Source organism: Gastrolobium bilobum, unplaced genomic scaffold, assembly GCF_033153095.1.
Source record: "Gastrolobium bilobum isolate Gb01-03AN ecotype WA unplaced genomic scaffold, APGP_CSIRO_Gbil_v1 utg2059, whole genome shotgun sequence".
NCBI classification, from domain to species: Eukaryota; Viridiplantae; Streptophyta; class Magnoliopsida; order Fabales; family Fabaceae; genus Gastrolobium; species Gastrolobium bilobum.
Window position 1 is genome coordinate 204,445 of NW_026897401.1, and position 72,089 is coordinate 276,533.

Sequence of the window (72,089 nt, forward strand, 5' to 3'; positions counted from 1 at the left end):
GTATGACGATGATGCCTCTCCACACGTCCATTTTGCTGCGGAGTATAAGTGCAAGAGAATTGATGAAGTATCCCTTGAGCTGAGAGTGCATTCTGAGCAGAGGAGGATAGAAACTCAGTGCGTTTATCCGTTTGAATCCGTTTGACAGGTGTGTTATGAAGATTGCGTGCTATGTTGAGAAATTTTATTAGTCAAGCAGAAGTTTCATGCTTATCACGCAACAGAAAAACCCAAACATGTCGACTGTAATCATCGACAATGGTTAAAAAATAACGAGCCCCGAAGGTAGAGCCAGTGCGATATGGCCCCCAAGTATCACAATGAATTAAATCAAAAGGATGCAAACATCTTTTATTATTAATTGGAAATGAGTTGCGTGGTTGTTTAGCACGACAACATACATCACAAGGATCTAATTTATTTGGAGAAGAAACAAAAGGTAACAAAGACAAATAACGGGCAGAAGGATGCCCCAGCCGTCGATGCCAGATTGTTAGAGAAGCTGTGATGCTGACAACATTGATGTTTGCAGAAGAGAAGCATAGCAGATACACCCTATCACGTTCAACACCCAGTCCAATCGTCCTCTTCCTCTTTAGGTCCTGCAGTAGACAGATAGAATTAAAAAAGAGAGCAATGCAAGATTGGTGAAGCAATTGAGAAACTGAGATTAAATTGCATGTCAAGGATGGGACATGGAGAACATTAGACAGATGAAGAGAGGAGCCTAAAGTGATGGTGCCACATTGCGTAGCAGTAGTACGAGCTCCATTTGGAAGGCCAACCGAACACGGAGATATGGAACGTAGGTTGGAGGGATGAGAAATATTGCCTGTCATGTGCTGGGACGCTCCACTGTCGATGATCCAAGAGGGGGAAAGGATCTTACCATGGAGTTTATCAACAGATGATGTGGAGGACACAGCCAAGGTCATGAGCTGTTGCAGGACTTCAGGAGTAAAATCAGCCATGGTGATGGAAGGTGATGAGGGTACAGTAGGTGCTGGATTGGCATAAGTGTTTGCGGTATGAGCTGCACGGGCAGAAGATTGTTGGGAACGGACATGGGAAGAGCGTCCACGACCACGCCCACGACCGCGTGTAGAAGGAGGGCGTTCTGGGTAGCCAACCAGCTGATAACACTTGGAAACATCATGATAGGGTTTGCCACAATAGGTGCATGTTACTCTCGGTTTGGAAGAATCATCTGTAGCTTTGGAGGCAGTGTTTGAAGTTGCATAACCCAACGCATCTGCGGGGACGTCAGTAGTGCGGACAATAGCCTTGTGTGTTTCTTCTTGACAGACCATGGAAAAAACTCGATTGATTGTGGGTAATGGAGTCATGTTAAGAATCTGAGTGATCAGACTACCATAGGTGGCGTGATCAAGGCCCATGAGGAATTGTTAGACACGATCTTTGTCACACGCAAAACTAATGGATTTGGTGAAGACACGCTGATCTCCAAGAGCTCAGGCATCGAGTGATAGATTGGATTCAAGCTCATCCCATATGGAACGAAGCTTGGTATAGTAGTCTGTGATGGATGCACCAGTTTGCTTCATAGTAGAGAGAGTGGCTTTTAGATGAAATATGCGAGGGATGTTGGCTAGAGCATAGCGTTCATGGAGGTCATCCCAGAGACCTTTGGCTGTGTCAAAACACTTGGTGAAGGGCTGCAACTATGAATCAATCGTGTTATGAATCCAACTGGGTATCATAGAGTTACAGAAAGTCCAAGCGTAGGCTTCGTCGGACATTGCATCTGCAGGAGTCACGATAGACCCATCAATGAAGCCAAGTTTGTTTTTGGCTTTAAGGGCATTCTTCATAAGTTTTGCCCAATTTTCATAATTAGATTGACCATTAAGGAGGACAGTAGTAAGGATGGATCCTGGGTTATCGGAAGGATGGAGATAGAAATGTGATTTTGGATCGGAGACTTTGAAGGTTCTGTTTGCGGAAGACATAGTGGAAAAAAAAATTTATGGATCGTCAAGCTCTTGATACCATAACAGAAGGTGCTTGAATCAGCAACTTGCTTTCATTCAATGCTTGGGGTCAAATATATACACCCAAAAGATTACAACAGAAAGAGCTACAACTAAGGAACAGTAAAGCTAAATACTTGAAAACAAGAAAGCAAATAAAACTAATCCTATCAGATATTAACAATACAATCTGATAAGAATCTAAACTAACTATATTAGTTGGAACATCAAATAACAATCTCCTAATATACACAATGTATCATAATGATATAATATACTACTACGTATTAGATATCAATGATATAACTTAAGGTTGGTTGGTTAAAGTTAAATGTAGACGAAAATAGGAAGGCAAGTTATGGAAGACTTGTTCAAGATAACAAGGGTGATTGGGTGGGTGATTTTGCCAAAAGAATAGGAAGCTGCTCCCTTCATAAAGCTGAGTTAGGGGGTATCTTAACAGGATTGGAATACTGTTGGTCGCTATGGGCCAAACAATTGCAGATAGAAGGGAACAATTTGGACATTATGAATCAATTTCAGTCTGAAGCTCCCAGCTTTCCAGAGGAGCAACTAATAGTCATGGTGTGATCGGGGTTGCATAAGGATTGGACAATGTTCCCGAAGCACATATACAGGAATGCAAATAGGTGTACTAATCGGCTAGCCCAAGAGGCTTCAAATTGGAATGAAGGGTATCTTACCTACAATGTCACTCCACTAGCGCTGGACCAGCTCCTTGCAGTTGATAAAACTAGTTGTACTAGTTGGGTAGCTTTGAACTTGATGTAAGCTTTTTTTTGTTCTGTTCTGCTGGGCTTTTGCCCTCTAATAGTACCAAAATAAAGATTAAGAAGGTTGCAAACTCTATTTATTTTGGTTTGGTCACAACCACTTAGGTTGTGTTTGGTTGGGGAGAAGGAAAAACTTTCCTGGCTAAGTGATGGTGGGAATGTGAGTTATCAACGTTTGGTTGGGGATTTTTGTTAAAGTTTGCCATCAATCCCACTTGCCCTGCAATGCAAGAGGAAGTGTAAAAATCAGATTTTAGCACTGTTGGAGATTACCTTTCAACGGGTGGAATTGTGTGAGGAAATTTGATATCTGAAAAAGGTGGATAATGGGGTGACAAATATACCCCTCCTCCATTTTATTGTGGTTCGTATTTTGTAATAAAATAACAGGTTTTTTAAATTAGGATAGTTTTGTAATTTCAAACAATTTTCCCATCAAAATTCTATCTTCAACCAAACATGCACTCAAAAAATTTAACCTAATTTCCCCGGTAAACTTTTGCCGAACCAAACAGCTTTTTTTACATTTTCCTACCAAACTCACTTTCCAACCATTTTCCTATCAATTACATTTTCCTAGTATTCAAAAAATTTCTCCCCAACCAAACACTACCTTATGACATACATTCAGGCCTTGAGTAAATTAACCAAGATTTTCTCAGTATTTGTCAAGGTTCAACGGGTGTTCAAACAAACCGTTACAATCCACCAAGTTTCTAGGTACTTGACAATCTTATAAATCTTCCCCAAATTTTTTGGGAATAAGCAACATTTCTTTCTAGTCTCAATCATGATTTTATAGTTTGGTAGGTGTTTAAGAAATGATATACACTCATAAAATATGGATAATACAAATTAAAGTGCTATAATTGTATGATTTTTTCAAGAAATGAGCTCAAATGCATATGGTATTTGGAAGAGACCGAACAATATGCAGTTTGTAATGTAAATGCTTCCAAATTATGTTCAAGATGTGTAAGAAGGATGTCCTAAATGTTTAAGAGCTATTGGGAGTGCATTTATAGTGTTTCCAACGAAATATAATTGTTAAGGGCTTTCTGGAAAATATTTACTCAAGTAAATATTGAGGGTTAGTTGAGTAAATTGCTTTTCAACGACAAAAAATAACTTTCTCTCGTAAATGACAAATTTCCTTAAGTAAATTAGCATAATATGCAAAACTTGATCCCTTTCAATTCAAATCAAATTCTAACATCATAAACTCATAAAATTAGTGCATGGATGACTGTTTATGAGTTCGAAACATGATAAAGTCTTTTACATCTTGATGCCAAAAGCTCATAGAAAAAAAAAGGCTAAACAAAAAGTTGTGATTTGATAAAAGAAAAAACTCTATTATCAGTGATATTTATCAAAATAACAAAATATTCAACTCCCTATGAATAGAGTTCTAAACATTGTTTTATAAGGTGTTAAATAACCCTAAAACCTAATTAAAATATGTATAAAAAAGAAAGATTTAAATAAAGATGATTACAAATAAATCATCATTAACATGCCTAAAATAAGGAAATAACTAAAATTAAATCAACCTAACAATTAAAAGATTTAGAAAGATTCTTTTTTCTTCTCCAGGCGGACACTGCTGGCATTTGTCATCCCAGACGGGGGCATGGCTAGACTTTGCTTCTTTATTTATTGTTTTTCTTTTATTGTCTTTTTTTCTTGATTTATTTTCATGTATAAAAAAAAGATTAAGAAAGGAATAAAATCTAAGTCTTCGCATTTAAACTAGAGAGTGAACCATCTCAAGTGTTAATTAACATGACCATGTCATGGAAGAGAATCCTAACCATTCATAGGTAAATTGTAACACCCCGTGTATACCCGGTTTGTTAACATATCATCGTATTAAGCCACACTTAATTAAAAATGCGAAATATCTTTTTCTTTTCAATTATGACGTCATTATCAATTACCAAGTTGATTACTTAATCACTTCCAAAATATTGCATGTATGTAATTGCAAATAGACAACTAGCTACACCGAATAACCTCATAATATAAATAAAGGTGAGTATCTAAGTCATGGATCTACAACACGTAGTCCGGACATAATCCTGATACATTAATACCTCTCGAAACTAAAATAAGACATAGTCAATTCAATGTGGCATGGACAACCCCATGCTTACCAAATAAGGCAACAAATCCCAACAGAGTCTCAAATCAAATAATAAGATAATAATGGTAAAGCAGATCAGCATCCAAACATAATCCAAGCATCACAGTAAAATCAACAATATCTAACTCAGCTCCGGCCTCCTGCCACCCGAGGTCTCAAACCCCCGAGTTACCTGAACCTAAAATATGTGCCCCAAACGTGGGGTGAGATCTCTAAACAGAAATATCAGTAAGGCCAGGGGTCCTCAAGGATTTCTCCACCCCAAGCTCATTTACATGTGCAATATAAGTTCAAAAGCAGTAATGTCCTATAAGTTCCAAAATCAGTGCAATGCAGCATACCATCATGTCATGTGTGTTAACAATTCTACTGATCAGAGGAAGTGTAGGTTGCACGTACGTCTACAACCCACAATAGTACACGCTAATGCCGTACCTGCCCACAAGATCATAATCCCGTCTAGGCAAACACCACATACATATCATAGACATTTGCACTTAACAACTCAAAAGCATTTCAACAAATCAATACATGAAAACACATCATGCATATAAACCATTCCCCCATGGGGTATGGTGGAACCAACAATGGCTAAACCGAGGACATAAAAGCTTACCTCTAAGCAATCGAACCAATCCAAGGTCCACACCCGCTCAAAGTCCACACACAGCACAATCACAATCTGTTTGGACCAATAATCATATCAATAATCATACTCTACAAGCATATGACATAAAGACAACCCTTTTCCTTTATGTTTCATGTCTTTAGGCTTCTCACAAAGCCACAAGCCCTTAATCCCTTAGATTCTGACTTAGATTAATTATGGGTTCACAAACCCAAAGCATCATTGTGTATAAACAGTACATCTACTGTTCTCGAAAACTCAGAATATCCGGATATATGTCGGGGCCATATCCGGATATCCATATCTGGATATCCATATTCGAATATCTCAAGACCCCATATCCGGATATCAATATTCGGATACCATATTCGGAAGCACCTTACACTCTCTCAAGCCCAAAGCACAGTCATAGAAGGAGATTTGGTGAAGAAACCAAGAGGAAATGTGGGCTCTTGGCTCACAAAGTGGAGATGAAGGGGTGGCAAGGGTGGATGACTCCACACTCAGAAATTCTCACAGAGGAAAGGCACAAAAATGACCTAGGATCATGTGCCAAGGCCTTATATAGGCCACTTAAGTTTTAATCGCATTGTATTAGCGCTAATAGCTACGCTTAGCCCCGGAGTCAAACAATATATCAACAAAAGATCCACCAATGGAAACAGTAACTCTGACAAGGTTTGGAGCTCGGTCCGACTGCTGGCGATCCAACGTATACACACGTCCAGTAGCAGGTGGCACTGTCGGTGCTGAAGTAGGTGGAAGGGGAACCATCTAAAGTGTAACTGCCTAAACTACAGTAGCTCTCGCCGTCGACGACGGACAATCTCTAGAGTAGTGGCCCTCCTTGCCACAGTGAAAACAGATCAGCTGCCCTGTAGCACAACGTCCTGCATGCTCCTTCCCGCATCCCGAACACCTAGGAGTGGAAGGAGGCTTAGCAAAACCTCCCTGCTGCGAAGAAGTCCTCTTGAACTGACCAGGTGCCTGCCTAGCCGCAAACTGCTTCCCTTTGCCCTTTCCAGCAAACTTCCTGTCTTTCCAAGAAGTGGAACTACTCGTTCCCTTCGTCTTAGCAATCTTGGTCCTCTTGGCCTTACTCGTAATACAGACATCCTCGATGTCCCGACACTGCTGCACCAGTGTCCCAAAATCTCTCGAAGCCGCTCCAGCAAGGGGAACATCTATCTCCTCGCTAAGTCCCTTACGGAACTTAGCAGCCAAAAAGGTCGGAGTAGGCATAGCCATCCGAAAGTGTGCAAACTTCACCAGCTCATTAAACTTTGCCAGGTACTCGTCAACAGACAACGAGTCCTGCACCAACCTGTCGAACTCCCCCTGCTTCCTCTCCTGCGCATCATAAGGGAAATACCGACCCAGGAAGCAATCCTCGAAGAATGGCCATGTCATAACATGACCCTGCATCTCAAAAGCGTGAGAGGTGTTCATCGCCCTCCAGCATATACGTGGCGAACATGAGCTTCTGCGGATCAGTACACTGCATGACCCAGAAGATCTTGTCCAACGCCTGTAGCCATCTTGCTGCAACAATAGGATTATAAGACCCATCAAAGGAAGGTGGCTTATGCTTGAGGAAAGCATTAAGCCGGCGATCAATCACATCACGGTCTTCAGCAGGCTCTACATAGGGTTCCATCACCCCAGTAAGGTGACCAGTTCCCTCAACATGGCTCTGGCTCTCGTTCTGTAGACTAGGTGGCGGTGGGAACTGACCCTCATTGCGGCCAGCCCGCATCTCCTCCAACATGACCTTCATCATGGTCATGTTCGCCAGTCTGTTTGCCTTAAGGACATCTTTGGTGGCCTTCTGGTTCGCCTCTCGAACAACGTCCATCATTGCCACATTGGCCAATCTAGTGGCCTCCTGATCGGCTAGTCTAGCCGCCTGTATTTCAGCCAATGCAGTCAGGACAGGATCCGGCTGATCCTTGTTCATCCCGCGGTTTCTCCTAGGATTTATCATGACTTTGCACAAGTTACACAAATAATGAGTTGATCAGGCCCACGCAATGTGGTCACACATGCATTATCATAGCAAAACCCAACAGAGGAAACACACAAGACAGACTCGCAACAAACAATCCTAAGTTATTGCAATACATACAGGCTTTTCCCTAGAAAGTGCTTTGATACCATAAAATGTAACACCCCGTGTATACCCGGTTTGTTAACATGTTATCGTATTAAGCCACGCTTAATTAAAATGCAGAATATCTTTTTCTTTTCAATTATGACGTCACTAAACTTAGCCAAGTTGATTACTTAATCAATTTCATAAAAACATCGCCTGTATGTAAATTGCAAAAGACAGCTAATTGAAATACCTCAATAGATAAATAAGTGAGTATCTAAGTCACGGATCTACAACACGTAGTCCGGACAATATCCTGATACATTAATACAACTCTGAACTAAAAATATAAAGTCAAGTCAATGTGGCATGGACAATCCCCATGCTCACCAAATAGCAACATAATCAACAGAGTCTCAGCTCAAAGATCCATAACATGAAACTAATAACATAACAGCAACAAATATCATCCAGCATCCAAACATAAACAGCATAAGCAGAAATATCAGCTAAGCTCCGGACTCCTGACGTATACGAAGCAGTGCGGTTCGTTCGATAAATTATTACCTCTCTATCTACTTCTGAGATGTTTGGAGTTTTCAAAACTCCATGGACATGCAGAAGAGAAATGCTATTCCCACTCGAACCAAGACATCACTTTACTTGTTCAAATAATAATTAAGGTGAAGCAGAGTCAGGAACAACAAATCCCTTTATGAAAAAAAAAGATTTATTTTGCAGGTTCGTTATTACGGGTAGTTCCTACAAAGGATCGGACTAATGACATAGAAAATACATGATCGCTTGGTCACGAGTTTGATCTTTACCGTCTCTTTTGTGTGTGGGATTATGATGGGCCTTGAATAGCTTTATACAATTTTATTAAATCCGAACCGATCATTGATTCGATCCGAATACTGGGTTAATGGATTATTGGTTCAATTAATAGGTCAGAAGTTGTACCTAGGGGTGTTAATGGCCGAGCCGGGCCAGGTTTTGATCTTAAAAGACTAAGTCTGTGTTTAAATGTGTCAGTCGGGCTTAGTCTGTTACTTGTTATGAATATAATTATCAGTTTATGGCTTGACTTATTTACAAAAAATAAAAGTCTGGTTTAACCTGTTAGCCTGTTTAAAAAAAAATAAGACAACAAAAATTTATCCTAACACTAATAATTCCGCAAAGATTCATAAATTCAATGTATATCGAAACAGTATTATATAGAACAAAATCATTCAAAAAGTATCTTTAACCAATAAAATAGAATGAAATAAGTTGAGGAGAGAGAGTGCTATTACGAGTAATATAAAAAAATATAAAATAAAAATAAAAATTAGTATACTAGGCCAGCTTGAGAGGCTCTAGGGCCGAACTTTTGAATTGGAATCTGAGACTTTTTTATAAATGAATTCTTATACAAGTCCAAATCTGGTTTCAACGACCAATTTTAAACATGTAAGTCCAGACCTTCACGAGTTGGCCAAAGGCCCATAAAAGGTCCTTAGTTTGTTTACCACCCCTAATTGCACCGCTTAAATTGAATTTATGTTAAAAACATATAACTAAAAAATAATATAACAATCGAAGTAATTTGAGTTAGTGGCTGTCACTTTTCTTCCCTTATGTCCCAATACACTATAGGAATTTTGTTCTTTTATAAGAAAGATGGGTTTAGATACGGGCCTGATGCAAGATCAGGGCCTTCATCTAGCGTTTCATCATAGTCAGATGCTCAACCAAGTCCAAGTGACTTTAATTAGTCACTTACACATTTAATCCAGTAGTGACAGAACATCTAGTTTCCTATTTTCCATTTGCTTCCAATATATCTATGAATTTCAATAAAACAGAGCAGAAAAATTAGATCATTGCTAATGGTATTGGATTTTTTTTTTTAAATTAAAAACCACAAGTTAGGTCAAATAAGTTTTGAGAAAAATTCTTATAATGAATTTTTTTTTTGTAATGAAAAAAAAGCTAAAAGCCAAAAGCTCTTATGAAACATTTTTTTTAAGCTCTTATCGTTTTTTCTTGAATTGTGTGTGTTTTTTTTTTTGAAATAAAGAGCTATAGAGATAGAGAAAGTTTTTTTAAAATATGTGTTTTTAAACTAAAATTTTTATATAATCACCAAGCAGTTTTTAACTTTTTTTAAACTCTTTTTAACTTTAGCTTATAAGTAACTTCTAACTTAAAAAAAGAGAGAGGATTCTAACGTGCTTTTATTATTTGTTATAAAGAGATATAGCACCTAAACATCTAATGATTCTTCATCATAACTCCCTATATGCCTTCAAAAAGCAAAAAAGAAAAAAACTCAGCTTTGAGGACCTAATTCGAGAGACAACATTTTTAACAAAAGCTTCTCTCTTTCAGTGAACAGAAGTTGAAGCCAGCAATCGAGCATGTATAGGTTATGTATTTATGCTGATAATCTCTCATTTTCGTAATTTAAAATAAGGATAAGTTATTCCACTTACTTCATTTTCATGCCTATTTTGTTACCACTCTCCAACACCATTAGATTAGAATCTCAAAAGAAGAAAAAAATAATAAATGTTAGTTGTGATTATGATCTAACAGTATTGTAGAGTGGTAGACAAGATAGACATGAAAAAGATATAGGTAAAATAAGCTATCCTTTTAAAATATTAAGATATATTTTAAAATAATTAATATCTCACATGCCCCGTTCATTTTCTATATAATAAACATTTTATTTATAACCTAAAATGATATTTTTTAAGAAGATTAAATTTTAAAATAAATTGTGTGTTTTTTCTCAGGCTAGCAATGCATAGAAGTATAACTGGAGTTATGGGCTAAGTCCTTGGTCCAAGAGCAGCCCAATATCTGATGTTTCTGTTGCCTTGGGGCATGTGACTCTGTAATTAAAAGTTGTGGTCTATAAATCATAGGGGCAATTATTCAAGATAATTTATAATCATACTTAACCTAATTAAGGAGAGGATAACAAATTCTAATTATTAGTTATGTGAGTCGTTAGATGTAATATATTTTATTGTCTTTTTGAGATATCTTTATTTTTTTATTGAGCAATTGACTAATTCAGTCACATCGGTCATAACCTTTAAAGCACAGACACGTGCTTGAAAAAAAATTTGCGTGTCGGACACGTTCCGACACGCTCGGACACGCGTCCGACACATGGTCAACATTTGGGGACACGCAGTCAACTCTCCGACACGTTCTGACACGTTTTTCGACAAACGGTCAACTTTTTCTGACACGCAGTCAACGCTTGGACATGCTTTTTTTAAAAAAAAAAATCTTAACTTTATTTTGTTAACTAAATATAAAAGAAATAATTTATAAATTAATTTTTTTCTATTATGAAATTTGACATGAAAAATTAACAAAGTACGAAAAATTATTTATATTTATATTTATGTTATGAGATTTGAATATTTGATTGGTTATATGACTTATTATGGACTCTTATATGTATTAAATATAAATTATATTATATATATTAAAAAATTTATTTAATATCAAAACGTGTCCCAACGTGTTCAAATATGACATTTTTTAGAATTAACGTATCGACATGTCGTGTCGTGTCCCGTGTTCCGTGTATGTATCCGTGCATCATAGATTATAACTACAAACATGCCAAAATTTTCCCCATTAGTATTTAAAACAAGTGCATACTAATACTCATACTCACACTACTAATTAAGCTGAAAAATTGTAGTAAAACCCTGACCGGTTGACCTTTCTTCCTCCTGAATTGAGACCTATAAACGCTAGTTGATTTAAGTGCTTTGGGATGCAAGAGATCTTAATTATTCATATACTAATGTCGGTTGATCTTATACCAATCTAATTTTTTTAATTTACTGGATAGCGTGTGAGAAGTATAAACGTGAGAAAGGGACATGTATAAATGATATTTGAAAAAACTTTTGATCTTAAACCTTGACTGAAAGAAAAAAATTCTTAAACCGGCGTATTAGGAATTAATTCACTTCCCGGCGTTCCCACAACAAAATTGGATTTTTTTTTTTCTTTCAATGTTGTTTTCAGTACAGAATTTGATGTGAGATTGGGAGTCTAGGACTTGGGATACAAATTAATAAACGAGTTATATTTTGAGATTCAAGCGAAAAGGTGAAAATCGCAATTGATGTTGTAATGGGTTTTAGAGCGTGGTATCGTGTGAAGACATGTAGGATACCACTGCCCTAATATATATGTATGTGGGAATCTCATCATTAATTGACCAACAACAACGCAAACAATCGTTTAAGCACAGGAGCAATAGAGGACCCATTAACCCTTCTCAATTATTGTTTCAGAGTTCAGCAAGTTGTTTCAAGGGCCAACCACTTTTATGACTATCCATTTTGTGTTCAATGTCCTTCACACATATTTATGATTTATACATGTGCTCTAATTTTCTATTGCTTGTATACCAAACCTTCCCTCCTTCTAGTGAAAAGCAAACGCACAAAAGGAGAAGGAATAAAAAAAAATTTTCTCCCACAAGAATCCAATCCTCCGATTTGATGTATTTCTCTTTAAGGTTCTAATTGTGAAATATGACTTTGATATTAATTAGTAGCTTGAATATCAACAAGTTAGAAAAGGAAACAAAAGTAACTTAAGAGAACGATGTAAAAGAATATCTTCATAAACCTCTGGAAAACGACCCTCTCCTTTCAAAACAAAAAGGAATCGGAAATAGCATGATCTTGATAGTGAAGTAGCTAGGAAATAGAAAAAGTAATTAAATTAAGTAGGTTTTGGGGTTGTCCATACTTTCCGAGGCACTAACCCTCAAAACCTTAGTTTATTATACAAGAAAGATGCCATTGTACCCATGACTCAAATAAAACACAAAAAGAAAAAAAGCAACTTAAATTTTAATATTGGGACTTTTGGCAATTCTCTACCAAAATTCGCCAACAAGGGGTAACGCATGAGCACTGTTTAGTTGAGTGTGATTCAAAAGCCTTTTCATAATCCTTGGAGATCTGTTTTCCATAATCCAATGACATAAAGTTTGTTACTCAAGTATCTTTCATGGACCGGTTACTACCTTATCATCGTCAATCATAATAGCTTTATAATACGCTTAAAATTATTAATATTAGTGTTATCTATCTTTTCATTAAGAAAATATTTTAATACATTCCCTAGTTCTTCCTTAGGATAGATAACATCTTAAATGTCACCATCTAACCCCTTTATAAAATACTTGCCTTTGTCTTTAGTAACGATTAAATATTGGGGCGAAGTGGAAATTAACGAACTCACCATAAAGTAGTTCGGATCTAGAATAGTTAGGCAAGTCCTTTTTTTCTTCTTGGTGGTGATCCCTTTTGTTAGTGAAGACCAACTTTGTAAAAGATCCAAATAAAAAGCTTATGGTGTGGCCTCCCTCCATGGCTCCATATGATGAGGTGGTGGGATTCCATGAAAAATGTAAATGTTAACTTTTAAGCCTAGAAAACACGTCCTTATCTTATCTCACTAATAAAAAAAAAAAGGAGAGGAATAGTTAAAAAAGTTCAAACAGAAACTTGCCTAGGGAAGAGCCTAACTCGAGACCACTTGTTGGTGCTAAAGATAAAAGTAAAAGTTTTTAAAACAAATGTATTGATTAAAAAATTTTACAGCATACTTTTTAGGGAAAAATTATTCTTATGTCATAAGATATAAGTTTTTTCTCCTATACACTCTTTGATAATTGTGTTATTTTTTTTTTTTTTTTTTTTCAGGTGGTAGAGCCCATTAGTTTGTCTCTATAACATGAGATAACTATCTTCTTTAACATGAGATTAATAAAATCCTACTTTTTATTACAATTTTTTTAAGTCAAAGGGTTCATTTAATAGGAGATGAATATATAATTGCATGTAAGCACACAATCCTAAGTTTGAATTGTAGTTATGTAAGTTATTGAATGTTTCGATGAAATTTTTAGACCCGGCATCAATGTCTTGTCATTGATTTGATTACAAAGGCAAATTAGTTAAAATATACATATATTGACTTAAATAAAATCTAATTATAATAAAAAATTGTAAATTATAAATAATAATATAACCCATCATAACACGTGAAAAATAAAATAAAAAAATACAATTTAAAATCCAGTATTTTTGTTAGGGTAGAGAATTGCAATTAACACATGGCCCGCTATTTGGTAGGAACGGGAAAGGCTAAGAAGAAAAGGAATACAAGGTGGAGATGGAATCTCACAACCACTGTTCCAGTGTGAAGATAACATAATTGTCCAATTAGAAGCTATTATGATATGTTTGTTGACAGAATTAGAAATTTGAACAACCGAATTATGGATTTATATTATAAATGATTACATAATTATTACGTGTTTGAAATCCTTCGTTGTCTTCATAATTTACCTTCCCTTTTTTTTTTTTGTATATTATAATTTACCTTCCCTTTATTTTGTTACAAAAGCATAAGCTACAAAGTGTACTCGATGTATTCATTGGATGGTGTATTCTGCATGCACGAGCATCCCTCCAATAAAGGATTTAACTTTTGTTGAAGATATGGTTGCTTGAATTCTTCATGAACATATTTGTCGGTTGGTTCAATTGAAATTTGAAGTTTTTGCATTATTAGTTTGGATTCTCTATTAGTACAACTCACGTTCGTTGAGAAAAGCAAATATTGTAAGTTATAATAAGAGTGTGCATGATTCACTTCAACTCGGTTTTTTATATATATTAAATTAAACTGATAAAAGAGGTTTGGTTTTTTGAATCAAATTGATTTAAAAAATAATCTGGTTCTTATACCAATTCAACAAAATATGATTATTTACGAAGTGATTCAGTTTAATTTGTTGTTAGCTTGAATTATTATTACCTTTGAGAGTTGGCATGATTCGATTTAATTTTCTATGCATTGATTTTGGTTCTCTTAATCGAATCAATTTGAAAAAATGATTTAATTCTTAAATTGAGTAAAAAAAATATATTTTTTAACGGATTGAAAAAATATGATTATTTATTGTATGATTCATATTATTCTCGTCATTTTGACTTGAAACTTGTTTTACTAGTCCTATATATTATTCTAGGAATATTCATGCACTTATTATAATTTTCTGGTATACTTCATCGGTACGCTTTTATACCGTGGAGCAGAACCGGTATCTGCACTTTTCATCAGAAGAGCGACTTCCAGTATTATTTCACACTTCCTATAATTATTTAAGCCTTCTCATAATTATTAGGGTCAGTTATGAAATTATTTCCTAATTCTCATATTTAATTTATTTAATTTTCTAATTTAACGGTGCGGGTTCTTACAACGTGTATCTAACAGTATTACCCACCCTGTAGTGTTGATTCACAATCCTTGTTTTCTAATTTTTGTTCGCTTCTACTTATTGCTGAGGACAACAAAATTCTAAATCTGGAAATGCAGAGCACCACAATATATAGTAGAAAATCATGATCCCTATGGAACACTGATGATAATTTTTTTTATTTAAACAGGTAAGTTTCTGCAAACCTTTCTTTGCATTTCATTTTTCTTTCTCATTGGTTGATTTGCTGTTTTGACCTGAGATTGTACGAAAATGGAGAGTTGATGGAAAAATTAGTTAGTAAAATTTGATCAGCAGTGTGATGACTTATATACTTGTTTTGGTTTTGGTTGAATGAGCACTGCTTAAGTAAGTCTAAGAGTTAACATGAACATTAGGACTACAGCTTTGAGTGATTGAAAGGGAGCGTAGGTAGATGAATCATGCACCTATACCTGTGAGCTTTTTGAGCCTAAGCAGAAAAATTTTCTTTTTGATGTGCATATCTCTGTTGAAAATATTCTAGAACTTGCTTTGTTTCTCCTTTAGCCTATATATATATATATATATATATGTATATATATATGTGTGTGTGTGTGTGTGTGTGTGTGTGTTTTGCATAGAATTGAAGAAACAACTCTAACGTAATTCACCATTTTCAGCCTTTATTTTTGTCCACATCATTCGATCATTTTCGCCATTAATCAACACAAGATATAATACTTATTCTTACTTCTTATTAGGACAAATCTGCAATTCAATCATATTCAGGGTACATATATGTGTGTGGAATGACTAATCAAAATTATGGGTTATTTAGAAAAGAAACAAGCCAGGCTCAAATGGGCTAAACAAAGGATAGTATAATGGATGGCTATTTTGTCAAGTGACTAAAATTAAGAAATAATGCCTCAATCATTTCAACAGTTCACATCATAAACAATCTAAAGGAGAAACAAAACAAGTTCTAGAGTATTTTCAATAGTGAAGTGCACATCAAAAAGAAATTTTTTTCTGTTTTGGCTAAAAAAACTCACAGTTATAGGTGCTTTATTCAACTAACTACACTCTTTTTCAATCTGTAAGAACCCGCACCGTTAAATTAGGAATTTAAAATGAGTAATTATGAATTAAATAAATAATTCCATAATTGACCTAGACTAATTATAAGAGGGCTTAAATAATTATAGTAAGTGATTAAAAATGTTGAAAGTCGCTTTTCTAACGAAAAATACAGATACCGGTTTGGCTTCACGGTATAAATGCATACCGACGAAGTACCCTGAAAAATAATAAAAAGTATGTATATATCACTAAAAGAATATCTAGGACTGGTATGTCAAGTTTGGAGTCGAAATAATGAGAACTGGCGTCAGGACTGATACTAGCTACGTAAAAATGCGTACCGGCAAAGTGCTGCGAAAAATAAAATAAAAATATGACAAATCTTAGAAAAATGGCTAGGTTCAGAATCCAAAGTTTGAGATTAAAATGATAAGCATAGCTATTAGTCCTAATACGGTGGGATTAAACTTAAGTACACCTAGAAATACATGGGCACAAGGCCTTAGGTCAGAATTCTCACCCCTCTACGTGACATTTTCTGAGCTTTTGGTGGCAGCGACCTTCTTCCCCCTTCCTTCACCTTCTTTCCTCCATTGAAGCACCAAGAGACCACCTTTTCTCTTACTTTCTTCACAAAAATCCTTTGAGTGATTGTGCCCTAGCCTTGGGTGGTTGAAAGATTACTCATTTCTGAGTTGTAGATTCAGTTTGGGTGACTGAGGGTTGCTGACTTTTGGTGAGGTGTGTTGTGGGAGTCTTGTGGTCGGTTTTTGAAGCTTCAAGATGCCATTTTGGTAGAGAAAGGACCAAGCTTTGGTCACCATTTCGTGGCTTGTGAAATCTGAATTCTTGGGACAGATTTGAGAGCTCCAAGAGCACATTGTTCTGCTATTTTTAAGCCCCCATAGGTATACCATGATCATTCCTCTTGAAATCCATGATTTTAGCTTGGTTAAGTCACTAAATGAGGGAACTTTGATTAATCAAGTTAAAAGTTGTTAATATATGCATGTTTAATGCTTTTGAATATCTGTTTTGATGAAAAACCGAACCTTGAACCTTGAGGAAGCAGTTTGGTCACGGATTATGCAGAATTTTTCTGCAGAATTCTGTTCTGCCCGCGTGGGAATCGATTCCATTCTGTTGGGAATTGATTACCAAGTGCAAGAATCGATTCCCCATGTTTGGAAATCGATTCCTACCTGTCAGAATGACCAGAAACTAGTTTTTATTGCGTGGGAAAGTCCCCATTTGGGCATGAGGCCCTAGGCAGTCAATGTTACTGTAGGGAAACATTAATGCCTTTAATTGTGGGGCTTAATGCTTAATAATTATGAATTAGAAAGGATGAAAATGAAAGAGAAGACTTTGTTTAATGGTTATGCAATTAAGATTTCTGAATATTAAAATGTGTATTTGATAAACCCTTAGTTCATCAGGTTTTTCAGCATGAATTAGTATCAATTTGTGTGATTAAATGATGGAAAAGAGGTTAATATCCTAGAATATCCTCAACTACAAGTTCAAGAAGCTTTATTGAAAATTTGTGTTATTCTTGTAGGAAAAGCAAGATTAAAAGGCAGCTGGGAGAAGGAAGAAGATACTGAAGAAGAGAAAAATTCTAAGTGTCGAGCGCTAAAACGTTTATCCAGAACATTTTAGCGCCCTGCTGCAGAAAGAAGCCAAAACTTGCTGGTGCTGAGCGCTAAAACGTCCACACAGAACATTTTAGCGCGCTGCTGCAATCCAAGGACAAAACGTTGCTGGTCTTGGGCACTAAAACTTCCTGATCAAGCGTTTTAGCTCACTGCTGTTGGAAAAAGACTCTGGTCTCCAACGCTAAAACGTCCAAACCAAGTGTTTTAGCGTTGGAGTCAGTTGAAGACAGTTGAGCTTTCACCGGACATGGACGCTAACATGGTCACTCATGAACGTTTTAGCGTTCCAGTTAGTTAAAAGCAGTTGGGCATCCGTCAAGCATGGACGCTAAAACGCTCACTCATGAACGTTTTAGCGCCCATGTTAGTTTTTCTGTTTGAATTTGTAAAACTATATAAGGCAAGGGCCTTCACTTTTTCAGATCTGGATTCTCTCTCTTTCTCACTTACATCAGATTCTCTGATATGACTTCTCTGTAAAATTCTCAGGACTTAGTTCTTATATTAGTTAGTTTCTTATGTAATTTTACTTGGAGATTGAAGACTCACTACATGGCAATGGAGTTTGATCTTTCTTCTCTTGTGTATTCTTTAGTTATGTCTGAGTAGAGTCATTGTGGTCTGAATTCAATGGAACTTAATGATAATCTTATGTATGTTTGATTAATATGATGAAGTATTTTTCATGTGTTGATATGAGATTTTCTTGTTCAATTCTTTCAACTAAGGGAGTAATGTAGAACAGAAATGTTTACACTACTCCTATATTTGGCAATCTCATCATCAGGATTCTAGTACTCAAGGGATTGATGCTAGAGTTCTGATGTAATCTTAAGACTTTAGTGTTTAATGTATGTATTAAGAAATGAATCACCAAGGGATTGGGGTTTCTAATTAATGTATCTATCAGGGTAGTAAGGGATTACATCTTGATGATAAGTAAAAGGTTGATTAACATCACATGAAAAGAATTCATCATATGATCAATGTTAGATGAATTTATTGTTGAGGAAAATTGTTTTCTGACTACTTTTTATTAAATCTTAATTCATATTTTAGCATTATATTCTGTTACTTCAAATCAATTTTCTGGTGACAAAACATTCATGATTTTTACAAACTCTTGTTTGATTCAAATTAGTTTTCTATGGTTAATTGGTGTTTGAATACAAATCTCTGTGGGAACGATCTTTACTCATCATTTTATTACTTGTACGACTAGTACACTTTCTAGATTCGCAACAAGTTTTTGGCGCCGTTGCCGGGGATTTGTTTTTCAACATTGATTGACACCATAGAAATATGAGATTGAATCCTTTAAGTTTCAGCATTTTATTTTGCGTTAAATTTCTGGTCAATTTTGATTCTGGTGTATGCGAGGTACTATTGATCCAAACTTCTTGTTGTATGATCCAGAATTAGAAAAGACTTTGAGGAAGAAAAGAAGGGCAGCAAGACAAAGAAGATAGTTTCAAGAAAGGGGTGAATCCAGTGCTGTCAACCAAGTAGAAATTATGGCAGAAAATCATGTGCAACCACCACAGAGGACACTAGGAGATTACATGACTCCTGCAGTGATTCCTCCGATTGGTAGTGTTGTGCGCCCTACAGTAGAGCCAAATAACTATTAATTGAAGCCTGCATTGGTACAGTTGGTGCAGAAGAAGCAGTTTGCTGGAACCAGTGCAGAGGACCCTTACTTGCATATAGAAAATTTTCTGTTGTTGAGTGATACTGTGAAAATTAATGGTGTCACAAGGGATGCAATTCTGCTAAGACTATTCACTCTTTCACTGAAGGATGATGCAAGGAGATGGTTGCAGTCATTGCCTCAGGGGAGAATAACAACTTGGGATGATCTGCAAACCAAGTTCTTGCAAAGATTTTTTTCAGCATCCAAGAGGGTAAAGTTGAAGGATGAGATCACAGGCTTCAAGCAAAAAGAATCAGAATCCATTTATGAGGCTTGGGAGAGATTCAAGACTTTATTGAGGAAATGTCCACAACATGGAATAGAAGCGTGGAATCAAGCAGCAATCTTCCTACAAGGGATGACCACCAATACTAGGACATTGGTGAATGCCACTGCTGGTGGTTCTTTGACCACCAAGACTCCTCAAGAGGCTTTGGATATTTTTGAATCATTGGCATCTCAGGAATTTGATAATGCCCTAGTGACTGACAGAAGGACAGGGATCATCAAGCTGGATGGGTATGATGCTTTGTTGGCAAGAAATGACCAGTTGATGCAGACACAGAAACAGCAACAACAATTGTTGGATGCTCTCACTAAGCAACTATCCTCACAAAATGTTGCTTCTGTGGACACCAATTGTGTGTGTTCCATTTGTGGGAAAAACCATGTTACTGATGATTGTGACTATGGAGGGTCTGCTGAACATGCAGAAGTTAATGGAGTGTGTTATGACCATCACAACCAGAGGAATTACAACAACCAGGGGCGAAATGTGTATATGCCACCATGGAAGAACAAGAATCAACACCCAGGGTTCAGTTATAGTTCCAACCATCAGTTGAATCCTCCACTACATCCTCCACCACCAAATTCCTCACAGCAAGGTGATACTTCTGCATGGGAAAAAGCCTTTGCCCAGTTATCCAAGACTACTCAAGATTACATTCAGGGGTCTAATTCATTCAGAGAGGAAACATCTGCATTCATGCAAGAGACCAAGACTTCATTCAGAAATCAGGAAGCATCTATCAGGAATTTGGAGACCCAGATTGGTCAGCTATCAATACATCTGAGAGACCACATGGGAAGTTTCCTGGTGATACAATGGTGAATCCTAAGGAGCACTGCAAAGCAATCATGACAAGAAGTGGGTTGGTGCTTCAATAGGTGAAAAAGAATGTGGAAGATAAGAAGAATGAAGAAGAGGATGTGGTTGAAGATGTAGTCTCTGATGATGGAGTAGAGAAGGTGAAGGAAAATAAAGAAAAAGAAACAGTGAAGGAAGATAAGGAAGAAAAAAAGGTGGTAGTTGAAAATGATGGTGTGCCCAAGAAGACAACGAAGTGGGAGAAGAAGAAGATGGCTGACAAGCAGGACCAGCCAGTTACTTTGTCTCCATATGCCAAAGTTTCTTACACTCAAAGATTGAAGCAAGAGATTCAGAAACAGCACTATGCAAGATTTCTGGATATCTTCAAGAAATTGCAGATAAACATACCATTTGCTGAATCCCTGGAGAACATGCCTCACTATGCAAAATTTATGAAGGATCTTCTATCTAAGAAGAGGAAGTTAAAGGATGGTGAGACAGTGGCTTTGACGGAGGAGTGTAGTGCTCTAATTCAGAAGAAATTACCTCCAAAGTTGAAGGATCCAGGGAGCTTTAGCATTTCAATTGCAATTGGGGATGTGGAAGTTGGTAAAGCACTATGTGATTTGGGGGAAAGTATAAATTTGATGCCATTGTATGTCTGTAGGGCATTGGGATAAATAAGTTGAAGGATACCAATGTTATTCTGCATCTAGCAGATAGATCTATCAAAAGACTAGAAGGATTAGCAGAAGATGTGTTGGTTAAGGCGGACAAGTTTATTTTTCCTGTGGATTTTGTGATACTTGATATGGAGGAAGAGGATACTGAAAGTCCTTTACTCCTAGGAAGACCATTTTTAGCAACTGCAAGATCCCTGATAGATGTTGAACAAGGGAAGTTGATGCTAAGGGTGGATGAAGAAACAGTTACAATTGATGTCTTTGAAGCCATCAAGCATCCTGTTGATGTGGAGGATTGTTTCAGTATTGATGTCATACAGGAGATGGTGGAAGCAGTGAATAGAGAAGAAGACTTTTCATTGGAGGAAGACAGATTTCTTGAGGAGACAAGTACAGAAAATTATCAAGAAGAACCGGTAGTGGAAGAGCTTGAACAGAAGATAGATGACATTTCTATGGGAGCACCTAAGGTAGAGCTTAAAGAACTACCTTCAAATCTGAAGTATGTGTTCCTTGGGGATGATCAAACATATCCAGCAATCATCAATGCAATGTTATCTGAGAGTGGAGAAATGAAGTTGATTAAGGTACTCAAGAAGAATAAAAAAGCTATGGGATGGCAATTTTCAGATCTTAAGGGAATCAATCCTTCTTTCTGCACCCACAAAATATTGATGGAAGAGGAAGTAAAACCAGTAAGGCAACCACAGAGAAGACTCAACCCCACTATGAAAGAGGTAGTGAGGAAGGAGGTTGTGAAGCTACTTGATGCTGGGATGGTTTATCCTATCTCAGACAGTGCTTGGGTGAGTCCTGTTCAAACAGTACCCAAGAAAGGAGGAATGACTGTGGTGAAGAATGAGCAGAATGAACTGATTCCCACAAGGACAATCACTGGCTGGAGGATGTGCATTGACTATCGGAGATTAAACAAAGCAACAAGGAAGGACCATTTTCCCCTTCTGTTCTTGGATCAGATGTTGGAGAGGTTGGCAGGACATGCCTTCTATTGTTTCTTGGACGGCTACTCAGGTTCCAACCAGATAGTTGTGGCTCCGGAGGATCATGAGAAGACCGCATTTACATGCCCATATGGAATTTTCGCATACCGGAGGATGCCCTTCGGTTATGCAATGCTCCTGCCACTTTTCAAAGGTGCATGCTGTCCATTTTTTCTGATATGGTAGAGAAATATATAGAAATCTTCATGGATGATTTTTCTGTATTTGGTTCTGACTTTGATGTATGTCTGGAAAATTTGGATTCTGTTTTAAAAAGATGTCAAGATTGTAATCTGGTTTTGAACTGGGAAAAATGTCACTTCATGGTGACTGAAGGAATTGTTCTTGGACACAAGGTGTCTAGGAAAGGAATAGAAGTAGATAAGACAAAAATCTTTGTGATAGAGAAACTTCCTCCACCTGTCAATGTCAAAGGTGTGAGGAGTTTTCTTGGTCATGCAGGATTTTATAGGCGGTTCATTAAAGATTTTTCAAAAATTGCCAAGCCTTTATGCAAGTTGTTGGTCAAAGACCAAGAGTTTATGTTTGATGATGAATGTCTACATGCATTTCATATTTTGAAAGAGAAGTTGATCACTGCACCTATCATGATGGCACCAGATTTTTCATTGCCATTTGAATTAATGTGTGATGCTAGTGATTATGCTGTAGGAGTGGTACTAGGCCAAAGAGTGAATAAATTATTGCATGTCATTTACTATGCTAGTAAAATCCTGAATAATGCACAAAAGAATTATGCTACTACAGAAAAGGAATTACTGGCTATTGTGTATGCATTTGACAAACTCAGGCCATATCTGCTAGGATCAAAAGTTATTGTTTACACTGACCATGCAGCTTTAAAGTATTTGTTAAGTAAACAGGATGCTAAGCCCAGGTTACTCAGCTGGATGTTACTACTACAAGAGTTTGAGGTGGAGATAAAGGACAAAAAGGGAGTTGATAACTTGGTGGCTGATCACTTATCTAGGATTACAGAGAAAGAGCTTCAAAAAGGATCAGAGGTAGTGATCAGAGAAGAGTTTCCAGATGAACAGATACTGGCAATAAGTGCTGTTACGGAAATGGTGGGGGATAAAGTTTTAACCATCAGTACCCCACCATGGTTTGCTGATTTTGCCAACTACAAAGCTACTGGGATGATGCCTAAGGATTTCACATGGCAACAGAGGAAGAAATTTCTACATGACGTGAAGAGATACATTTGGGATGAGCCATATCTTTTTTACAGGTGTTCAGATGGTGTGATCAGAAGATGTATTCCAGAGGAGGAGCAGAAGGATGTATTGTGGCATTGTTATGGTTCTGCTTAAGGTGGACATTTTGCAGGAGAGAGAACCGCAACAAAGGTGTTGATGAGCGGGTTCTCCTGGCTAACTCTATACAAGGATGCCAAGAAGTATGTGGAGGCATGTGACAACTGTCAAAGGACTGGGAATATCTCCAGGAGACATGAAATGCCCTTGAACAATATACAGGAGGTGGAGATATTTGATGTTTGGGGTATGGATTTTATGGGACCTTTCCCTTCGTCCTACTCTAAGAAGTACATATTGGTGGCAGTTAATTATGTTTCAAAATGGGTTGAGGCCATAGCCACACCTACCAATGAATCTAGGGTTGTGATTGCTTTTCTGAGGAAGAACATATTTTCGCGATTTGGAGTCCCGAGAGCTATAATCAGTGATGGGGGAACTCATTTTGATAATAGGATGATGGAGTATGCTCTTGCAAAGTATGGGGTGAGGCACAAGATAAGTACTCCGTACCACCCACAGACTTGTGGTCAGGTTGAGATTTCCAACAGGGAATTAAAAAGAATATTAGAGAAGACTGTTGGGAATGCTAGGACTCAATGGTCCAAGAAACTTGATGACACTCTGTGGGCGTACCGGACAACATTCAAAACTCCTATTGGAATGTCTCCATTTCAACTGTTGTTCGGGAAAGCATGTCATTTGCCAGTAGGGTTGGAGCACAGGGCATTATGGGCTGTGAGGTTTCTGAACTTCGATTCAAAGGCAGCAGGAGAGAAAATATTACTACAGTTGGATGAATTGGATGAGTTCCGTCTCTCTGCATATGAAAGTGCAAGCCTATATAAAGAGAAGACAAAGTTATGGCATGATAGGAAGATCATACCTAGGGATTTCAAGGTGGGGGATCAAGTTCTTCTGTTCAATTCCAGGTTGAAGCTATTTTCAGGGAAGTTAAAGTCTAGATGGTCTGGACCCTTTGTGGTGAAAGACATGAAACCTTATGTGTAACACCCCGTGTATACCCGGAATATTAACATTACATCGTATTAAGCGGTGCTTAATTAAAAATGCGGAATATTCTTTTTCTTTTCAATTATGACGTCATTATCAATTACCAACTTGATTACTTAATCAATTTCATAAAATATCGCCTGTATGTAAATTGCAATAAGACATCTACTGAAATACCTCAATATATAGATAAAGTGTGTATCTAAATCACGACATTACATCAAGTAATCCAGACAATATCCTGATACATTAATACAACTCCAAAAGACTCAAGGCATAACCAAGACATAATAATACTATGTGTCATGGACAATCCTCATGCTCACCAAATAACATAGTAAACAACAAGTCTCAAAATAAAACTCCATAACATAAACTGAAGCTATAAGCATAAACAACAAGCAAATCCAGCATCCAATCATGGCAGCATAATATAACAGCAATCTAACTCAGCTCCGGCCTCCTGCCGCCTGAGGTCTCAACATTACCTGACCCTGAAATAAGCATTCCCTAAACGTCGGGTGAGATCTCTAAACTAGAAATCTCAGTAAGGCAAGGGGTCCTCAAGGATCTTCCACCCCAAGCTCACTTACATGTTCAATATAAGTTCAAAAAATATTTATATCATTATCAGTTCCAAAACTATGTAGTGCAACAGATATCTATGGCATGTGTGTATATCACTATCTACTGGCCAGAGAAATGTATGAATACGTCTATTCCCTACATGTAGTAACAGGAACACCGCTTGCACCTCACCCACAGCTTCACCCTCTTGTATGTTCTACATACTCAGGCTTACCGTATAGGTGGAACACATCCATGCATATCAAAAAGGCACTAACATATAATAGCTCAACAGCATTTCCAAAACATCAAAAGCATGTAACACAGCATGCATATACCATATCCCCATGGGACATGGTGGAACCACAACATGGCTAAACCGAGGACACGAAAGCTTACCTCTAAGCTAGCTATCCAATGCCACAAGCTCAAAGTCCAATCACAGCAGATCACAATCTGATATGGACCAAACATAAATCAATAACATATACCACATGCATACAAACTAAAGACAACGCCTTTTCATTACGTTTTCAAGTCTTAAAGCTTCTAAAAAAACCATAAACCCTAAATCCCATGATTCTGGCTTAATCCATTAAATACAGAAGTTCAACTTCATCAATCTAGGTTCTACAAACCCCCAATAGCCTACTGTATGCACAGCACAGCTACTGTTCTACGAAATTCCAGAATATCCGGATACTCCTTGGGACCATATCCGGATATGCAATATCCGGATATCTCACTGTACATATCCGGATATTCAATATCCGGATATCCAGAATCCCATATCCGAATATACAATATCCAGATATCCCAAAAACCCTTATCCGAATACATATATCCGGATATCCCATATCCGGATATTCCACGGGCAGATATCCGGATATTTCATGACATAATGCAGTTTCTGCATTTCCGTGAAGATATCCCTTAAAGGTTCCCTTTTACCGATTTTAAACACCTAATCATGCATTTCTAGGTGTGTTAAGCCTTACCCCACAACAAGTTATCATCTTTTAACCTTAACATGCATCAAGCTTCCATTTTTAAGCCTTAAAACTCAAGTTAAAGGTTGGTGATCATACCACAGCTCAAAAACAGCAAAGGGAGATGCTCTTGGAGCTCAACACAGCTCCTCACAATTCTGACTAAGAAGGTGCACGAAAATGCACAACAAGATGGCTCCTTTCTCCACAAAGATAGACACTTGGAGTTCACAAATGGCAAGACCAAGGCTTCCACTACACAACCTCCAAACTCAGCCCCCAAGACTGACTCAAACAGTGGCTAAGACTCAGAAAAGACCCTCCTTTCACTCCCATAAGGCTGCTCCCAAGTGTTTACAAGGTGGAAATGTGAAGAAACTCAAGAAAGATCACAACTTGGCTTAAGAAATGGAAGGGAAAGCCAATGGAACAGTAACCAGCAAATGATCAGCCCCAACTCACGTATAGAAAACTGATCCTAGGGTTTTGTGTCCATAATGGGAGTATTTATAGCCAAAACTAACTTAAGCACGCAGTATTAACTTTAATTGCTACGCTTAGCATTTTAATCCCAAACTTTGGATTATGAAACTACATAATTTTCTAAGAATTAACATATTTTTCTCATAATTTTCTGAGCAACTTTCCGGTACGCGCTTTTCCAAGTCAGTACCGGTTTCTAGCACCAGTTCTCATTATTTGGACTTGAAACTCGTTTTACAAGTCCTACATTTTATTCTAGTAATTATCATGCACTTACTTTAATTTTCCGGGATACTTTTTTGGTACACAGTTATACCGACTAGCAGAACCGGTATCTGCACTTTTCTTCCGAAAAGCGACTTTCAGCATTCTTAATCACTTAATATGATTATTAAGCCTCATAAATAATTATTAGGGTCAATTATGGAATCATTTCTTATTTTTGCATAATTAATTAATTAAATACCTTAATTAACGGTGCGGGTTCTTACATTCACCCCACCTTTTTAAGATTTTGACCTCAAAATCAGAACATACCTGGTCGAAACTCGGGGTACTGCCGGAGAAGCTCGTCCTCACGCTCCCAAGTACACTCCTCATGAGTCCTTCCGGTCCACTGCACCTTGACCATCGGAATGATCTTGCTCCTCAGCTGTTTCTCGCCACGATCGAGAATTCTGAGTGGTCCGACGGGAGTCTTTAGGTTCTCCCGAACCTCCACGTCATCCGGTTGTCCCACGTGCGACAGATCTGCTAAGTACTTCCGAAGCTGAGACACGTGAAACACGTCATGGATGTTAGCCAGGTTCGGAGGCAAGGCAAGCCGGTAGGCAACAGGTCCTACTATACCAAGGTTCTGTTATGGCCCAATATATCGCGGGCTCAGCTTCCTCACTCCGAGTGCCCGACCTACACCGATGACAGGTGAAAGTCTCACAAAAACGTGCTCACCCTCACTGAACTCCAGTGGACGATGCTTGACATCATAGTAGCTCTTCTGGCGATTCTGCACCTGCTTCAACTTTTCACGGATCATCTGAATCTGCAAGGTGGTATCTTGGACAAAGTCAAGGCCAAAAAGCTCCTTGTCCCCAACCTCAGACCAACAAGTAGGAGTCCGACACCTCCTACCATACAGTGCTTCGTAGGGCGCCATACCCAGGCTAGCATGAAAGCTGTTGTTGTAAGAAAACTCAACCAACGGAAGGTACCTATCCCATGCCGAGCCCTGCTCCAACGTGCAAGCTCGCAACATGTCCTCCAAGGTCTGGATGGTCCTCTCAGTCTGTCCATCAGTCTGAGGGTGATAGGCGGTACTCAATCTCAACTGCGTACCAAAAGCCTCCTGCAGCGCCTCCCAGAACTGAGATGTGAACTTCGGGTCCCTATCACTAATGATACTCTCGGGCACCCCGTGAAGCCTTACAATCTCGCGGACATAAAGCTTGGCCAACTGCTCTGTAGTGAAGCTCACCTTCACTGGAAGAAAATGGGCAGACTTCGTCAGTCTGTCCACAATGACCCAAATAGAGTCACAACCCGCCTGAGTCTTCGGCAATCCCACCACGAAGTCCATGGAAATACCTTCCCACTTCCACTGTGGTACTTCAAGAGGTTGAAGTTCACCAGACGGTCTCTGATGCTTAATCTTCACCTTCTGGCAAACCAAACACTTAGACACAAAGACAACAACATCTTTCTTCATGCCCGGCCACCAGAAGTTCTTCTTCAAGTCTTGATACATCTTAGTAGCACCAGGGTGGATAGAAAACTGACCCTTATGGCCTTCTGCCATAACCTCCTCTGTCAACGGGCCTCGAGGAACTACAATCCTCTGCTGAAACAAAAGCAATCCATCCTCATTCCAAGACACACCGTCTTGGTTCTTCACATAATCCAGACACTCTCTCTGAACTTGTGCCTCTTTAATCTTTTCAAGCAGCTCGTTCACAACATCGGATGCTTCCAATCCGAGAAGTACACTCTCACACGGAGCGGTCACTGCCAAGTTGCGGAACTTCTCAACCACATCGAAGTTACCAAGTAACAAACTGGATGAACTACTGGATTTCCGACTCAAAGCATCAGCTACCACATTGGCCTTGCCAGGATGATACCTTAGCTCGAAGTCGTAGTCCTTTATGAACTCCATCCATCTCCTCTGCCTCATGTTCAACTCCTTCTGGTCGAACAAGTACTTCAAACTCTTGTGGTCACTGAAAACCACAAACCTCAAGCCAAATAGATAATGCCTCCAAATCTTGAAAGCAAACACAATAGCAGCCAACTCCAAGTCATGAGTAGGGTAGTTCTCCTCATGAGGTTTCAACTGCCTCGAAGCATAGGCAATCACTTTGCCCAACTGCATCAACACACAACCTAGCCCCTTCCCGGAGGCGTCGGTGTAAAGCTCAATCTCAAGCGCAGGATCAGGAAGGACCAACACAGGAGCAGTAGTCAGTCTCTCCTTCAACTCCTGAAAACAGACCTCACACTCGTTAGTCCACACAAATGGAGTCTCCTTCCGAGTAAGGCGAGTCAATGGCAAAACCATGGTGGAGAATCCCTTGATGAACCTCCGATAGTAACCTGCCAAACCCAGAAAGCTCCTCACTTCCGTAACTGTCTTGGGTCTCTCCCAATCCAGCACGGCCTCAATCTTGTTCGGATCCACTGCAACTCCCTCAGCAGAAATAACATGCCCAAGGAACTTCACAGATTTGAGCCAGAACTCACATTTGGAAGGCTTCGCATACAACTTCTTCTCTTTCAGCACTTGCAGAACAGTTCTCAAATGCTCCACATGCTCCTCCTCCGTCTTGGAGTAAATCTAAATATCGTCAATGAAGACGATCACAAACTGATCCAGGTACGGCTGGAATATACGGTTCATGTAATCCATGAACACAGCAGGTGCATTGGTGAGACCGAACGGAATCACCAAGTACTCAAAATGACCATATCTCGAGCGAAATGCGGTCTTCGGGACATCCTCCGGCTTCACCCGAATCTGATGGTATCCGGACCGGAGATCAATCTTGGAATACACACAAGCACCCCTAAGCTGATCCAACAGATAATCAATCCGAGGAAGAGGATACTTGTTCTTGATTGTCACCTTGTTCAGCTGCTTGTAGTCGGTGCACAATCGCATTGTCCCGTCCTTCTTCTTCACGAAGATAACCGGTGCTCCCCAAGGAGACACACTCGGTCTAATGAAGTCTTTCGCTGAAAGATCCTCAATATGCTTCTTCAGCTCTGCCAACTCCGGTGGCGACATCCGGTATGGAGCTAGAGAAATCGGCCCCACACCAGGCAACAGATCTATAGAGAACTCTATCTCCCTCTGTGGCGGAAACTCAGGAATCTCCTCAGGAAACACCTCGAGGAACTCCCTCACCACAGGAATGCCAGTGATGTCCTCCTGTGTACCACTCACCAAACCTCCCAACATAACATAACCAAATGCCCCTGCTCTCAAGGCTCTCATAGCCTGCAGCAACGAAATGTACGGCGAGGAACTGGCTGTGGAATCACACGGACACAACACTACACGCTTGGCACAACAATCAATCATCACACAATTTCTGGACAGCCAATCCATGCCCAGAATAACCTCCAAGTTGGCCATCGGCAATACTATCAGATCCACCGAGAACTCACGGCCATCCCACTGAAACGCCACATCGCGATGAACAGTGGTAGCATCACATCTTTCTCCGGTGGCGGTAGTCACCCGCATCGGTGGAGAAAGCACATCACTGGGCAACTCAAGCCCCACAGCAATCGGGGTAGCAACAAAAGAATGTGTAGCCCCAGAGTCAAACAACACATCAACAGCTGATGAACCAATCGTAACAGTACCTCTGACAAGGTTCGGAGCTCGATCCGACTGCTGACGATCCAGAGTATAAACTCTCCCAGAAGATGGTGGCACTACCGGTGCCGAAGTAGGTGGAAGGGGAACCATCTGAAGTGGCACTGTCTGCACTGCAGTAGCCCTCGTCGTCGCCAACGGACAATCTCTGGAGAAGTGGCCCTCCTTGCCACACTGAAAGCAAATCAACTGGTCGGTAGAACACGGCCCAAAATGAGTCTTCCCGCATCCCAAACACCTGGGAGCAGGAGGTCTCGCTGCACTCCCCTGAGCAGAAGTCCTCTTGAACTGACTCGGCGCCTGCCGAGTTGCCAACTGTTTACCCTGACCCTTGTTCCTAAACTTCCTGTCTCGCCAAGAAGTGGAACTACCAGCTGCAACCTTCGTCGCCTCAGCAACCTTGGCCTTCTTGGCCTTACTCGAGCTGTAGAAATCTTCAATATCACGACACTGCTGAACCAGTGTCCCAAAATCTCTAGAAGCAGAACCAGCTAGGTATCCAGCAATATCCTCACTAAGTCCCCTACGGAACTTAGCAGCCAGAAATGTAGGAGTAGGCCTCGCCATCCTGAAGTGTGCAAACTTCACCAACTGGTTGAACTTGGCCAGGTACTCGTCCACAGACAACGAGCCCTGAACCAATCTGTCAAACTCTCCCTGCTGCCTCTCCTGAGCGTCATATGGAAAGTACTGACCCAAGAAGAAGTCCTCAAACATAGGCCAAGTCATCACATGACCCTGCGTCTCGTAGACATGAGAAAGGTTTGTCCACCACTCATGGGAATCACCCTCCAGCATGTAAGTAGCGAACATCAACTTCTGCGGGTCTGTGCACTGCATGACCCGAAAAATCTTGTCCAACGCCTGAAGCCAACGGGCCGCAGCAACAGGATCAAAAGACCCATCAAAACAGGTGGCTTATGCTTATGGAAAGCATTCAGCCGGCGATCGATCTCCTCACGATCCTCAACAAAAACAGGGACGGTCTGCATGGCCCCCGTAAGATGACTACCATCTCCCATCTAACTCTGAGAGTCATCCTGCAGACTGGGTGGAGGTGGTGGTGGCGGTGGAGGTGGTGGCGGAGGAACATGGCCAACAGCAGGACCATTCCTCATCTCCTCCAACATGACTCTAAACATCGTCATGTTCGCCAGACGGTTGGCCTCCAACACGTCCTCAGTGGCCTTCCTGTTCGCCTCTCTGACGGTGTCCAGCATGGCCTGGTTTGCCATTCTCATGGCCTCCTGGTCGGCTAGTCGGGCCGCCTGCATCTCAGCTAATGCAGCCAGGACAGGATCGGGCCGATCCTCCGAAGTCTCGCGGTTTCTCTTGGGCCTTACCATGATTCTGCACAAGTTACACAAATTATGAGTTGATCAAACTCACGCAATGTGGTCACATATGCATTATCATAATAATACTCGACGGAGAAAACGCACAAAACAGACACAACCAAACATCCTAATCATTGCAATACATACAGGCTTTTCCCTTGAACCGTTGCTCTGATACCATAAAATGTAACACCCCGTGTATACCCAGAATATTAACATTACATCTTATTAAGCGGTGCTTAATTAAAAATGCGGAATATTCTTTTTCTTTTCAATTATGACGTCATAATCAAATACCAACTTGATTACTTAATCAGTTTCATAAAATATCGCTTGTATGTAAATTGCAATAAGACATCTACTGAAATACCTCAATATATAGATAAAGTGTGTATCTAAATCACGGCATTACATCAAGTAATTCGGACAATATCCTGATACATTAATGCAACTCCAAAAGACTCAAGACATAACCAAGACATAATAATACTATGTGTCATGGACAATCCCCATGCTCACCAAATAACATAGTAAACAACAAGTCTCAACATAAAACTCCATAACATAAACTGAGCTATAAGCATAAGCAGCATGCAAATCCAGCATCCAATCATGGCAGCATAATATAACAGCAATCTAACTCAGCTCCGGCCTCCTGCCGCCTGAGGTCTCAACATTACCTGACCCTGAAATAAGAATTCCCCAAACGTGGGGTGAGATCTCTAAACTAGAAATCTCAGTAAGACAAGGGGTCCTCAAGGATCTTCCACCCCAAGCTCACTTACATGTGCAATATAAGTTCAAAAAGCATTTATATCATTATCAGTTCCAAAACTATGTAGTACAACAGATATCTATGGCATGTGTGTAATCACTATCTACTGGCCAGAGAAATGTAGGAATACGTCTATTCCCTACATGTAGTACAAGGAACACCGCTTGCACCTCACCCACAGCCTCACCCTCTTGTATGTTCTACATACTCAGGCTTACCGTATAGGTGGAACACCTCCATGCATATCAACAAGACACTAACATATAATAGCTCAACAGCATTTCCAAAACATCAAAAGCATGTAACACAGCATGCATATACCATATCCCCATGGGACATGGTGGAACCACAACATGGCTAAACCGAGGACACGAAAGCTTACCTCTAAGCTAGCTATCCAATGCCACAAGCTCAAAGTCCAATCACAGAAGATCACAATCTGATATGGACCAAACATAAATCAATAACATATACCACATGCATACAAACTAAAGACAACGCCTTTTCATTACGTTTTCAAGTCTTAAAGCTTCTAACAAAGCCACAAACCCTAAATCCCATGATTCTGGCTTAATCCATTAAATACAGAAGTTCAACTTCATCAATCTAGGGTCTATAAACCCCCAATAGCCTACTGTATGCACAGCACAGCTACTGTTCTGCGAAATCCCAGAATATCCGGATACTCCTCGGGACCATATCCGGATATGCAATATCCGGATATCTCACTACATATCCGGATATTCAATATCCGGATATCCAGAATCCCATATCCGAATATACAATATCCAGATATCCCAAAAACCCATATCTGAATACATATATCCGGATATCATATCCGGATATCCCATATCCGGATATTCCACGGGCAGATATCCGGATATTTCACGACAGAATGCAGTTTCTGCATTTCCGTGAAGATATCCCTTAAAGGTTCCCTTTTACCGATTTTAAACACCTAATCATGCATTTCTAGGTGTGTTAAGCCTTACCCAACAACAAGTCATCATCTTTTAACCTTAACATGCATCAAGCTTCCATTTTTAAGCCTTAAAACTCAAGTTAAAGGTTGATATACATACCAAAGCTCAAAAACAGCAAAGAGAGATGCTCTTGGAGCTCACAACCAGACTCAAGCTACTGCCACAAGAGGATGCACGAAAATGAACACAAGATGACTCTTTTACTCAACAAGAAGACACCTTGAAGCATCAAAATGACAACAAAAGGTCACACCCCTCAAGAACAGCAAACACAGCTCTTCAAACTTCCTCACACAGGTTCTCTAACTCAGAAACACCACCCCAAAGTAGTCCCAAGGCCAACCCTCTCCCTCACCAAGTGTTTAAATGGAAGAACAAGCCTCAAAGGTGGAAGCTTGCTCAAGAAATGGAAGGGAAGGCAATGGAACAGTGTATAAGGTGCAAGTCAGCCACCAAGTCACGTAGACAAATCTGAGTGCCTAGGGTTATGTGCTAAAATGCATATATATAGCCAAAACTCACTTAAGCGCACAGTATTAACTTTAATTGCTACGCTTAGCATTTTAATCCCAAACTTTGGATTCTGAAACTACATAATTTTCTAAGATTTATCATATTTTTCTTATAATTTTCTGAGCAACTTTCCGGTACGCGCTTTTCCAAGTCAGTACCGGTTTCTAGCACCAGTTCTCATTATTTGGACTTGAAACTCGTTTTACAAGTCCTACATATTATTATAGTAATTATCATGCACTTACTTTAATTTTTCGGGATACTTTTTCGGCTCGCATTTATACCGTCTAGCAGAACCGGTATCTGCACTTTTATCTCGAAAAGCGACTTTCAGCATTCTTAATCACTTACTATGATTATTAAGCCTCATAAATAATTATTAGGGTCAATTATAGAATCATTTCTTATTTTTGCATAATTAATTAATTAAATACCTTAATTAACGGTGCAGGTTCTTACATGGAGCATTAATATGGCCCAGATGATACACTTCAATACTTTTTTCATTGTAAAACATAAGTTGTTTAAGATAGTTGTAAATACAGTTTCCATGATCAATATTATAATTGTATTTAATAAAATTGGTTCACAATAAATAGTTAAAATAGATTTATTTCGTTATTTCTTTCTTATTTTGTTTAGTAAAAAATAGTAAAAAGTAAAGATATACAAATTGATATCTTATTTTTATTTTTATTGTACATTATTAAGGTATTGAGGGTGTTACACTTGTTGGTTGATCCGGAAAGAAAGAAACAAGATAATTTTTTACTACAATACTACAACAAGAGGCTCCCTTCTCAGGCAAGCCAAGATTTGCACAAGAAATGAATAGAAATCCAAAGCCTCCTCTCCAAAGCTGGCTAACAGAAAAATGATAGAGAAGTGGTGTGTACATTAAATGGATGTTTCCTAGTCTTTGCTGATAAAAATCAGATCGATCATCCTCTCAAAATGGCAGTTATTCTAGTTTTGGGGGTGCTTTCATAGACTATACAGGTGATTGGTTTTTTAGAATTCCTTGGCAAAGGGACTTCAGTCTCAACAAAACTTTGGGGAATTATTTCTGATTTAGAGGTGGCTTGTGGTTATGGGCTCAAATTGGTGCAAATTGAAGAGGGCTCAAGGATAGCTCAAGACTTTGTGGAGAAAAGGGTGGTTGTTATCCAAGCTTGTCCATCGCATCCAAAATTACTCCAAGGAATTAAAAGGTTTGTAGACTTACACTTATAGAAAAGGAAATCAAGTGGCAGATTGGGTAGCATCCCCCTCAAATGGTACTAGTTAATCTTTAGATCCTCTTGAATCCTTCCCCTGATTGTTTGAAACTTTTGTTGCAAGATTCTAGAGGAATTTGTTGGTCTAGAGTTATAGTTACTTCTTATTTTTTCCTATTTTCTGTTTGCCTTTCTAATGTTTCCCTTTTATTAAAAAAAAAAAAAGTTTAAAGAAGTGTTGATTTATGTAATGCACCATATCGGATTGGCCAAGTCCACGAACTTAGTCTATCCATGTGTGCATGCATGCGCTAGAACATTATATTATTATCCATTTGAATTAGATGTTGAATTTATATTGTATTTACTATTTAGTGCATGTAATTTTATGTTAAGTTGTTACAAAAAAATATGTTCTGAAATAAGATAGGAAAAACAAGAAGATTTATAAAAAAATCTCTCTCATTCCCTAATCTTCTCTAATTTATTTTCTAGTTTTCCTTCTCCTTCCTTCCATTTATCCAAAATGACTGTAGTCCATTTCTAATATAAATTATCAAAACCATTTACATCTAACATTAAATTTATGGAATGATGGAATTAGTCTCTAACAGACATTTCCATCAGTAAATTTTGATGTCGAGGCATTATTTGGCGTGAAAGTTACCAATAGAATTATTAAAATAATGTAGTCATCGACAAATTTGTCTGTCGGTAATTCTATCGATCGGTAAAATCAAGAAATGTTTTTCTTAAAAAAAAATAGAAAACTACCTTTTCGTTTATAATTTTGTTTTTATTTTGAGACGAGTGATATGGTTCATCGGTAATTTTCCTCGGTGAATTGCACAATTCTAGTAGTGATATTAGCATTGAAGATTCCATAAAAAGTTTATATCCCCAACTCATGAATGAGTATTGTTTTGGTTTTAGGTGAACTCAAGTTCAGGAACTAAAAAATTCAGATTCGATCCGTAACAATATTACTCTGGTCTAATCCTATATATTCAGCGTTACCTTCACGACAAAGTTAAATAACAATTAACATTTACGAAGATGTATAAGCTGTCACGAAATTGTAATATTATAATTAAGAAATAGTCAAGTTATAGAAAAAAAATCTCACAAAATATTACGTACATCACTAAAAAAATATATGTCATTTGTGGGGGTCATATTTGTAAATTGTGGGGGTCTTTGATCCCACAAAAGACATTATTGGCATCCACAACAACCCCCAGTTTTGCATGCGCCACAACACATTTTGTGGGGTCTTTGTGTGCAACGCCACAATTTGTTGGAGTATTTTCTGAATGTTCCAGACCCCCACAAATATTGTATTTCTAGAGGTGTACTAACCTCCATAATATGTTTGACTTTCTATTACTCATAGACCCCCACAACATTAGACTGCCAATATCTAAGAATTGAAAGACTTATATATCATAATTTGGGAATTGGACCCCATCACTTGATTTGTTAGCGAATTTATTATTTGTTTGATCTCTTAACATCTCCTTGAAAACAATTACTAAATACTAGTTATCCAAAAATAATACTATAGCACACCAATCATATATAGCTCATATTCGGGCACGCTCTTGGTTAATATTTTTTTAAATAAGTAAAAGTGTAAATACACTCTAACACCCATTACTATAATATGAAGTTGCATTAGTGTCTAGCAAAACAAAAACTTACATAGTGTTCTCTAATCTAATGAAGGGCATAAAGACATTCATAAAAGAGCATGCCTCACTGTAGTTGTACACATTCATAAAAGATATAAGGTTGATTCAATGTTTTGTAAACGAGAAAGAGTTGGAAATCTACAATTATCCACAATAACAACAAATAAAATAAACCCATCTTAAAACTCCAAAATTCATACGAGTCTCTAATGATGCACCTATCACTTGACCCATGATCCTTGTTATTGAAGATTGTATGAGATAATGATGTTTTCAAAGATATGCTTGTCTGCTAAAATTTTGTTGGTAGCAACTCCATTCCTGTCTACAGTGTACTCATCATAGTCAGTTAAGGACGCAGAATAAGACTACATCAGTGTCTTCAAACATGTCCAACCACTTGCAGTTTTCTCTAAGGCTTCTTGGATGTACTCTAATGAGTTGGTATCTGTAAGCACAACATAAAGATGTGGTATCAAAGCAATCAACAACTGATAGCAAATGTTTTCATCCATTAAAATATCAAAGCAATCAACTTAAAATGTACTCTAATAATCTTCTTCTTCTTGCTTGAAACATAGACAACACCAAAGCTTCGATGCTTGGAGTTTGAGGACAAGAAAACCTTACGAGAGCTTATTTTCGATCATGCACATTTTGACTTGAAATTTGAGGAACCCTAACCGTTGACAACAAGACTGATTTCAAAAATTGAGTTGCAGAGAAATCGATATACCAAAGAGTGAAGGTGGACATAGTGAAACAGAGAGAAAATGGAGAAGAAAGATTTAGAGAGAAAAGAAAGGATTGAATGGATGTGAGCAAAGAAGTTTTAAAGAGAGAGACAAGAGTTTTGTAAAAAGGAATGTGGACGAAGGCGAAAACGTTTTAGAGAGAGAGGAAAGACATGTGATAAGATCTTGGAGTTCCATGAAAACGCCACAATTTACATAATTATTGGGGGTTTTATTAACCTCCACAAAATAACCTTCACAAATGACATATTTTTTTGTAGTGCATGTACATGCTTAGGCTTAGCCTTCTCATTTAAGATATTTAGTCTATAACTAGTTATTGTAAAATAAGTGTTAAGACTAAAGAGAGTGATAAATACATGAAAAGAAAATGAAATACTTTCTCAATTTTTTTATTGACAAAAAGAACAGTTCAAAAATCATTCTTTTTGATAATGAAATTATATATATACAGTAGTGGACCTAGAAGACTTTATTTATGTGTGCATATGTAGTAGAGGGGGTTTGGTGGCAGTGCCTCCGGTAAAAAATTTAAACAAAGTTTTAAATGCATTAAAAAATAAAAGAATATAAATAAAAAAGAGATTTATATCCCTCATATTACATGAACCAAATTTTTTGTCACATTAAGAAAAAGACAAGACCAATTCATTGAATAATGTGTCATCTCACTTTCTTTAATATTATATAATTTGTCTTTTTCTTAGCATGACAAAAAAAATTTGTTCATATAATATGAGAGATATAATCCTCAAACAACAAAAGAAAAGAAAACTTCGATTTAACATAAAAAAATAGTAATCAACTTAATGATATAAAACTACTAAAACATAAGTAGTAAATAAGATGTGCTTCTTTCGTTTACAACTTCTTAGAATCATATCTTAACCGTTGATTTCCGTCAATGAACGGTTAAGATTTTCACAAATCAAATTTATTAATTAATTATTAATTCGCAATTGGGGAGAAAGTTGGCATGAAAATGTTGTGTAATCTTCTAGGAAGAAAAAAGCATGCAGAATCTCACAATATATCGTGGAGGCACCAACGGTAAGTAAAAGGGATATGTGAACAGCTAAAACCAACGCCACAAATGAAGCCTTTATATATGTGATCCAATGAACAAAATCTGAATCCACACCATAGTCTTGCTGTTGTTGCCATTTGCCATAAGTTTAGAATATGCGTAGTGATGAGCAATGTTCATGCTAACGATGTGAAGCTGTACAATTGCAGGAAATTTCGTGAAAATACCATTTTGACTCAATGTACGAGTCTATTTATTGGGATAGCATCATCTTTAGCATTGTTAATTAACTCGATTCAATTAGTAAGCCTTTATATATTAAATTTTAGGAAAAAGTTCATCAATATCCTTGTGATTTATTCCAAAATCACCTATGTCTCTGTGGTTTTTTTTATCGCATATGCCCCTGTGGTTTACAAAAGGGTATATTTTTTATCATATATGCCCCGTGATTTTTTACTTTTTACAAATCACAGGACATATGTGATAAAAAAAACCACATAGACATAGGTGATTCTAAAACAAACCACAAAGCATTGATGAACTTTTCTCTAAATTTTAAATTAGAAGTTATTTTTAAGCTAAAATTAAAAAAAAAAACTTAAAAAAATGGCTAAAAACTGTATGGTGATTATATAAAAATAAGTTATTTAAAAATAAACATTTCAAGAAAAGCCTCTCTCTATCTCTATGGCTATTTATTTCAAAAAATACACAATTTAAGAAAAGTTGATAAGAGATTAAAAAAAAATCATCCTAAGAATTTTTTACTTTTGGTTTTTTTCTTTATTTTAAAAAAATAACTTTTTATTATAAGAGTTTTTTTTTCAAAATCTATTTGACAAAATTTTATTTATAAAAAAAATTAAAAATAAGAGGACATTCTACAGAAATCTGAACAACTTGTCTTGAGAAAGAAATTAAACGAATAAAACTGAATTCTGTTACATGAATTGTTCATACAACACTGTACCCCTTTGTATACTACATTCTGAGCTGTCTATTCTACTCAGTACTCACTAAGTTCTTATGCCTTTAATTTCTTTTATCTAGTCCACGTAAGCACTATAAGTTTTATAATCTTTTGTGCACGGCTTTTTGGGTATATATGACAATCATTTTGTTCTCTGATACTATTTTTGTAAAGAAATAATTTTTTTCTATTTCTGTTTCTTAAAACAGTTTCAGGGAAAAAAAATTATTTGATAACATGATCTATTTTTATTCCGAGAATGAAAATTATATTTGATAACACAACACATAATAGAATAAAAAATCATTCCTATTAAATATAAAAAAATTTGGAACATCATTTTCTTTTTCATATGGTGTGGTGGTGGCAACGGTGGTAGCATAGTGGTGGTAATGGTGACGAGCGGTGGCGGTGGCAGCGGTGACATGATAATGGTAGTGGTGATGGTGGTGGTGGCACTAGCTGCGATAGTGGTAGTAATGGTGGTGGTGGTGGCAACAGTTGCGTGATGATGGTAATAGTGGTGGTGATGGTGATGGAAATGTGGTGGTGGGACGACAGTGGTTGCGGCGATGGTGGTGGTGATAGTGGTAGTGGTGGTGGTGGTGGTGGTGGTGGTGGTGGCGGCGACGGTGGTGACGGCAGCGATAATGGTGGTGGTGGTCGTGTCGAGATGTGGTGGTGGTGATAATGATAATAGTGGTGAAGAGTGATTAAGAGTGACAAATGTTTCTTATTTTGTGACCGAGAATAAAAAAAGTAAAAAAAAATTTGATTCATTTTTCTGTTTCGCCGTACAAAAATTGAACCAGTTCATTCTCGGGAATAAAAAAAAATAAATTGATTTTATCAAATACTATTTCTATTCCCACGAACAAAAATTAAAAAAAAAACTGATTATGCGAAATGCAAACCCTTAGTTTTTCTACATGTGTCAGAATCTCTCATATTATTTTACGAAACCTATTAGAAGGTAAAAGAGAGAAAAGGAAAAATATTAATTTCATTGATTGTGGTTATTATTTTGTACAATATGTGAGCTCTTATATAGAAGAGCATAAGAGAAAAGAGAAAGATCTAGAATATCACTGAAATACTAAACTACCCTTATACCTAATATTTAATACTCCCCCTCAAGATGGAGAGTGAACAAAGAGAACTTCCATCTTGAACAAGAAAAATAAAGAAAACATAATAACCAAATAAAAAAATCCCGAATGAGAAGCCAAAATCTTCAGTGTGTTGAAATGAGCTTCAGCAAAATCAATGGTGCTGGTATGGACATCAGCTAAGGAAGAGAGGGCTGGGCTGGGATGGACATCAGCCCCAAAATACCAAACCTTCAGTGAGCTGGAATGAGCTTCAGCGAAATCAATGGTGCTGGTATGGACATCAGCTAAGGAAGAGAGGGCTGGGATGGACATCAGCCACAAAATACCAAACGGTGCCGGGATGGACATCAGCAAAATCGAATGTGCTGAAATGAACATCAGCAACATGAACAATGCTCCGCCTAAATAGGAAGCCAAAATAAAACCAAACAATGGCAAAAATAAATCAAATACAAGCCAAATCAGACTTGAATAACACCACAAACATAAGTGGGAATAAAATCAAATTGGCCAAATACAAGCCTAACATCAACTAAACTTCCAAAATAGAAATGGCAACATAAGAAAATTCAGAAAACAAATACATAACCCAAAAATGAATTCTGAACAAAATTGCAGAAACTAAAGCTTAATGACTTGGTGACACAAATCAGCAAACAATTAGTGTGCAACAAATAACCCAGAAATAAAATCTGAGTATTGCAACAACAAAGAGAGAACGAGGCTGTCAACACGGCGAAGATCTGAAGAATAGGAACAGACATGATGAAGATCCATGGAGGTCCAGACGAAGACAGGAGCGACGCGGCTCGGTGGTTGACAGGTCGCACGAAGACAAGAACGAAAAATAGAACAGCCATGAACGCTGAACAGTGACACAACGCCAGTGGAGGAACGATGGCAGAAAAAAAAATAGAGAAAAAATAAAACAAATCTAAGATCTAAGAACAGGGATGATGGGAAACAAAAAGTGCAAAAAATTAAAATCAAATGAAACAGATCTGAAAGGAAGAAAAAAAAATGCAGCAAACAGATCTAAAATCAGATGTTCACAAACTCACAGAGTTAAGAGAGAAACCCAATACAGAAAAAGAAAAGAAAAGAGACACGGATCTGGATGAAAATAAAAATAAAGAGACACAGATCTGTGGGAGAGAGAAGGAAGAGAGTCTCCAGCGAGGGAATGCATTGAAGCGGCGACAAGGGAGGAGAGTGGTTACGAGATGAAGACTGCGAAGACGAACGGCTGAGACCTTAACCAGATCTAGTTCCGACGAACAGGAACATGAACTCAAACAGCAAGCACGATGGTCCAAAAAAACCAACGATCCGAATCAGATCTGGAAGAACAGAGACCAGAGTGGCGACAGATCTGTGCAAAGAAGAACGACAGAAGGCAAATGAATGACCGGAGATGATGACCGGAGAAGGAGACGCCCGGAGGAACACGTAGAGATAAAAGGTTTTCGGGAAAGCCATTGAAGAAGATGACCCAAAACCAAAATTAAAAAATAAAATAGGAAACAATCTTAGTTGGGCGGTGAATGAACGACGACAGATCTAAAACAAACGATGCACTGTTGGTGAACCAGCGGCGGAGCGCTGAAGACGATGTTGCTGACTGCTAGCTTGCTAGCACAGGAACGCCGTAGATCTAAGACAATGAAGAAATCACAGATCTAGAACAATCTAGATGATCTGTAGACCTGGAAAACCATAAAACGAGAAAGAAGATGAAAGGGAAAGTGACCAAAGGGTAAGGAAAAATGATGAAAGGAAAAAAAAATCAATGGCAGCGGAACCTCCAATCATGGAGGATAAAAATGCTTTGATACCATATTAGAAGGTAAAAGAGAGAAAAGGAAAAATATTAATTTCATTGATTGTGGTTATTATTTTGTACAATATGTGAGCTCTTATATAGAAGAGCATAAGAGAAAAGAGAAAGATCTAGAATATCACTGAAATACTAAACTACCCTTATACCTAATATCTAATAAAACCTTATTAATATGATGCTGGATAAATTATGATTTGATTTGTATATTTTTTAATATTAGAGATTTTGATTTCATATTTCCATAATTAATGATTATGTATGTTAGATTAAAAAATTGTTGTAGTTGAAGAATCTCATACTATTTCACAAATCCTTGTTAATAGTAGGCAACTCTCATCGTTTTCATCCCAAGCACGAATAACAATTAAACTCAGACCTGATGGTTACTAATAAAATTATCTACATTGCTGAGGTCTTTTTCCATTAAATGGGGTCTGGATATGGATCTAAATAATTACCCGCAATCATTTTGAGTACGAGTACGGGTCTAGGTATTATAATAACCGTGGGTATTACTAAATCAATTCAAACCGTAGTGACTAAATCATAAAATTAATAATCGAATTAATCGAAAATTGACAAAACCAAAAACCAAAAAAATGTGCATATTTTAATTGGATTGGATCGATTTTCGGTTTGATTGGTAAAATCGATCCGATTTAAATCGATTCAATGTATTATGTATTTATTATTTTTGAAAGATGGTAACTTAGAATCTCGTTGTTTTGTAGACTTGGAATCTGTTGAGATATTCAAGTGTAATGAGTTTTACATTAGTTGGTAATAGGCTAAGTGAAAAATATATAAGTGGAATGACCCATGAACCCAATGCCTTAAGGTTTTGGGTTGAGATGTGGTGTCGGACTCACTTGGTGTACTTGGAGTAACTTAACTCATTGGTGGTGGCCCCCCGCCACGGGCTTCCCCCTGGACCCGCTTGACAGTGGTATCAGAGCCGGGTTGTGCTCAAGCTAGCCTGGTGATTGGCTAGGAGGCAGGTTGAGTACTTGGGCCTATAAGGTACTCGGTTGAGGAGGAGCATATTAATGTTGTGTTTCACACTTGATGGGGAGATTGTTGTGATATTCAAGTGTGATGAGTCTCACATTGGTTGATAATGGGCTAAGTGAAAAGTATATAAGTAGAAGGACCCATGAACCCAATGCCTTAAGGTTTTGGGTTGAGATGTGGTGTTGGACCCACTTGGTGTACTTGGAGTAACTTGGCTCATTGGTGGTGGTCCCCCGCCACGAGCTTCCCCTAGACCCGCCTGACAGTCGTATCAGAGCCGGGTTGTGCTCGAGCTAGCCTGGTGATTGGCTAGGAGGTGGGTCGAGTACTTTGCGCTTGGGGTACTCGGTTGAGGGGAAGCATATCAATGTTGGGTTTCACACTTGAGGAGGAGATTGTTGGGATATTCAAGTGTGATGAGTCCCACATTGGTTGGTAATAGGCTAAGTGAAGAGTATATAAGTGGAAGAGACCCATTAACCCAATGCCTTAAGGTTTTGGGTTGAGATGTGGTGTCGGACTCACTTGGTGTATTTGGAGCTAACTTAGCTCATTGGTGGTGGCCCCCGCAAAGGGCTTCCCCTGGACCTGCCTGACAGAATCTTGGATGTTATTGATAGCAAATTATCTTGTTTTATTTTTTTATTGTTTATTAATCATTAACTCTTCATGAGTTTTAAGTCTTATCATAGTTTGAATACTTGAATTTTTCAGTAGTTTGTAACTTTGAATGACTTTATTTTGATATGACTAGTGATTTGTATAATTAAAATATTATGCTTTTTGAAAAATCAAAAATTGATCCAATCCGAACCGAATAAAATTGATTGAATTTTAAAAAAAAATTCAAATCAAATGAATGATTAAATAATCAAATCAAATGGACTGGATCTAATAATTTTTGTTTCAAAACCGATTAAATTCAAATCGGGAACATCCCAACCATCCTATAAACCATTACCAGTTATATATATGGCTTTAATGTTTCTAAAGTGAATGTAGATAAGTTATCTACATTCACTCTCAAAACGACGTCGTTTTGGATTAAAAAATTATAATGAAAAAGACTATTATAACCCTGGAATAAATTATAATTACAAAAATACCTTGATTTCCGCCTCAAAACGACGTCGTTTTGAGCTCAATGCAGATAAACTATCTACCTTCACTTTAGAAAAAGCGAACTATATATATATATATATATATATATATTTTTAAATTTAGTTAGATATTGTACTTTTAATTGATGTTTTTTATTTTGTTAATTTTTTAGTTAATTTTATTTTTGTAAAAAAGAATATAAATATTTTATTTAATTAAAGTGTAGGTTATGAATCCAGGTATAAGGTACCCATTGGGTACGGGTATAGCATTTTTATTTTTTTTTGGTGAGGATAGCATTTAAGTTGCTGCATGTGCAGCTATAGTTTTTTTTTTTTTTTTTTTTAAAGAGCAGCGGTGTAAATAATTTGAGTTAGACCACACTTTAATATAAATAGCTAGTTTATGTAAAATATTTTGAGCAATTTTTTTTTGTTAAGTAGGCTTCTTTTTTTCCTTTGCCTATACCTACTTGCTTACACAACTTAGGTGAGATCAAGTCTTGTATAGTATAGATTGGCTTGTAAACTTTTGGTATATTTCTTCACCTATTTACATCTCTAAATGCGAGTATGTGTTCAAATACTTTATTACCTTATATAGACCTAACTCTTTGCTATATCCAAGCCTAACTTATGAGTGTTTCAGTAATGATGTTTATTGTTTGGGTAGGATGGCAAAATAAAATTGGCCAGGAAAATACGGTAGGACAAATAATATGGCAATATTTGGTAGGAGGATTAGGAAAAAGGTGAATGGAAAAAAAATCTGACCATGTATCTCTTTTACACATGAGATGCTTGGAAAATTTTGGCACCCATGTGGTTATGGCAAATAAATGAAGATTTGATGTGACGAAAATGCCCTAAAGTTGATTTATCAAACCTTAGCTGTTGAGCCTAGATCAACACAATTGAAGCACAAGGGATAGACGAACACAGTTGAAGCACAAGGGATACCAGAGAAATATATGAACATGGAGAGAGAGAGAATGCAGACACAAGATAACATTTTGTATGAGAATCAAATTCAATTTTCAAATTTGAGGGTTATTTTGTAATTTTGCTACATTTTCCCAACAAAATTTTACAATCATCCAAACATAACATCAGTAAAATTCACCCAACTTTCTCGGTGAAATTTTGTAAGTTGATCAAATTCCTTATTCTTTTATCTTAAGAATAGATATTATTGTTCTATTCTTTTTTTTAATACACATTATTGTTCTATTCTTATGTTTAAAGAAGTTGTAATTTCTTTTAACTAACTGAAAATTTTTCTCCTCTTACCAATGATTTTTCTCTTCGTATAAATATAATCCACCATCATATTGATTCTTCTCGCTATATGCTTCCTTTTTTTTTTCTTTCCGGTATTAAAGTCAAATTCTATTTTTATACTCATTAAGTCTCTTTCTTAATTTTTTTTTCTTTAGTATTTGTGAAATATGAGAATGGTATTCTACCTATATTTTTTCTGTCTACTTTTACCTACCACTTTATAATATCATTAGATCAGAATCTCAATTACCTTTATTATTTCTCTCTCCTATTAAAATTTTGATCTAATACTGTTGGAGAGTGGTAGATAAATATAGGCAAAAAAAAAAAAATAGATATAACAACCTATCACGTGAAATATTTTTTTTGTACAAATTCTTAGATAAAATGAGTAATTTATCCTAAGAGTAATAGGAATAATAACTAACTATTAGATCTTTATTTGTATTTGTTGGTTGGGCCGTACCAGGAGTGCATGGCCTTAAAAACAAGCCCAAGAAATAAAAGCCCACAAAGAGGAACATAGTAATCCCTACGACAACCCTATATAAATTTGAAGTAACTCACCTTTCGTTGAGCTTTCTCCTCCTACCTCCGCCGTCTTAACAGCAAAACATCGAGTGAGGCTTTCTCTTCATTTCTTCCGATCAAATCTCAATCATAGGAAACGAAACACACATTTGCATTTACTATCTGTTGATTATTGATTTGTTAGCATAATTTTTGTTTTTTAATTCTTTGTTGTATGAAGGATGGGTGAAGAAGTTAAAGCAGTGGTTCCCGAATCTGTGTTGAAAAAGCAGAAAAGGAGTGAGGAGTGGGCTTTGGTGAAAAAGCAAGACGTAGAAGCTGAAAAGAAGAAGAGGTCTGAAACGCGGAAACTGATTTTCAGCAGAGCCAAACAATACGCAAGGGAATATGATGAACAGCAAAAGGAGCTGATTAGGTTGAAGCGTGAAGCCAAGCTTAAGGGCGGGTTTTATGTCGATCCCGAAGCTAAGCTCTTGTTCATAATCAGGATCCGTGGGTAAATAATTTTATCCATTGTGTTCTTTGTGGTTGTTATTGTTATTGCTTTTTTAATTAATGGAATTTTTATAATGCCAGTATCAATGCTATGCACCCTAAAACAAGGAAGATTCTGCAGCTTCTGCGTTTGAGACAGGTAACCTTCAAATTTGCTGATTGTTGTTATTATTTGCTTTGTTCTTTGTTTTTTTTTTTTTTTGTTAGATTACATTCCATACAGTAAAAGTGGCCGCTACTGCATATAAACTCTACTGTTAATAGTATTGCAGTTTCTCTTCTTTTTTTTGTTGCCTTTCCTCATTGTCTCCAATTAGTTTTGCTATTGAATGAGTTTATGACTAGAATATTGAAACATTCTCTTAATTAAGTGATTGTTATGTTCTTTTCTTGGCTTTTCATACAGCAAGCTCATATGAAATTTGGGGTAGCATAATTATATGAACCTTTGGTTCTTTTCTGTTGTGGTGAAACTCGCTAACTTTTTGTGTCTGTAAAATCTTTAATTTCCCGATATTTTTACGTAACTGGATTGTATGGGAAAGGAAACTCAGTTTACCGGTCCTAAGGCAGTGAATTCAACTAATTAGAATTTATATTATCAGGGTAACAACATTTGATTTTTGTGGTACTGCAAAAATTCCCTAGTTTCATCTCTGCTTAGTTGAGAAACTTAGATGTGAAAAGTAATTAATCTACAAAAATGATTCTTGGTTCTAAGTCATTTGTAAAGATAGGTTGCCTTTTGCTTTATTTTCTTTTTTTATTTAGTTTGAACTTTGAATTGCATCGCCTCAAGGTCACATAAGATTGTACTGGCTAACTTTGGCTGACCTTTTATCTATTTTTATCTAGTAGTTGGTCTAGTTACAGCAGTAACATCAAAATTCTTAAGTTTTATGCTAAAATATTTGATTCTGTCCATACACTGAACTAATCTTTCTCTAAAAATTTTATTTGGTGTTTTAGATATAAAACCATTCGAAAATGTAGAAACTCAAATCTACTTGTTCTGCTGGTTTTAATGATTCTGATCCTGGCTCAAAACTTAAACGTAGACTGAGTTTCAGAAACTGTCTTTCAGCCTTTTCATTATGCGAAAGTGAGCCCCTTTTTAGCCAAAATCCCTGCTTTTGTGAACACTTAGCTCTGCAGCAGCACTGTGACATTTTGTGAGTGGAGCTCGGAAGGATGTATGACCATGTGCAAGTTTGTGCTGGGATTTTGTGAGTGGTTGCTGGATGTTGTATCTGTTTGTGTGCAATAGTGGGTGTACTTTGTCTTTGCAACTGCGTGGGTGCTGTGGTTGTGTTTTTAGGTGCTGTTTCAGTTGTCATGCATCTCTGATTTGTTCTGCTTCTCTGTCATTGTGGATATATTATTTGATCTCGAGCATCTCTGATTTTTCTGGGTTTTCTTTGAGAGGCTACTAGTTTATCTTCATGCTCTCTGTCTTCATTGACCCAAATTTTGACATTTGTATTTCTCCTTTTATTTACCTTCTTGCTCACTCTCTTCGTTTTCCTCAAATTTTGATGCTTTTCAATGTTGGGCATCTTATCTTTATACTGTATTTCTTACAATATTAGAGTGTAGCCTTATTATTATGTTTGTTTTTGCAACAGATCTTTAATGGCGTCTTTCTCAAAGTTAACAAAGCAACCGTGAATATGCTGCACAGGGTAGAGCCTTTTGTTACCTTTGGGTAAGAAAATTTTCAATTAATCCCCAGAGCCCATATTATTTTGGTCCCATTACCTTCACCACAGGTTCTTATATATATGCAAATCGTTTTCAGGTACCCTAATTTGAAAAGTGTCAAAGAATTGATCTACAAGAGGGGCTACGGAAAAGTTAACAAGCAGAGAATTGCTTTGACAGACAACTCTATTATTGAACAGGTCTGTTTGGTGTATGATCAATGATCTGGCTATTATTAAATGTTATAATTGCTTGTTTGTTCTGTTTCTCAATTTTTTTACTGACATAATATTCGATGCCAGACTTTGGGAAAGCATGGGATTATCTGCATTGAAGATCTAATCCATGAGATCTTGACTGTTGGACCTCACTTCAGGGAAGCAAATAACTTTCTATGGCCTTTCAAGCTGAAAGCACCCCTTGGTGGTTTGAAGAAGAAAAGAAATCATTATGTTGAAGGAGGTGACGCTGGCAATAGGGAAGATTACATAAATGAGCTTATTAGAAGGATGAATTAGTTTTTGTCATATCGTTGTTAGTATTAAATTGTTGAGGCTAAGACATTACTTTCGTTCATTCCAGTTTTGTTTTAAAAGATTTATGTCGTGTTATTTTGAATTATGCTTTAGAAGATCGGGATGTTAATCAATTGCTTGCAGTGCAATGAAAGGTTCCCTAGATTTATGTCTTGTTATACCATCAAACTAGTTTTGTTTTTATGTATGAAGACGTATTCCCAATATTATTTCAATTATGTATGAGACGTATTGGTACAAGAATAAGAATTTAAAAAAAAAAAAAAAAGAATAAGTTTGATTTCAGTTTTCATGGAGGTAATGTCAATGGCGAGTACTTACAAAAGTAAAAGAAAAAAAATCCTTTTGTGAAATCGAAGTAAAATGTAATGATTTGAACTAACTTTTATAAAAAATAAAAATTAAGTGAACAGGCTTCAAATTCGATATTTGTTTTGTATTTTTAATTTTATCTACAAGCATCGTTAAGATTAATTTCTTGTATATTGCCTTGATTAAGATATCTTTTCAAAATTCGTTTATTTAATTGTTTATTTATTGCACTCAATTCTTGTCAGTACTTTATATTGGGAATATATTCCAAATAGAAATTTTCTTAATTTACTAACTATTAAATAGTCTTATAATGTTAATATTTTTAGGTATTTTGAACCTTTTATTTTAAATTGGATGTAATATAAAAAAGTATTGGCTTACCAAAAAAAAAGGAAAAAAGTATTGATATTATTGGACTTTTGATAAATTATAAATACATAAAAGTCTGAATATTGATCCATTGAGCTCCGTCGTAGTGATGGGATCGAGTGTTGAAGATATGGATGGTCCGAAGATATGGATGGTCCCACCTGTGTCGGTGGGTCTTATCTCTTTCCAAGAGGCAACAAAAAGTGAATTGCTTGCAAATGTGCGTTAGGTTAACATGCCAACAATAAGGCCATCTTATGGTTTTATTCGGTTTTTATTCTTCACTTATTATGTCTGTTGTTATTATAGATCTCAATTTGAAAAGGCCAACATGCCTACACTTTTATGATCTGCCTCGTAGGCCCCCTGTCCCCTGCTGCTGAGGCCATTTTCCATATTGGATAACCCAACACACAATAGCTGAACAGTATATGTTTTTTTTTTTTAAATAACGGATCCTAATTTTTTTTTGAAGTTGAATCAGATTTTCCGGTGTCCTCATAAATTTGACTCTCTGAGCTTAATTTGAAGTTCGAAACTGTAGTATTGGATTACGCTATTTCTTACTCCTCGCAATGTTGATTTGGTGAGACTCAAATCATTCTCACCTTGACTAGTCCCTGCAAACTGAGGTGCCCCAGCCCCCAGGGTAAAAATTATATATGCTACACAGTTATTGATACGTTTACATTTGTTAAACTATATTTATATAAGCTCTTAACCATAAAATTAAGCAATTTTTTTAAGGCTTGAGTCTTGTGCTATTATTTTATAACATCTGGATATAAATCCTTTACATTAGACAAAAAAAACACTACATGCTCTGCAGATACTAATTCTAATAATTCACCTTAATATTTTCATTTCTGCACTCCCGTTTTATATTTATATGCTATACTTATATGCTGGAAAATTTTAAATTCCATATAATATTGCAAGCTTTAGTGTTGTTCTATACTTTTTTTTTTTTTTAACTTTAGAATGATTTTTCGATCACAAAAATTACGTGGTAAATTATTAGATAAATTTTACAAAGATTATTAAGTTCCGTATAATATTGCAAGCTTTAGTGTTGGTTTAATAACTTTTAAATGATTTAAATTGTTTTATATTGATAATTTTTTTTATTTTTCTCGATACAAAATAAAAAATAATAATAATTATCATAAAATCTATATTGTTTTCAGGATTTATAATTATCATTATCACTATTGGTCTAATAGCAGCTAAACATTTATGCTTCATCATCGTATAACTATGTTTGTGCTTTGCCATATGCTTGATGCATCAACATCACTTGGCTGTTCGTATCTTCGCGTGTTTGTGATGACGCGTCGCTGTAATATCCACTTTTGATGTCAAATGGCCACGTGTACTTTTCTCCTTTGAAAGTAAAAACAAAGAAGAGACACGTAGTTGACAGGTGTTGCCATAAATTCAAGGTCCTTTCACAACTTAACATATAGTTTATAGTTATACACAGAATGCATGGCCTAGTGCACAGTGTGGTTATTATGATGTTTGTTGTGTTGTGATAAAGGTTATGGACTTGTGGTTATGGAGGCACATAAAGAGAAAAGAGAGCAAGTAGAGAAAGAAGAAGAGACGAGAAGAGGATTGAGGAAGATTAGTAACGAAGAGAATGATAAGAGTAAAATGGAAGTGGAGGGTGACACAGTGACCAAAAGGGTCATTCATGAGTCCATGGTATCAAGTCACCGTGGTAGTGACAATGAAATAGCTCAAGCACCCGATGATGTCTTAGCTTTCTACCGATCCGTTCATAACGTTGACTCCTCGCTGGAATGATTCATAATTTTGTTTCCTTAGTGCATCGCTTTTATCTTTTCCTTTTATATATTATTAGTATTTCGAATCTTGAAATTTATCTTTCCTTTTCATTTGTCTACGCTCAATTTTTTGTGGTTTGGAGGTCCGTGGACCAAGATAATGTGTCTACATTTGTTGATATTTTTTTATGATTCAAGATCATTTTACATAGCATAGTATATATTCTCAATGTATCCAAAAAAAAAAGTATATATTCTCAATCATTCATGAGATGGCGATTACATATTCATTAAACCTGACCTTTTTTTTTTTTTTTTTTTATATACAATAGATCAACACTACTAAAAAAACTGGTATTAGGGAGAAACAAATTCCGTCCCTAAAAGCCATAAATCCGTCCTTAAATTATTTAGGGACGAAATTTGAGACGAAATAAATTTCGTCCCTAAATCGCTCCTCGCTAATTTTTTAGGACGTAACTTTAGTTCCGCCCTAATAGGGACGGAATAAAATCCGTCCCTGACATGTGTTTTCCGTCCCTAATATTCTCAAAAATTGAGAGTTGCAAAAGGTAATAATCCGTCCCTATTAAGAAATGATTTTGTGCGTCCCTATTAGGGGACAGATTTTGTCCGTCCCTATTAGGGACGGATTTTGGGACGAATTTTGTCCATCCATAATCTTATCCCTACTTTCAAAATATTATGGACGGAATTTTTCCCTCCCTAATTCCATCTCTACTTTCAAAATATATTTAATAAAATATTTCGAAATTTTCTTAACAAAATTTATACGTGATAATCGTCATAATATAAATCATCAAAGTCATATAACCAATCAAAGCTGGTTTGAAACTTATAATAATTATAACCATACAAGCCATCATAGTCATAATCAAATAGCTAAAAAATCTTAATGATAAAAAGTATCATAAAAGCAAAAATAACAAAGGTATCAAACTACAATATCAACTAATAAGTATTTTTCACAAAATGTATTAAAAGATCATAAAATAACTATCAATTGTCTTCGTGTAACTATGCATCATAGACATCATCTTTCGCATCATCGCCAACTTAAACTTCATCGTGTGCCTCACGAGTAGGAGGTGTAGCAGTGGACATAGAGACACGAGCCATCAAAATCTTCAGCTGCTCTTTCATAACAGCCATCTCTGTTTGCAATTCTTGATTTTGGGTGGATATGTATGTCACTAGCTCTCTCATACGATTATACTCATTTGTAGAGACTCTTTGAGACGAACTAGAAGACTTTTGTGAAGCCTTGTATTTACTCGCCTCTACACCTAAACCAAAAATACTGCCCTTTTTGCTCATACCACCAACAGTCTGCAGGAATAATTCATTATCAGATTGACCGGTAGATGCATCATTTCCAATCACCATATCACGTTCATTCCTCCGCTCAAAGAATTTATCCTGAAAATAAACAAATTACACTAGTCATCAATACATATGGCAATTCTATTAACACATAAATATTTCAAAAAAGGTGTTCGAATAAAAGGTTGCAACATACCTATAGCTTTCTGCCAACATAGCTATGCAGATTACCAGTTAAAATAAATGTGGCATGCTAGTGATTTAAAATAAAACTTAAGCTTTTCTCCATTAAAATCAACCAAAACCCAATTAATTCAGAAGCATTAACATTAAAACAGGAAGGTGAGAGGTGGTCAAGAGGACCTTGTCTCAATGTGTGTGCATGGTGGGTTTATTAATTTAAGGTGTTAATAATGCATGTTACAAAGTAAAGGTGGTAGGTTTGTTAATTTAAGGTGTTAATGAATGCATGTTCCAACGGTGGATTTTTTTTTTTTTTTTTCACGGATGTTGATACAAATTTTATAATATTTTTGTCTTGTTCCAAGTTAGTGTTGATACAAGTTTTATAATATATATTTTTTTGTGTCTTGTTCCTAGTTACTATTAACATGTAATATTCAGTGTGTCATCTTACAAGGACTTAGGTATTCAATTAACATATAGATATTAAACAAAGTGTAGGGAATGTGGGCCTGGGATGACTCCTAGAAAACAAGATGTATTACATTATTATATTCGTATCATCTTTCATGTGGCCACATAAGACAACATTCATAGCTTATTATAGGAATGTAATTCATGATTGAAAATTTCTCTCTTATCAAGCATAAAAGCTTTCACTTAGCTGTCCACTTACATAACTTCATAGCATATATAAGGTCTCTTTACATAACTTAATACATACTACCCAAACCCCTCACTAGATCCATCTGAGTACCTTTGTTTTTCTGAGTGACACATTGAAGAAATCACATTTTCAGCCTTTTCCTCATATGTAAGCTTGATTTTCATGAACCATCCAAAAAATTAGACGTTGAACATTTGAGCATAATATTATAAACATAAAAGCATAATTTTCTTATATATCTTTGTGGTAAATTATTTATATATTATTTTAATTTTTTCATACTTATTTTGTTTATTTTGACTTACTTATTTATCATTTGAATTTATTTATTTATTGTCACAATCAAGGAAAAAGAAGGAAAACAATTGAGAGAAAAGGACACAGAGCCACAATTCCAAGGTAAGTAAGTACCTTGCGGGAAAGCAAGATCATAAAAAAAAGAATAAATACGGTAAAGAATTAATGATTCAACCAAAAATAAATACAGTAAACAATCAATTAAACCAAAGTTGATATCATAGGCGGACCTACTATATTGCAAGTGTCGCAGACACAAATCTTCTGGGGAGAAAATATATATATATATATATATATATATATATATATATATATATATATATATATATATATATATATATATATACTTAAAACATCATTATTTAGCACACATGAAAATGTCATTAAATTTTTTTTTTTTTTTATAATTACTCACTAAATTTTTACATATGTAAATTAAGTAAAATATATATAAAAAATAGAACTACCTATTAAAAATAGAAATATTGATTTTTCTTATGTTCTAGGAAATTATCTCCTAGATGCACATAAAAATATGTGAAGTCTATTTTTTTTTCTCTCTCTTATTCTCACATAGGTTCACATATGTCTCATATTATTTTACGTGTGTATATAATCATTAATCCTCCAAAAAATTATTCTTTTGTTTTTCTGTAAAAGTGGACGTTTTGTTGTCAACTTTAATGTCAGTAATTTTTTAAGTTGAAGTTTTTTTTTAATATTTTTTTAATGTATTTAAGATTTTTTTAAAAAAATTTCAGGAAACTCAAATACTAAATGTGCAGATATAAATATAATTTTCTGGATCCGCCACTGGTTGATATGTATGTTATTTTATGTTATTTTTTGACAAACACCTTCATATTATATTCATGAAAGAAATACAATAATGAGAATGACACTTTCTATTTTTAAATAAAAAGTTACACTAGTTATGATATGGAGATGATCCGATCACAATTGCGATTAGTACAGATTATGTATATGTAGTTAATTACCTACGCACACAATGCAAATTGAGTAAAGTAGCGTAGGAAATGAACGAATTAAATAAATTATTGTTCATTCTCCAAAAAATTTATTGTCCAGTTCAACCAGACAACGCCGTGATATATATAAATATATATATATATATATATATATATATATATATATGTGGGTCGCGGGGGAGAATAAAAGATAAGAGGAAAGGGTTAGTAGGATGCAAACGGACTGTTTACATATATGTTATTGTACAAAAATATTATTAAAATGCAGAAAATAAAGGCATAAAATTAAATTTAGGATGAGAACCCAAGCCGTATAAGGTAGGCCAAAATCAAACTTGGGTGGAAGGGTTGAGAAGAGAAGAGTTCATTACATATGCAGATATCAAATAAAACTTTTATTCAAAACATAAAGTTTGCAGTTACAGATTGGAAATACAGATTGAAAAGAAAAGACAGAAATTAAGAGTAGAATAGAAAACTCAGAAGTACCTCGCAGTCTCTCTCTCTAGACTATCTTTCTAAAACTTGGAAAAATTCAAGGATGCCTTCAACATTCTGAAGGGGTCCTATATATAGATGGAAAAAACACTATTTCTACAGTACAGGTCACACGACCGGAACTATTTCAACAGTGTAGGTTTGAGTGCACAGTAACTGCCACATGCTGCTACAGGACTTTTTGCTACAGTAATTGTCGACACTTCTGATTATGTCATTGATTACGTCACTTCTGCTGACATCATGCTCATGTCATTCTATCATCATCTCAGCTACAGTGATCATCTTCAACAATCTTCTGCCAAATCTATATCGAAACAATCGTCTTCATTTTGGTAAAAGTCTTCTGCTGACGAGGAGATAGATGTAGAGGGAGAACCAGTTTTCTGTTTAGAACTTCCAGTTTCTTCCTCTTGAAGGAGTTGGAGAATGCTCTGTAGATTTTTGGCAAAGCTTTCCTTGCTGGTTGAAGCGGCTAAGGCTGCTGTAATTTTGGCATTCTGATTCAGGAAAGTGCAAGTTTCTGGATCAGCTGGTTTGATATATTTTGGAAGTTGTTTGAACCAAAGCTTGACATTTTCTGTGCAAGCTCTAGATGCATCAAATTCTGTCCACCACTTGACAAAAGCTTGTCGTCTAAGTACTGGGAGTTTGGTGCCAGATTTTTCTCCATAATGATATTGGCATGAAAATATCCATGCCACAGAAAATTTGGAGAAAAAGTGCTAATCTATTGAAAACAATTCTGCTATTTTGTCAATTTTTTTTAAAAAGATTGTTAATCCTTCGGACACCATAAGTGAAAGGATATCCAAGATTGGTCCAAAATAATCCCACCATTTGATAAACCATTGAGGGAATTTATATTGAATATTTTGTTTGAAATAAATTAACTAAGAGTGTTTATTTTCTTTATGTTGCATAAATAATACATTGGTTTAGGCTAATCCATAATCCCAGTAATTATAACCAATTGGATCATAAGGTTGGGAGAATTTCGTAACTTTGTTTGGGTTTCCATACTCTGATGGGGTAATTACCTTCAGAATCTGGATGGTTGAGGGAGTTATAAACTCAGGGTCCTAAGAGGACTTATGTAATGTTTGATTGAAATAGAGTTTGAATCAAGTAGAACAAACTCATAAATTTTTTGGGATTTGTTTGAAAAAAGGGGTTTGAAATGGAATTGATTGCCTTTGAACTCTTTACGAAAAATCTTTGCAGGTACTTTGGTTGGCTTATTATCCGAGTAAGCTGGTTCCATTTGAATAACTTCTAGGAACTTGTTTTTTGAGATATACGGTGTTTAGGTTTTTTATTTTTGGATAGGTTTGGGTTGGATTTCTAGTGCCTTGTTTGGAAGGTTAGAAATATGTTTGTTTTTTTAAGTTATCAATTAAAATAGAAAGACATTCTTTCTGTTCATCCTCTGAGGCTATTCCAGCCCATGATTTTTTGGGTAGATGGGTCAAGCCTAGATCTTGGAGGGCTTGAAGGGTTTGGATTGGCATAGCATAATCTGCTTTGGTTTGTCTAGAAAAGGGAGTATCCTCAACTCTTTAGGAGTATGACCCAGTTTGGGGTTGGGTTGATGACCCAGATTATTGCTAGATTGGAGACCCAGAATTATCTGATTTTTTAGCTAACCCAGCAAGGATTAACTTTCCTTTCCTATGTTTTGAAGAGGTTGATTTTACCGATTTTGGCATTTGAGAACATTGTTTATCTTCCCTGCAGAAATTCACAAGTGAGATAATCAGTGAGAGAGATTGAGGTGCCTTTGAGATATTCAATATCAAATTCAAAAACACTTAAAATTGCTTTCCATCTTGGAAAAATTTGTTTTGATGCTAAATTTTTTACATCCTTTTGTAGAATGTCTTTTGCAGACTTACAATCAACACGGATTAAAAAATTTTGATTTAATAAATTAGATTGAAATTTTGAAATACATAAAACAATTGCTAAAACTTATTTTTTAATAGTGGAGTATTTCTGCTTTGCAGTATTCCAATGCTTTGAAGTATATGCAATTATATGATCTTTGTATGCGACTCTTTGTTTGAGAATGCCACCATAACCTATGTCAGAGGCATTTGTTTAAACAATTTTGAAAGCGTGAGGATTAGGAATATAAAGGCAAGCAAATTCCTTTACCTTAGCTTTGACCTGTTTGACTACTTCAATATGAATATTAGTCCAGGGAGGAGGGTCTTTCTTGAGACGATCATGAAGAGGCTTGATTAGATTATTAAGCTGAGGAAAGAAGTCAGCTACATAATTTAAACAACCAAGAAATCTTTGTAATTGATTTTTATCAATAATTTGATTAGGAAATTTGTCAGCGAACTCAATAGCTTGACAGATTGGAGTAATAGTCCCTTGACAATTGGTATGACCGAGGAACCTAATTTTTGCTTGAAAAAGATTGATTTTTGATTTAGAAAGAGCCAAACCACTTTTCTTAATTACATCTACAAAAATATGAAGATGTTTGAAATGTTGATCAATAGATTGAGAAAAGATGAGAACATCATCAATATAGACGATGGTTAAGGTTAAGTATGGATTGAATATATCATTCATGATTCTCTGAAACTCAGAGGGAGCATTCTTCATGTCGAACGACATTACTTTCCATTTGTATTGACCAAACAGAACAGTGAAAGTTGTCTTGTAACATTCACTATCTTTAAGCTGGATTTGCCAGAACTCAGATTTCATGTCAAATTTAGAAAAGATTTTTGTTGAAAATAATCGGTTGAGAAGATCCTTTTTATTTTGAATCGGATACCGAATCCAATGAAGAGCTTGATTGAGAGGTTTATAATTGGTAACTAACCGTGAGTTTCACGTTCAATTTCATATTGTTTGTTGACATAGAAGGCAGAGCATGACCATGGACTCTTGCTTTTCCGGATGAGACTTTTGGCTAGAAGATCAACAACTTCCTTGTGACAAAAGGAAAGAAGTTCATCATTCATTTGAATTGGATGAGCTTTGGTTGGGATTTTCCTTTCATTGAAGTCCTTTTCGTAGGGAAAATCTACGATATGTTTTTTCTTTTGCCAAAAAGCATTCGGAAGATCAGAACAGATTGTATTCTGGAATTGTTCAAGCAAGACTTTTATTTTTAGTTGAGCTTCATTTTAATTTAATTGATTTACAATTTTCTTAAAAGAAATTTCTTCTTTAAGGAAATTGATTTATTTTTGTTTATAATGAATGAAATTTAAATCTTTTATTATGGGTTTTTTTAAGAAATTTGAAAAGAATTGGTTTGTCCAAATGATAAGTGATTATACATTTATCTGTGACTGATAGAGGGAAGAGAGATTTGATAAATAGAGTTCCAAGAATAACTCCATTTTTGAGATTTTTAACAAGGAGAAATAGTGTTTCAACCTTTAAGCCTTCATTTTCAATGACTGCTTTGGGAAGTTTGTAGTTAACTTGAAGTTTTGAACCACTAGCAGTACTAAGTCGTTCAGAAGTTTTTACAAAATATTTTGTAGGAATTAGACCTTCTTGAATGCAGTTAGAATCTGCCCCTCTGTCAAACAGAGCTTCAATTTCATGATCAAAGTTTCCTACCATAAGATTGATTGGGATGTAGAATTTTTGAATTGTTAATTGATTAATTAACCCTAAAAATTCTTCATCTTTAAGATTTTTATCTTCATCTTGTTTAGAAAGAGTATTTTCCGTACTCGTTCCCGTTTGTTCTTCATTTTGTAATTGAAGAAAAATATTATGATGAGTTTGTTGTTGTTCTTTAATTTGCTTAATTTCAGTTTTGAGAAGATTGATCTCTTGCTGAAGATCTTGGACAGTTATTGGTTTGACTGTAATACTCTTTTCAAGTTTTCTAAGAGTATCTTTAATATTATACTTATTAGGAACCAACAATTCTTTACATTTAGAAGAACTGGTTTCTAAAGATGATTTTAGTTTTGCTAAGTAAGCTTTCTTTTCCTTAGGGTCAGGAATAGAATCAATGACTTCAAACAATTGATCTTGTTCTTTAGTCAGGACATTAATATCATACGAGGATTGTGAATCCTCACTGGAAGATAAGTCATCTTCTAGGATTTGATTTAAGTCTTTAGAAGATTCCTTTTCTGATTCTTCATCTGAAGTTTGGATTAGAAGATTATTAATTTGTTCTTCAACCGATGGGTCTAAGTTCAAAGTTTTTATCTTTTTCTTAAGCCTACAGTATTTACTTATGTGACCAGGTTTTCCACAGTTGTAGCAAATTGTTAGCTTAATTGGTTTTGAATTATTTTGTGATTTATTTTTCGTTCAGTATTTGGTTTAGGATTTTAATTATTAAACCTTTTATTGTAATTAGGTTTTTTACGAAAATTCCTAAAAGTTTTAACCTACTTAGGTTCATGTTTTTTAGTTTTCGCAGCACAGGGCAAACCAAATTGTTCACAAAATGATCTTAAATCTTTACGATTTTGAGTCTTTTCTTTTGCATGTTAATGTTGAATTTTATCATCTTGACATATTTTTAAAGCTACCTTTTGTTTATAAGCAACTAATTGACCATAACTTAATTGCTCATAAAGAATATCACCAGTTGGTGATTGATTACGGATTTTATCTCTAACTTTGTCTCCTAAAGATTTTGGAAGACCAGCTAAGAGTTTTTCTTTCTAGAAAGGTTGTTGACTGTCATCCAGAGTGTAAACCCTAGTAAGGAAGGTATCTTTATACCAACGAAAGTCAGCTAAGGTTCTACATTTAAGATTGGATAGGAGTTCAGCAGAACGATCTTTCTATAAGGATGGATCACCAATGAAATGTTGGGCAATGGTGAAGATTAGTTGATTAACATCATCAGGAATAGTTTTCCAGTCAGATATGATTGGAATGCCATCAAAGTCAACCTTAATGGCAGTAAGAATTGTAATTTTTTCTTCTTCAGAAAGATAATTATCCCACCAACCTTTGACTTGACCAGAGAAGCCAGAGACAAGAATATTGACAATGATTTCTTCAGAACAGTTATGAGAAGTTTGGTAGGCAGTTGCAACCGTAGTCATATGGTGCAGAGTATTGAGTATGTTATACTCTGATTGGCCATCTATGTTCCATTCATAGACGTTATTCCCATTGAAACTTTTGAAGCTTGTGTTCTTTTCTTCAAGAAGAAGATCAGGAGCAGTTGCATTTTGATAGTAAAGTTTGGATGGGATTCTCCAGTTATTAATACCAGTTATGGGATTAATTTTAATTTTAGAATTATTGTCTGACTTAGGAGATTCATCACATTGACTCAAAGTGTTAACTTGTTTTGTAGACCGAGTAATCATTTTATGAGACTGTTAAGTCTCTTGTTCACAATGTTGTTGAGTATCAGAAATGACTAATGTACTTAATTTCTCATCAATTTTCTTAAGAAATTCATCCTAAGGCTGAGATTGAGTAGGTTTTAATTTTGCAAACTCTTTCTTAAGTTGATTTGTCATTTTGAAAGGTTTGAATAAAGGTTTTTCTAAGATTTTCTTTGAAGAAGATGAAGATGAAGGATTATCCTTAATAGATTTGTTAAGTTTTTCACCTAAAGTTTGAAGATATTTATTAGTATAATTTGATTGTTCTATAAAATTTTTTAATATCTTTTGAAGTTACACCTTCAACTTCATTTTTAGATCTGAAAGAAGTAGCAAAGACGGGTCTATTTTTGTCGTCACAAACGTTTGGGAGTTGAAAAGGAACAGTTGGAGGAAGTTCAGACTTGACAATTTTTCCTTCCTTCAGATGCCAAACAGTGATAACGTTTGCAGATTGTAGAGTTTTGATTGGATAATCAATGTCAATTTGGACAGAATAAGCTTGAAACCAATCAAAGAAAGGAATATTTAACTTTACTTTGTTAAGAAAGTTATAAAATTCTTCTTGAATTAGTTGTTGTTTAATTCCCTTATAATTATGGAAGAACTATTCTTTATAAGGAGACCGATCCGCAGAATTAAAGTCTTTCCTAAGGGTTTCTTTATCTATAATGAACTTAGATAACATCATAAGAATCATGGATAGAGGAATAGGTTGGAGACTAAATAGATTTTGGGGATTGGATGGATTTTTGTTCATTTTCTTCATCCTTTTGGGTATAGGATGGTTTAGGAATAGAAGAAGATGTGTCTAATCCTTGAAGATGGAGATTGAACTTACTAGGTTCAGAGATTGTAGAGAAAGATATTCTTGAAAAGGCAGATTGAAAGTCTTCAGTATGAAAATCCTGAGTTTGAACATATCTGGATGAACTCGCAGAACCGAAAGAGTTTCTTCTGTCGAAGGTGATTTCAACAGCACCATTTGGGAACTGTTTGATTTCTCTGAAATTTGGAGTGGCCCTAGGTTGAGCAGGTGTTACCTTCTCGAGTCTCCATTTTTCTGGAAGTATTACGTCATTCCAATGGATAGTCTTAGGTACAGTGACGCTGCACGAGACATGTTAGTGAGGAACAAAGTAGTTTCCCCAGTTTTCTTGGGTTTAAGCACCCTAGAGATGGAAGAATTCAATACCTTATACTGAATCCTAAAGAGTAGAGCTGCTAGGATAGATCCAGATTTCATGTTCAGACCACTTGTCTCAACGTTCAATGTTAAGTCATTTAAGATATTTCTATCTTGAAGACAAACCATTCTATCAGGATAGCAATTGAAAAAGATTGATCCATTGCTTAGACTTGTTTCAACAGTTCCAAGTATAGAATATGTGAATTTGTTATGCCTTATATCACGGAGGCATAAGAAAACAGAGGCATCGAGCCTTCAATTCCAAGGGGTTTGATAGCCACTTGGACACATCCGATCTGAAGATAATTATAACTTCGTTTATGAGTTTGTATAGATGAGTTTGAAAGGAGTATAAATTCTTCAAATTCATTGTTTAATGGGATATGTCTTTCCACTGTTCAGATGATGTAGTCAGATTTCCGATTCCTTCAGGTTTGTATAGTTCATTTGTTGAAATTCTGGGAATTTTCTAGTTATCCAGATCTTGATTGATATTTTCAAAGAAGATTTCTTCTTTAAAAATATTTTTTGAAGGATTTTTAGCTTGATTTCTTTGGATGGAAGAAGAATATGGTTGACAGGATTTGAAAGAGAATTTAGAATAGAAAGATTTAAACATCATATAAATGTATTCCCAAAAGTATCATTACCATCATTTAGTTCCATAGCAAGATAGAGAGAGATATAAATTATTATTATTATTATTTTGTATAACAGATCTAAATTATTTCTTATCAACTGAGCATTAGATTAAGATTTTAAAGTAAATAAACAACAGATTGTCATAGATCTTCTTGATTCCTTGTTCAACATCGGCAAATTTGACTTACTGCCCTTCACATGGGACTTACTGCAACAGTTGAACAAGTTCTCAAGACTTTCATTTCTCATCCTACAATCGTACTTGCTTCTTACACATGCTAAAATGTTAACATAAAGCTCAGATAATTAACAAATAATTTAGATCTAGCCATATATTTCTACTTCCCCATCAGGCTTTGATACCATAGGGGTTGCGGAGGGGAAAGAAGGAGTTAAAAGATAAGAGGAAAGGGTTAGTAGGATACAGACGGACTGCTTACATGTATGTTATTGCACAAAAATATTATTAAAATGCAAAAAGTAAAGGCATATAATTAAGTTTAGGATGAGAACCCAAGCCGTATACGGTAGGTCGAAGTCAAACATGGGTGGAAGGGTTGGTGCTAGGAGTAGTTAATGAGGCTGTTATTTATGGTGTAATGAGGCTCTTTATTAGTAGTGTAACGAGCCTTTTTCTTGGTATTTCCAATTTTTTGTGTTGCCTTTAATAGGTTTGATGCATCGGAGAAAGATGAAGCATTTCCTTTTTTTAGTATCTTGTAGGTGTTTCAATTGTAGAGTCTTATCCTCTATCAGTGGTATCAAGAGACATGTTAAGAGTTAAACACGTGAAAGAAGAGAGTTGTAAGAAAGAGTGAATAGTCATGAGTACAAATTCTAATTTTGTGCAAGCAAGCATTCCACATTTTGATGGTCACTATGATATTGGATTATGCTAATGGAGAACTTCCTTCGATCCAAGGAATATTGGGATGTTGTTCCCAATGACAATGGCGAACCAAAAGAAGGATCCCAGTTAACAACAACACAACGAGCAGCTCATGAAGCGACCAAACTGAATTATTTGAAGGTGAACAATTATCTCTTTCAGGCCATTGATTGTTCCATCTTGAAAATTATTCTTTGCAAAGAAACTTCCAAGGATATTTGACACTCCATGAAAAGAAGTTCCAAGGCTCTGTAATGGAAATTGTTCTTTGCAAAGAAACTTCCAAGGATATTTGGGACTCCAAGAAAAAGAAGTACCAAGGCTCTGCAAATCCAATAAAAATATGGTTGGAGATTATAGTAAAGACTCCATTAAAGATATTATGAGGAATTAAAAGATATGGTTTCATTATTATAAAAAGATGACACATTCAGAAAGATAGAGCTTTTGGAATTTGAGAAGAGAAAATCCTACTTTGAAGAGAGAAACATGTCTTTTATGCTTTAGATCTTCGGGAATATTTTGAATTTAAGAACAAGCTGAGGATTTTGAGGATTCTACACACCATCACACTAATGGAGTTTGGGGGATTTTCTTTACTTTCTCTTGTCTTTGATTTCGCTATGTTAGGCTAGATTTTTATGTAGTTAAAGGTAGATGGAACCCAAATGAATTATTATGTTTATGGATGACATTGTCTCTGTAATGATTTTTATAATTGAATGAATTTATTTATGTTTAATGCTTTCTATGAGTTTGCTCCTTGAAGATTGATTGAGGGGAATTGTATGACAATAGGGATGTTGGTGCATGAATCCTGATTTGATAAATTCATCATAATCCTTGTGATCTAGGGATACACATAGGGTAATTATGAAATCTTTAGACTCTTGTTGATAATGCATGTTTTCTTGGGGAACAATCGGGGAACTAGGATTCTTTCAAGATTACATAGAATTAAGGTAACAAGGGATTGAACCTTAATTACTTTAGAGGAATCGATTGACATTATATTAAATGCGGTTATTTGATTATTTAATCTATAACATAAGAAGGATATTGGGGAAAATCGAAACCTTAACTACGCTCTTTCTTGATTTTCAAAATCAAATTCTTTTTCTTTGCTTGCTTTAAATTCTGGAATTGCATGTTCTTGCTTGTTTTGATTTTCTTTCTTTTTATCTCAAATTCGATTGTCCAACTAAATCGTTGTTAGCAAACTAGTGCTTGAAATTTGTAACACCCCGTATATATCCGATTTGTTATCATGTCATCGTATTAAGCCACGCTTAATTTAAAAAATGCGGAATATCTTTTTTTGTTCAATTATGACGTCATTATCATTAGCCAAGTTGAATAACTTAATTCATTTCATAAAACATTGCCTGTATGTAAATTGCAAAGGATAACTAACTGAAATACCTTATAATATAATTAACAGTGAGTATCTAAAATCACGGAACTACAACACATAGTCCGGACATAATCCTGATACCTTATTACAACTCAAATCTAACTAAGACATAGTCAATGAATGTGGCATGGATAATCCCTATGCTCACCAAATAAGGCAACATAGCCAAACGAGGTCTCAACAACAATATCAATATAATCATAAAGCTAACAGCAAGTAGCAACAAGCATAATCCAACATCCAAGCATAATCATCATATAAACAGCAATATCAGCTAAGCTCCGGCCTTATGCAGCTAGAGGTCTCAACCCCCGGATTACCTGAACCTGAAATATGTTCACCAAACGTGGGGTGAGATCTCTAAAAAGAAATCTCAGTAAGACAGTCCTCAAGGATCTTCCACCCCAAGCTCACTTACACGAGCAATATAAGTTCAAAAGCATTTAACAGTATACGTTCCAAAACTATGCAGTGCAACAGATATTCATGCCATGTGTGTTTTAACTATTCTACTGGCCAGAAAAATGCAGGAATACGTCTATTACCTACAGTTAGTACAAGGTACATCGCTTGCACCTCACCCTCTTGTATGTACTACATACTCAGGCTTACCGTATAGGCGGAACACCACATGCATATCATAAAGGCACTCGCATATAACAACTCAATCGCATTTATCAAAACAATACATGAAAACAACATCAAGAATATAAACCATACCCCCATGGGACATTGTGGAACCAACAATGGCTAAACCGAGGACACGAAAGCTTACCTTGCAAGCTAACTATCCACTGCCAAGAGTCCACACTAGCTCAAAGCCCAAACACAGCAGAATCACAATCTGTTTCAGACCTACAATACATCAATATTCATGCTTAACAAGCATAAGACACAAAGACAACGCCTTTCTTTTACGTTTTACGTCTTTAGGCTTCTCACAATGCCACAAGCCCCTAATCACTTAGATTCTGTCTTACATTAATAATTGCAGAAGTCCATAGTAGCCAATCATGGGTCCACAAACCCATAATAGCATTCTGTATGAACAGTACCTTCACTGTTCACGAAAATCCAGAATATCCGGATATTTAGAACCCCATATCCGGATATCCATAACCGGATATTTCTAACCCAATATCCGGATATTTCGCGACAGAACTCAGATTCTGCATTTCGCGAGATATCAATCCAAAGATTCCATTTTTACCGATTACAGAAGCTTAAACATGCATTTCTAGGTGTGTTTAACCTTACCCAACCTTAAGTTATGATCTTTATTTCATTACATGCATCAAGGTTCCATTTTTAACCATCAAACTCATGATCAAAGGTTGTACAACTTACCCAAGGCTCAAACAGAGAAGGGAGTGCTCTTGGAGCTCACCAAACTGCTCCAAATATTCAGACTACCAAGGAATACGAAAATGGCACCCAACAAGGTTCTTTCTTTCAAAAGTTCCACACTTGGCTCTTCAACAACAAGGAAGTGGTTTTCACCACTCAAGCCATGGAAGTCAGTCCACGCACTCCAACCACAGAGGCAAAACACTCAAAGAAAAGAGAGTCACACTCACTCACAAGGCCACTTCACCCTATCTCAAGATGCTAAGGTGAAGGTTTAATGAATGGGAAGGTATCAATGCTCATAAAATGGAGAAGAAGAGAAGGTGACAAGCTTGGGAGACAACCAACTCAGAAAGGAGGCGCACCATGCACAAGAATTTGACCTAGGGACAAGTGCCATGACCTTATATAGGCCACTTAAGTCTTAATCGCACTGTATTAGCGCTAAATTCTACGCTTAGCATTTTAATCCCAAACTTAGGATTCTGAACCTACTTATTTTTCTAATATTTGTCATATTTTTATTTTATTTTTCGCAGCACCTTTCCGGTACCTGTTTTTCCATAGCCAGTATCAGTTCTGGCACTAGTTCTCATTATTTTGACCTGAAACTTGTTTTACAAGTCCTATATATTATTCTAGTAATATTCTCACACTTATTATAATTTTTCAGGATATTTTATCGGTACGCATTTATACCGAGTAGCAGAACCGGTATCTGCACTTTTCGTCCGAAAAACGACATTCAGCATTATTACTCACTTACTATAATTATCTAAGCCTCATAATAATTATTAGGGTCAATTATGAAATTATTTCCTAATTTCTCATAATTAATTAATTAACTTCCTTAATTAACGATACGGGTTCTTACAAAAACCAATTCTCATGGGAACGATCTCGTACTCAGTGCACTTGCCGAAGTAAAATTCAAGAAAAGGTTGGGGGTTTTGAGGATTCTTCATGCCATCACACCAAAGGAGTTTGAGAGATTTTCTTTACTTTCTCTTGTCTTTGATTTCGCTATGTTAGGCTAGATTTTTATATAGTTAAGGGTAGATGGAACCCAATTGAATTATTATGTTTATGGATTAAATTGTCTCTGTAATTTTTCTTTTTATAATTGAATGAATTTATCTATGCGTAATGGTTTCTATGAGTTTGATCCTTGTAGATTAATTTAGGGGAATTGTATGACAATAAAGATGTTGGTACATGAACCCTAATTTGATAAATTTGTCATAATCCTTGTGATCCAAGGATAGACATAGGGTAATTATGCAATTTTTAGATTCTTGTTGTTAATGCATGATTTCTTGGGCAACAACCGAGGAACTAAGATTTTTCAAGATTACATAGAATTAAGGTAACTAAGGATTGAACCTTAATTACTTTAGAGGAATCAATTGACATTATATTAAGGGCGGTTATTTGATTGTTTAATCCATAACATATGAAGGATATTGGGAGAAATTGAAACCTTAACTACGCTCTTCCTTGATTTTCAAAACCAAAATATTTTTCTTTGCTTGCTTTAAATTCTGGAATTGCATGTTCTTGCTTGTTCTTGATTTTCTTTCTTTTCATCTCAAATTCGATTGTCCAACTAAATCATTGTTAGTAAACTAGTGCTTGAAAATCAATCTTCATGGGAACGATCTCGTACTCCCTACACTTTTATTACTTTTACGACCGATGCACTTGCCGAAGTTGGAACAAGTTTTTGGTGCTGTTGCTGGAGATTGGATCCTTCAACATTAGAAGAAGCTATAAGCTATCTAGATTGAACTTTTTTATTTTTTTATTTCTTTTTAACCAAACCCAAAACTTTAAGGCATTGGATTTATGAGTCATTTCACTTATATGAGCTTTGGTTAGCCCATTCTTTTCCAATGTGGGACTTTTTATCACACTTTAGTTCCAAACAATCTGTAACATCCCGAGCACTGACGAGGGCGGGGAGTGATCGCCGGTGCAAAGAGGCACGGACAAGGAGCGGCTCCTGACAGGCTTCCAGATGAATCGAATCAACACCCGAAAGAGAGGGATTCCAAATGTTGTGCAAGTATAAGGCTGCACAGTTTGAGATAGCTTATAAGCATTAATTGGTACTACCTATGCTAACAAGATGCATCTGCTTTTCGGTAGCCCAGATCAGAAGAACTCCACAGTTAAGCGTGCTTGACTTGGAGCAATTCTGGGATGGGTGACCTCCTGGGAAGTTTTCCCGGGAAGTGTGCGAGTTAGGAAAAAGCACACTGAAAAGTCTTGTGTTAGTATGTGGGGATAGTCATTGATTCTTGAAGCGGCCAGGCGTTACAAGTGGTATCAGAGCAGAGCCTCTCTTCCAGTACGGTGTGGTTCGAGGACGAACCAGGCGGAAGCTGGTAGGCATGTAACATCTCGAGCACTGACGAGGGCAGGGAGTGATCTCCGGTGCAAAGAGGCACGAACAAGGAGCGGCTCCTGACAGGCTTCCAGTGGGGGGTTACATACATGAATGAATCGAATCAACACCCGAAAGAGAGGAATTCCAAATGCTGTGCAAGTATAAGGCTGCACAGTTTGGGATAGCTTATAAGAATTAATTGGTACTACCTATGCTAACAAGATGCATTTGCTTTTCGGTAGCCCGGATCAGAAGAACTCCACAGTAAGCGTGCTTGACTTGGAGCAATTCAGGGATGGGTGACCTCCTGGGAAGTTTTCCCGGCAAGTGTGCGAGTGAGGAAAAATCACACTGAAAAGTCTCGTGTTATTATGTGGGGATAGTCATTGATTCTTGAAGCGGCCACGCGTTACACAATCTCCCCCTCAAGTTGAGTTTTACAATTGTCAACTTCCCCTTAAACAGAAGCTTCTTTTAGTATTGATGGGGTTACCAACTAAGAGTGGGTTAGTCTCTTGGTTCACAACATGGGTTTGCACAGCCTACAAACCCGCTAATATATACCACCATCTTCAAATCTTGGTAAACCTAGGCAAATCAACCATTGGCTATGGTACCAGAGCCAAGCGAGTCAAGGGAGCCCGTGGCCGGGGGACCACCACAAATAGGCTAAGTCTACACCAACTATAGTAAGTGGATTTGATAATATGTCTCAATCTAAAACCTTAGGGCGTTGGGTTTGTAAAAAGAAGATGGCTAAAACAATCACACAAGAGGGGGTAAATTATGTGTTACTTTTTTTGCAAAAAAATAATGTAAATCAGTACCTATTTTCAAGAAAACAACACAAAATGAAATCAAAGAGAAAACTATTGATTCCCAATCCTTAAACAGAATCAAAATAACATGTATAACATACAAAATTGAGTTATAGCAAGGGAATCAAAAAGAGAAGGGAAAAGAAAAGAAAACACCAAAATTATCCTAGTTCTCCCTCTAACCACTTGAGAGCTACATCCAAGCTGGTATCGATTGTTCCACTATCGTCAAGCTTTCAACAGGTTCTTGAAATACCATAGTACAAAGAAATTTTACAAGAATCTTGGTCCAATTTTTATCAATCTCAACCTATACCCCTATAGGATCACTCCACTACACCAAAAAAAATTAATGTAGTCCAATTCATTAAAACAGATGTAGGATAGCCTCCCCACATTTAGAATTACAAAACGAATCAGGAAAAGATTAAGAAAGAAAGAGATATTGAGCTTTTTCTCAATGATATGCAAACAGAGCCTAAAAGGGTTCAATCTTTTGATTTTCGGTGATATAGTGTTTTTTAGTGTTAATCCTTTGTTTTTAAACCCCTAAGAAGTGTTTATATAGGTGCCCAATTGAGTTACTATCCATTTATAGCCGTTGGACATCTAATTATTTGAATTACTTAAAGTTCAAGTCACTTAAGTCAAGGAGTAATCGATTACTTTTCGTGGGGTAATCTATTACTTCTTCAAAGCAATGAGGTAATTGATTACTATTATCAGGTAATTAATTACTTCAACGAACCTTGTTAATCGATTACTTCTAGAAAATATTCAATTACTTCAGCACAGATAACAATTTGCTTGCTGATTTTTTGAATTTAAATGCATCTAAGTGTTTTTTAGTGACTTCTAAATGATTTCTAGTGACTTCTAACATATGTATGATCATGTCTCACACTTATATAACAACTCTCCATGTGTGTGTGATCTTGTATGCATAATCAAGGTATGAATGTCACCTATATGAGTTTATAACTTCTAAGTGCAATTCTTAAGTTAAAGCTTAATAAACTCAATCTCTAAGTTTTTTTTTTTTTTGGATTACAAGGAAAAACAGAAAAAGACAAACTAATCACTAATCCATCTAGGCACCTCAGTGCCTATACAATCATTCTCCAATAAACTCTTGCACCCTAGAGGGGGACTAACCAGCCAAAGGACTTCCCAACTTGGAAGCACACCATAAGTACCCAGCCAATCCGCCAACTAATTGCCTTCTCTATAGACATGGCTCAGCTCTAGTTTCCAGCATTTAGACATAAGGATTTTGATTCTATTCACAATCTCAAAATAGGGATGTGAGCTATTACATCCCTCTTCCACCAAATGGAGAGCCATCTTCGAATCACACTCCACAATAACCTGCTTGAACCCGGACTCCCAAGCCCAATCCAAACCTGTATATATTCCCCACAATTCAGCTAAAAGCACAGAGCCTGGCCACAGTTTCCTTACAAAGCCCATAATCCAATGGCCCCATTCATCCCTTATAACTCCCCCACACGCAAGTCTATTGCCATCGTCCTTACAAAACCCATCAGAGTTAATTTTGATCCACCCACTAGGAGGGGCCTTCCATCTAACCAATATCTCTTTGAATTTAACTAGAGCCAGTCCAGCTTCAGATAAGACTTTCGCAGCCAATAACACATCACCAATAAACACAGATACCTGGAAGAACAACTCCTGGGGAGAGCATCTTTTATCATTGAATATCAAGTTATTCCTCTCCTTCCATATGTACCAGCAGATAACTCCAAATTTCACACTCCACTCTCCATTGTGATGCCTCTTTTTTATGTTATCCAGAATCCAATCAGTTAGGCTCAAGCTGAGAAAAGCATTCAATCCATCTCTGTCCACCCATAGCTTCCACACTTCCTGAGCCCATGGACATCTCCTGAAAATGTGATCAGCATCTTCCAAAGGAAACTGACATCTAGGACAAGCGGCTGCCTCTGTCATATGCCTACGCTGCCTCTCTGCATTAGTGAGCAACCTGTTACCAACAAACAACCAAAGAAAGAATTTGACACGTTGGGGGCCCTCCCATTTCCAAACCAACTCCCAGTCCACAGAATTAGATGTGATAGTCTGATCAGTCAAAGCCCTGTAAGCTGAGCTAACTGAAAACATTCCAGAGCTGGAAAATTTCCAATTAACCTTATTTCGACCCTCACTGCTGGAAGGGGGAATTACATCAGCAATAATTTATAGAACTTCATCCGAAAGATAAGGACTGAATTTATCCCACTCCCACTCTCCATTAGTAACACATTCAGCTACCTTCCAATGTTGAAACTCCTCAGGGAAACTGACAGAGACCTTATCTAACAGATTACCATCACATGGCAACCAAT

General features: G+C 36.4%; 2 protein-coding genes and 1 non-coding gene across 3 annotated transcripts in view; 1 reads left to right on the top strand and 2 right to left on the bottom strand.

The window, feature by feature from the left end:
* Nucleotides 1-19,590: 19,590 nt before the first annotated feature.
* Nucleotides 19,591-19,697, bottom strand: LOC133306635 (small nucleolar RNA R71). Its single transcript, XR_009750930.1, has one exon. It is a non-coding gene; the product is annotated as a small nucleolar RNA R71 (small nucleolar RNA).
* A 26,834-nt stretch (nucleotides 19,698-46,531) lies between these two features.
* On the top strand, nucleotides 46,532-49,433 carry LOC133306620 (large ribosomal subunit protein uL30y-like). The gene is made up of 6 exons (XM_061506940.1): nucleotides 46,532-46,595; nucleotides 46,727-47,002; nucleotides 47,083-47,140; nucleotides 48,627-48,706; nucleotides 48,800-48,902; nucleotides 49,005-49,433. The coding sequence occupies exons 2-6, from the start codon at nucleotides 46,728-46,730 to the stop codon at nucleotides 49,218-49,220; spliced, it is 732 nt and encodes a 243-aa protein (XP_061362924.1). The 5' UTR covers nucleotides 46,532-46,595; nucleotide 46,727; the 3' UTR covers nucleotides 49,221-49,433.
* Nucleotides 49,434-71,940: 22,507 nt separating this feature from the next.
* LOC133306628 (uncharacterized) overlaps nucleotides 71,941-72,089 on the bottom strand; it is a 4,771-nt gene continuing 4,622 nt past the window's right edge. Inside the window, exon 4 of the mRNA XM_061506948.1 lies at nucleotides 71,941-72,089. This exon is cut by the window's right edge and continues 1,966 nt beyond it. Coding sequence (XP_061362932.1) covers nucleotides 71,941-72,089 — 149 coding nt within the window.

What these genes read in the sequence shown, in the direction of transcription:
- LOC133306620 (XM_061506940.1), top strand. Translation starts at nt 46,728, where the DNA reads ATGGGTGAAGAAGTTAAAGCAGTGGTTCCCGAATCTGTGTTGAAAAAG. An exon ending in GAGCCTTTTGTTACCTTTGG is followed by an intron (nt 48,707 to 48,799) that starts GTAAGAAAATTT and finishes AATCGTTTTCAG; the next exon opens with GTACCCTAATTTGAAAAGTG. An exon ending in ACAACTCTATTATTGAACAG is followed by an intron (nt 48,903 to 49,004) that starts GTCTGTTTGGTG and finishes ATTCGATGCCAG; the next exon opens with ACTTTGGGAAAGCATGGGAT.